We start from the raw sequence: 62,679 nt of genomic DNA, 5'->3' as shown, positions 1-62,679 counted from the left end.
CCTGTTGGGGATGGGGGCGCTGTTTAGACTATTTATGCTAATGTGGCTAATTTTTTAAACGGCTTCCCACAAAATCCTTGATCGTACAATATGCATATTATTATTATTATTGGATAGAAAACAGTCTATAGTTTCTATAGGAGTTGAAATTTTGTCTCTAAGTGGAACAGAGCCCATTCTACAGCAATTTCCCTGACATGGAGTCAGATTTGAGAAACGTTGGCCACTTTTCTGAAGTCATTTAAAAGGGCTCTGTCGTTGCTATGACTATACGGACACTTCTTACGTCTTCCCCTGGATGCCTTTACGTGATGACGATTCCAACGGGCTCGATTGCTCGTTCACAGGCCCTACAAATGAAAAAAACCTTTAGCTAGCAAGTCTTTTCTTGCTGCGTAACGCGCGTGGAAGACACCGACCCTCTCCTGTTCCAAGCGTTAGTTTAGCCTGTTATATTTCTCCGGTCATCTTTTCACTCGTTATAGGAGTTACAAACATCACAAAGTAGTTAATTTAAAGCGTTTTATAGCAATTTATATCCGTTTAGTGCGATTTTGGGACATTTATTTTTGCAACGATGTGAAAAGTTGGGCACGCTTTTCAGTTCATCCCGAACGTAGTTGACATTTCCACATGGCAAGAGGACAGCTTTCCACCAAAAGACGATTTCTCCCAAGAAAGGATCCTTTGCCCAAGATACTGATGGAAGAACAGCTCAAGGTAGGACATTTTTATTATGATAAATCGTGTTTCTGTCGAAACATTTTAGTGGCTTAGGACGCCATGTTTTTTGACGTAGCTTCGCTTGGCGCAAACTGTATTGAAAAGTAAGGATAAATTAAAAAATGTAATAACGCAATTGTATTAAGAATTAAATTGTCTATCAATCCCTGTCCACCCTATATTTTTTAGTCACGTTTATGAGTATTTATGTATAAGAGTAGATCACTGTCTAAGTGGCGCAAGGACAAATTCTGACCAGCCGAGTTACATTTCACATTGTCTAACCATGATTTTGGTGGCTAAATATAAACATTTTCGATCAAACTGTATATGCATGTTGTAATGTGATGTTACAGGAGTGTCATCGGAAGAATTCTGAGAAGGTTAGTGAAAAAATTAATATCTTTTGGCGATGTTGACTTTTATCGCTCACTTTGGCTAGAATCAATGCTGGGCTGCTAATTGCTATGTGCTAAGCTAATATAACGATTTATTGTGTTTTCGCTGTAAGACACTTAGAAAATCTGAAATATTGTCTGTATTCACAGGATCTGTGTCTTTCGATTCGTGTATGCTGTGTATTTTTACGAAATGTTTGATGATTAGTAGTTAGGTAAACACGTTGCTCATTGTAATTATTCTAGTCCATTTGTGATGGTGGGTGCAATTGTAAACTATGCCATATACCTGAAATATGCACTTTTTTCTAACAAAACCTATCCCATACCATAAATATGTTATCAGACTGTCATCTAATGAGTTTTTTTGTTGGTTAGGGGCTATAAATATCTTAGTTTAGCCGAATTGGTGATGGCTACTGGTGTTGGTGGACAAATAAAAGATGGTGGAATATGCTAATGTGTTTTTAGGTAATAGATGTACATCTTTACATATTGTGTCTTCCCTGTAAAACATTTTAAAAATCGGAAATGTTGACTGGATTCATAAGATCTGTGTCTTTCATTAGCTGTATTGGACTTTAATGTGTGAAAGTTAAATATTTTAAAAAAATATTTTTTTTGAATTTCGCGGCACTGGTTTTTCAGTGGGGGGGGGGGGGGGGGGTGCCGCTAGCGCCACGCTGATCCTAGACAGGTTAATGTGTTCATTTGAACTTATCAAACAGTTAAATTAGTAGTAGTGGTGTGGTTTAATGTGTTTTGTTGGACCTACAGACAGTTAGATTAGTAGTAGTGGTGTGGTTTAATGTGTTTTGTTGGACCTACAGACAGTTAGATTAGTAGTAGTGGTATGTTTTAATGTGTTCTGTTGGACCTACAGACAGTTAGATTAGTGGTGTGGTTTAATCCAGAGTGATTTACAGTAGTGAGTGCATACATTTTTCATAGGTTTCTTTCCTACTGGTCCTCCTTGGGAAACGAACCGATAACCCTAACATTGCAAGCACCATACTCTACCAACTGAGCTACACAGGGCCACATTTTGGAGTTGACTTAGTGGGTTAAGTCACATTTGGGCAATGTACCCTACATAGGGAGCTGTTCTGTCACCCTTTATACACCCTTTGTACTGCTTATGAAGACTGTATGTATGCTATATAAAGCCTTTATAAATTGTATTTAGTTTAATCACAGTCTATCCTTCTGCTTTACCAACACCAGAGACCATGGTGGAGAGAGTTGGATCAAGCCTGGACCTGAGAACCCCAGAGACCATGGTGGAGAGTGTTGGATCAAGCCTGGACCTGAGGACACCAGAGACCATGGTGGAGAGAGTTGGATCAAGCCTGGACCTGAGAAATGTGAGTGTTTAAAGGTAGTCAGCGATATGACGTAGATGCACAAAGTAAACAGTGTAGTGGGTCAATTTCTACAACAAATAAGAGCGTTGGAGCACAAGGCTAAACTTCTCCGCTGTAAGAGAGTGAAGAGAACCCTGGCACATGGGCAGATACTGTGTGTGACTGTGAGAGAGAAGTCAGGCATCGTGCTCATCACAATATCTGTGGTGCTGTTCGTACATCATCATTTAGCTGACTCTACCTTTAAGCTCTCATCCTAGGATCTACCAGAAATCAGGCCCCCAACATCTACAAAACATGGACCAGAACGATGTTGTTTCCTGCTTCCACAAACATTAATTATTATAACACTAATGTCAGATTATGGTATGCTAATGAGTGTACGTTCTCAGACTGTTGCTTAGTTATATAAATTTATATTACAAGTCTATTTAATAATTATTAATTCATTATTACATGAGATTGTCATTTTCAATAACTACTTTTGACTTCAGGGATTCCTCAGAGCTGTAAGACTTGTGACCATGTTGAGGTAAGTCATAATGTCAATTCTTACTTTTACATACCTGCAGGAGTCAGGCACAGTCTCAAAGCCAGGTGTGTACTGACCAACCATTCATACTGGGATATAGACAGTCCTGTGTTCTGCTTTAGTGATATAACACTGTCTCAAAGCCAGGTGTGTACTGACCAACCATTCATACTGGGATATAGACAGTCCTGTGTTCTGCTTTAGTGATATAACACTGTCTCAAAGCCAGGTGTGTACTGACCAACCATTCATACTGGGATATAGACAGTCCTGTGTTCTGCTTTAGTGATATAACACTGTCTCAAAGCCAGGTGTGTACTGACCAACCATTCATACTGGGATATAGACAGTCCTGTGTTCTGCTTTAGTAATATAGACACAGTCTCAAAGCCAGGTGTGTACTGACCAACCATTCATACTGGGATATAGACAGTCCTGTGTTCTGCTTTAGTGATATAACACTGTCTCAAAGTCAGGTGTGTACCCACCAACCATTCATACTGGGATATAGACAGTCCTGTGTTCTGTTTTAGTAATATAAATACAGTCTCAAAGCCAGGTGTGTACTGACCAACCATTCATACTGGGATATAGACAGTCCTGTGTTCTGCTTGTAGGCATGCAGGATTTTAGCTGTTGTCATATTTTGTCATTAGACAGTTTAATAGATAAATCACCAGCATTCCATGTAACATTGAATACATACATTAGATTAGTTACTTTGGTTAATGGGCCAGTTTCCCAGACACAGATTAAGTCTCGTCCTGGACCTTAAAGAACTTTCTATTGAAACTTCCATTGAGCATGCTTTTTAGTCCAGCACTAGACTCAATCTGTGTTCAGGAAACAGGCCCCATATGTATTACTGACATGCTTGTCCTTGTTCAGGACTCCACACACTGGCTTCAGATTGAACCCTTGACTTCCACTGTCCAGGGAGTGACAATGTTCAGGTAAAATAACTACTTTTAACATTTCATTCCACCTGCTAGTGTATTTCCCCATTTCCTTTGGGAATAGTCTTCTAATCCAACCTCTCCATTTGACCATTGACCCTCTCTACCATATATTTTTGTTGCCCTCAGACACAGGACACCCAAAGGGAGTTATGAGTGCACAGTGTCTGGGCTCCGCTGGCTGTGTGAGAGAGATGTCATCCTGAAGTATCACTTCAGGAACTGGGAACCCTACAGTCAACTTCTGAAAGACATGCAGTACACACAAGCTGGTCCATTGCTGGACATCACTATGGAGTTAGGTGAACTGGAGGAAGTTCATCTGCCACACTTTGTCTGTTTAGGTAAAACCATATAGAAATAGTATTCAGAAAGACATTTCCATGTAACTTGAGTTTCACTTCCTGAGTTAATGAATTAACTATTCTGGGAGTTTGAGTTTACTGTGATCTGGTACTGCATATTCTTTGTGTTTTAGTTGGATGAAGAAGACAATATTTGTCTTTCTCTCCTTTTTATTGTGTTGTTCAGGGACCAACCCTTCCCTGAGGAATGAGATGAAGATTCTTCATGTAGAGGAACATGGAGTGTCTTTAGAGGAAGTGCATGAGGTCACCAGATTCCATGCTAAGATTCTCCATCCCAAGTTCTCAGCTATCTCTCTGATACTGAGATTACTGTCTTGGAACGTAGATGTCCACTGTGACGTGGTCCTCTATTTGGCAGTAAAAAGGTCAACAGTAATTTCAAGGCTGTACCTGCTCCTCAGAAACTCCAGTCAGAAAGAGGTGAGGCACTATCATTGAAGTGACAACAGTATGTTGAAATTTACTGAAGAAAAGCTGATAGTTTGTTGAAAATCTCTAGATTAGAAAGACAACATGCAGCTCTGTGAGAAATCTATTTCTGTCTCATTCATTTGAAGCGCCAGTAGACGGCACTCTTCCCTCTTGTCGAAGGAGAACCCAATGCCCCGGGGCAGTGAAGGGGACATTGCCCCGGGGCAGTGAAGGGGACATTTCCCTGTGTAAGGTGCATCTTTCAGATGGGACGATAAACGGGTGTCCTCTCCATGGTCACGAAAGATCCCATGGCACTTATCGTAAGAGTAGGGATGTTAACCCCGGTGTCCTCACTAAATTCCCAATCTGGCCCTCATACCATCATGGCTACCTAATCATCCCCAGCGTCCAATTGGCTCATTTATCCCCTCTCCTCTCCCCTGTAACTCTTCCCCAGGTCGTTGCTGTAAAAGAGAATCTCTTCTCAGTCAACTTACCTGGTACACCTTTAACATAATATCCTGGTAAAATAGAGATAGTAAACAGTAGTGTACACATTTGTTGTTGTTGACAAAAATGGATTGCTCAGTGAGCTGCATGTTGTGTGAATTACGTGACTACATTGTTCTGACTGACTACTACATTGTAAATTTTGTAGGCTGTTCAGGAACGGGAGAAAAATCAGCTGTCCCAAGGATATTCAGAATTGGTCCTGTCAAGTCCAAATGGGTCCTTAAAGCTGAACAGTTGGTTTGCACTCAAAAATCCCCACTCCACATCCATCAATCCAGAGGTGTAGTTTTATCAGGCTGAGGACATGAATCTGTCATATTGTATATGAATAACTGGAATATCATTCTATTTCACTATTTCTCTCTGTCTGTTGTCTCAATCGTTGCACCATATGGCCTTCTACAGAAGATTCAGCTGTTACCTGCAGACACCACACCAAGCTGTTGTAAGATGATCATGAGAAACACAGGGGTTGACATTGAGATGGAGTTAATCGGGGATGATGAGAGGACAGTATGGAAATCAGTGGTATCAAAAGGTAAGAAATACTACACATGAACAGTATGTCAATCATAAATGTCCTTTTCTAACAGATGCTATTAACATGTTTTATGATATTTTCTCTTGTTTGTTTTTCAGACGAATACAGCAAAGACTCTCATCCAATATGTAAGTTTGTTTGTTGAGGTTTATAAAACGGGTTACAGAGCTAACATCTCTTCATGTTGTGATGAAGAACACTAATGAAGGTCTTCATGAGTCATGTTCAGTGGGGTGATGAAGGTCTTCATGAGTCGTGTTCAGTGGGGTGATGAAGGTCTTCATGAGTCATGTTCAGTGGGGTGATGAAGGTCTTCATGAGTCGTGTTCAGTGGGGTGATGAAGGTCTTCATGAGTCATGTTCAGTGGGGTGATGAAGGTCTTCATGAGTCGTGTTCAGTGGGGTGATGAAGGTCTTCATGAGTCGTGTTCAGTGGGGTGATGAAGGTCTTCATGAGTCGTGTTCAGTGGGGTGATGAAGGTCTTCATGAGTCATGTTCAGTGGGGTGATGAAGGTCTTCATGAGTCGTGTTCAGTGGGGTGATGAAGGTCTTCATGAGTCGTGTTCAGTGGGGTGATGAAGGTCTTCATGAGTCATGTTCAGTGGGGTGATGAAGGTCTTCATGAGTCGTGTTCAGTGGGGTGATGAAGGTCTTCATGAGTAATGTTCAGTGGGGTGATGAAGGTCTTCATGAGTCGTGTTCAGCGGGGTAATGAAGGTCTTCATGAGTCGTGTTCAGTGGGGTGATGAAGGTCTTCATGAGTCGTATTCAGTGGGGTGATGAAGGTCTTCATGAGTCGTGTTCAGTGGAGTGTAATGATTCAGACCATTCAGACAGAAATACAGAGCCTTTCAAAAGTATCTGCATCACATGTTATTGTTTTACAATGTGGGATTCAAAGGGATTACAGCTGGTAGTCTTCTTGGGTAAGTCTCTAAGAGTCTTTACAGCTGGGAGTCCTCTTGGGTAAGTCTCTAAGAGTCATTACAGCTGGGAGTCTTCCTGGGTAAGTCTCTAAGAGCTTTACAGCTGGGAGTCTTCCTGGGTAAGTCTCTAAGAGACTTACCCAAGAAGACTACCAGCTGTAATCCCTTTGAATCCCACATTGTAAAACAATAACATGTGATGCAGATACTTTTGAAAGGTATCTGCAACGACTCAGTCTCTAAGAGTCATTACAGCTGGGAGTCTTCTTGGGTAAGTCTCTAAGAGGCATTAGAGCTGGGAGTCTTCTTGGGTAAGTCTCTAAGAGCTTTACACACCTGGATTGTACAATATTAGCCCACTGTTATTTTCAAAATTCTTCAAGCTCTGTCAAGATGTTGGAGATCATGACTAGACCGCCATTTAAGTCTTGCCATAGATTTACAAGCAGATTTAAGTCAGAACTGTAACTTGGCCACTCAGGAACATTCAATGTCTTCTTGGTGAGCAACTCCAGTGTAGATTTGGCCTTGTGTTGTAGGTTATTGTCCTGCTGAAAGGTGAATTCCTCTCCCAGTGTCTGGTGTAAAGCAGACTGAAGCAGGTTTTCCTCTAGGATTTTGTCTGTTCTTAGTTCCATTCCATTTATTTTCATCCTGAAAAACTCTCCAGTATTTGCTAAAGACAAGCATACCCATACCATGATGCAGCCACCACCATGCTTGAAAGTAAGGAGGCAGTTACTCAGTGATGTGTTGTGTTGGATTTGCACCTAACAAAAGGCTTTACATTTAGGCCAGAAAGTGCATTCCTTTGCCGTGTTTTTTTCTTCAGTATTACTTTAATACCTTGTTGCATACAAGTTGCATGTTTTAGAATATTTTTATTCTGTATATTTTGTATTCTTCTTTTCACTCTCTCGTTTAAGTCGTTATTAAGGAGTCACTACAATGTTGCTGATCCATCCTCAATTTTCTCCCATCACAGACATTGAACTCTGTAACTGTTTTAAATTCACCAATGTCCTGATGGTAACATCACTGAGACGTTTCATTCCTGTCCTGCAGCTCAGTTCAGAAGGACGACTGTATCTTTGATGTGTCTGGGTGGTTTAATAAGTAATCCACAGAATAATTATTAACTTGAACATACTTACAGAGATATTAAATGTCATATTTTATTACTGTTACCCATTTACCAATCACTGCCCTTCTTCATGAGGCTTTCAAAAAGATCCCTGGTCTTTGTGTAAAGTTGAATCTGTGCTTGAAATGCGATACTTGAGTGAGGGACCTTCCAGATGTTGTATCTATGGGGGACAGGTCCACTTTGACATTACAGAGTATTTTCAGTGGATTGATGACAAAACATTACAATTAAATCCATTTTAATCCCAGCATGTAACACAACAGAGAAATCCAAGGGGTATGAACTCTTTTGCAAGGCTCTGTATGTTATGTAGAATAGACAATCGTGTCAGCCAGGGTAGGCGTCAATTCCAAATAAGTCAGTCAATTCAGGAAGTAACCTGAAATTCCAATTCAATAACTGGAAAATGGCATCTATTTTCAATGACTAGTCGGAAGAAAAAAATGTGTTTAAATTGACTGACTTGAATATGAATTGACTACAACCCTGGAGTCAGCTCTATACAAGAAATGATTATCAGAAGAATGATAACTAGAGAGACTGTTAGATGTAGAAACAGCTGCTGTTCACCCTAAAGCCATATTCATTTAATTCACCTCCCTTCAGCATTAACACTCCCTGGGATTCCTGCTGAGGAGTTTCTGAAGAAACACAGGGCTAAACTCATTCAGGGAGTCAAAAACCCAATGCCGATAGCAGATGATCTGTCATCAAAGGACATGATTGGTGATGAAGAGTACTCCAGAATAACAGCTGAAACAACTGAACAGGAGCGAATGAGAGAACTACTGAATGCAGTCCTCCCTAAAGGACCAGAAGTGATGGGAGCTTGTCTCAAAGCTCTCAATGAACATGAACACCATCTTGTTAAGCACTTGAGTGAATCTAGGTAAGACCCTTTTCTTTTCTCCCTCCCTTGAATATGTGGAATGATTAAATATAGGTCAAATAAAAACATAGCTACCCAGATCAAAGAGAAAGTATTTTTCAGAATGGAAGCATGTTTTTGTGTTGCTGCCTGTAATAAATGTATCTTATTATAGTTCTATCATAGGACCATCATCACATCATTATCTCAGGTGTATCATAGGACCATCATCACATCATTATCTCAGGTGTATCATAGGACCATCATCACATTATTATCTCAGGTGTATCATAGGACCATCATCACATCATTATCTCAGGTGTATCATAGGACCATCATCACATCATTATCTCAGGTGTATCATAGGACCATCATCACATCATTATCTCAGGTGTATCATAGGACCATCATCACATCCTTATCTCAGGTGTATCATAGGACAATCATCACATCATTATCTCAGGTGTATCATAGGACCATCATCACATCATTATCTCAGGTGTATCATAGGACAATCATCACATTATTATCTCAGGTGTATCATAGGACCATCATCACATCATTATCTCAGGTGTATCATAGGAACCATCATCATATCATTATCTCAGGTGTATCATAGGACCATCATCACATCATTATCTCAGGTGTATCATAGGACCATCATCACATCATTATCTCAGGTGTATCATAGGACCATCATCACATCATTATCTCAGGTGTATCATAGGACCATCATCACATCATTATCTCAGGTGTATCATAGGACCATCATCACATCATTATCTCAGGTGTATCATAGGACCATCATCACATCATTATCTCAGGTGTATCATAGGACCATCATCACATCATTATCTCATTTGTATCATAGGACCATCATCACATCATTATCTCAGGTGTATCATAGGACCATCATCACATCATTATCTCAGGTGTATCATAGGACCATCATAACATCATTATCTCAGGTGTATCATAGGACCATCATCACATCATTATCTCAGGTGTATCATAGGACCATCATAACATCATTATCTCAGGTGTATCATAGGACCATCATCACATCATTATCTCAGGTGTATCATAGGACCATCATCACATCATTATCTCAGGTGTATCATAGGACCATCATCACATCATTATCTCAGGTGTATCATAGGACAATCATCACATCATTATCTCAGGTGTATCATAGGACCATCATCACATCATTATCTCAGGTGTATCATAGGACCATCATCACATCATTATCTCAGGTGTATCATAGGACCATCATCACATCATTATCTCAGGTGTATCATAGGACCATCATCACATCATTATCTCAGGTGTATCACAGGACCATCATCACATCATTATCTCAGGTGTATCATAGGACCATCATCACATCATTTTCTCAGGTGTATCATAGGACCATCATCACATCGTTATCTCAGGTGTATCTCATTCCTCCTTCTTCTCCGTACTTTCTGATCTCTCTCTCTTCCCTTCTCCTCCATCCTCTGTTTTGTAGCGCCTAATCTGAAGATGCTGAGGCCTGTCTCCTAGTCTGTGGACAAAGACACTTCTCCACCTAATCTGAAGATGCTGAGGCCTGTCTCCTAGTCTGTGGACAAAGACACTTCTTCACCTAATCTGAAGATGCTGAGGCCTGTCTCCTAGTCTGTGGACAAAGACACTTCTTCACCTAATCTGAAGATGCTGAGGCCTGTCTCCTAGTCTGTGGACAAAGACACTTCTCCACCTAATCTGAAGATGCTGAGGCCTGTCTCCTAGTCTGTGGACAAAGACACTTCTCCACCTAATCTGAAGATGCTGAGGCCTGTCTCCTAGTCTGTGGACAAAGTCACTTAAATGATTGTAAGGGAAATTGTAATGTTTGCTATTCTTTTAACAAATGTCTGTATTTTATTCATGTGCTGTTCTATAAACCAATGTGTGTTCATCAAGTGGCTGACTGTACAAATCCTCACTATCAGTAGCTGTAATTTGGCAGCAAGCCCAGATGATGTTTTGAGAACGAGATATCTCAGTTTCAAGGTCTCATCTTAGAGAGAAGAAGACTGGTGAGGTGTTGGTCTGTCAAATGCTATGAACCAGTATTGCGGTTAGCTAGTTGCGAGGATCCAGATGAAAAGGTTCAGAGTTTTCGGTAGGAATCCGGGGATATGGAGAGAAAAATAGGTCCTTTATGCTCTGGTTTGAGTCACGTTGTACGAACTGGAGAGAGCTTTCCGAGCTAAAGGTTAGCTGATGACCGCTAGCAGTGGTTTGCTGACTGGTAGCTGGTAGCTGGCTAGCTTCAGTTGAGGGATTCCAGATCCGAAGTAGAAATACTTTAGAAAAAAAAACTGATCCACTCCACTTTGGGTGAGGCGGGTTGCAGGAGAGTATTTAGAAGTTGAGGTTTAAGAAAATATTTTTAAAAGAATTTGAATAAAAATATATATAGAAGGGACACGACAGGACAAAGACGTCTGACTGCTACGCCATCTTGGATTTATGTTTGATCATTCTGTTGGATATCTTGGATAATGTTTAGTTATTTGTATTACTGCTGTTACCATGGCAATTATCTAGTAATAATTACTTTTAATGCTGTTAACAAATGTCAATGCTATATTATTATTTGTGCTATAAAGAATATTGACTTCATTGCGTTTTTCATATTGTTAAACAACATTCTAAGTCTGCTAACATTTCCTCATAAAATGTTACACATTTCAACCATTTGTAATATTTTTCATCATCATCACTGCGGGACTTTTATTTTGAAGGAAAATCACAGAGATCACAACCTTATTTCTTGCTAGGTCTTCTTACTGGCAGAACGGAGGTGAAGCGAAGCAGCGGCACCATTGAGCTATAATAAGAGACCCTTTCCTCTACTTCCTTATAAATGGACTTCCTGTTTCAACACAGTGGGCGGATTCAACACCTATAGGTTTATTGGTTGATATTTATGTCATGTAAAGTCTTCATACACTTAATACCAGTATTCAGTCTATAAATTAAGATTCTAACTAGTAAAAGTGCAGTTACATTTTTTATTTCCTGATTTGATTTATTTATGGTGATGTTTTGCAGTGCTACCAGGAGAGGGCGGTGTGACACAACAACCAGGTCTGGCTGAAGGACTCTAGACCAGTGGTTGCCAACCTGTGCTCCGTGGGGGTGGTGCAGGTAGTCTGCAATTATCTTTAGATTGTAGTATTTTATTATTCAAAAATAATAACAGGAGTATCAATGGTATTATAAGCAATTTTACATTCCTTTTCATGATACAAATAGTTTATGATAATAGACTTTTACAGGACTTGTTACATTCACATGTATTGACAGAATTTAACAATCAATATATTTGATATGGAAAAATATCAGCGACTCTGTGAATGGTGAATGGTGGACCTCAAGAGCTTTTGACGGTGATTTGATGGTCTCCAGAATGGGAAAAGTTGGGAACCGCTGAGCTAGTCAGTCACATCTGTGTGTTAATAAACATGATAGGATGGGAACTGCTGAGCTAGTCAGTCACATCTGTGTGGTAACATGATAGGATGGGTAACCAATGACATACAATGATTCTGCAAACCCAAAACAGACTGATTACAATGTATAGTATATGATGTTACATTGAACTAATCACAGTAATCAGACACCAACTCACATACACAGATAGACAGACACATACACTCAATCAAAATACATTCCTTTTAATTTAAATGTACTGCATGTATTTGACAGGGATTGTGCACATCAATCAACATTTCTGTAAATGTGCCAGATTTAGCCAGCTAGCTAGTTTTCAACTGTAGTCCCTGGGCAGGTAGATAAACATAACAAAATACATTAAAAAACATTTGGTAAAACATTGTGTATAGATGGGGGCTGATTGTCCTTCAGCCATTTTCAAGTCATAGGTACCTAGTGGAGGACTGACTGACCCTCCTGCTAGATAGGGGTCCAGCTAGGTACCTAGTGTAGGACTGACTGACCCTCCAGCTAGATAGGGGTCCAGCTAGGGACCTAGTGGAGGACTGACTGACCCTCCTGCTAGATAGGGGTCCAGCTAGGTACCTAGTGGAGGACTAACTGACCCTCCTGCTAGATAGGGGTTCAGCTAGGTACCTAGTAGAGGACTGACTGACCCTCCTGCTAGATAGGGTTTCAGCTAGGTACCTAGTGGAGGATTGACAGACCCTCCTGCTAGATAGGGGTTCAGCTAGGTACCTAGTAGAGGACTGACTGACCCTCCTGCTAGATAGGGGTCCAGCTAGGTACCTAGTGGAGGACTAACTGACCCTCCTGCTAGATAGGGGTTCAGCTAGGTACCTAGTGGAGGACTAACTGACCCTCCTGCTAGATAGGGGTTCAGCTAGGTACCTAGTAGAGGACTGACTGACCCTCCTGCTAGATAGGGGTCCAGCTAGGTACCTAGTGTAGGACTAACTGACCCTCCTGCTAGATAGTCCTCCACTAGGTACCTAGCTGGACCCCTAACTGACCCTCCTGCTAGAAGATCCACACTTCCAGGAGGCTGCAGAAGGAGAGGCTGTGTGGTTGGTCCTTCAGTAAGTGTATTGTTATTATAGAAGGATGTTTGTTTGACATTTTCTGTACATTTTTTGTGACCCTGAATTAAAGCAAAAGACAACAAGGACATGTTGAACCACCCTGCCTGTCTATTCTGCCTGGTCTCCTCACACCCAGGGGTTGACTACAATTGTTGATCTGAGGCTCTGTCCAAAGATAAGGGTCCAGCTCCCCAAGAAGGTTGATCGTCCTGGAACATGACTCAGTTCCTTTTCTCAACACCATGTCGATGATGACTCGTGCCTTCTCTGCCCTCTCAGCTATCCCCTTTAGTGAGTCCATTTCCTCACTTCCTTCAGACAGAGTGAGTTGTAATCCCCTAAAGAATCTATGGAAGGTCTTTGGTCAAGACGTCAACGTGGTGTGTATCTTTGACTAGCCTGACTATCAGCTTCCCCATCTGTATAAACAAGAGATAATTCCAATTCATTCCCTTAATTTTGTTTTCAAAAATCATGTCATGAAATTCTTCCACACAGAGACACTCGAAGTCAATCTGAAATGAATCGTTGTTTATTTGTCAGCGAGCTGGAGAGGTTCCAACCAATCAGGAGCTCTCCCTGGTCAGACCCAACTCGATGTACCATAGTACACATGTCAATCAGGATCTCTCCCTGGGCAGACCCAACTCAATGTACCATAGTACACACGTCAATCAGGAGCTCTCCCTGGTCAGACCCAGCAGTTGTCTTATATATGGCGATACACAGACAAGTAATATTTGCATGATTTAACATAATTAATTCATCATTACCATTTTGTTCCATTCATGTGACCGACCAATACTGGTTCATAGCATTTGACAGACCAACACCTCACCAGTCTTCTTCTCTCTAAACTGAGACCTTGAAACTGAGATATCTCGTTCTCAAAACATCATCTGGGCTTACTGCCAAATTACAGCTACTGATAGTGAGCGTTTGTACAGTCGGCCACTTGATGAACACACACATTGGTTTATAGAACAGCAAATGAATAAAATACAGAATTTGTTAAAAGAATAGCAAACATAATTTCCCTTCCATACATGAAGGGCACTTTTTGCAATTTCTGTATGATTGATGAGAAACTCCATATTGCAAATGTACGGTCCCCTACTAGACGTCCGCGAATGTTTCTAAACTTTGCCAACGGCGGTGGGCCGTGCACCGGGACCAGATCTTCCCGGGAAGTCATCGTACGAAGTCTCTTGGACATTCGGTTTCCGTTTTATAACATTTTCTAATTTTGGTAATGTTTCTGCTGTCCCGGTAAATACCACCAGGTGGCGAATGTAATCATATTGCAAATGTACAAAACATCACCAATCACGACATGGCCATTTCTCCTAAACGGAAAAGACTTTGAAGACGAAACTTGGTGAGCATAGGTTTGGCATAATGGGCAGTTAGCCCCGAACAAGATGGAGCCGAGGCCTCAACGCTTTTTGAGTTAAGGCCATTTTTCTGGGATTAAATTTCAAAAACGAAAATAGAGCGCTAATTTGACCTCTTCACGTCAAAGTACATAAACCTACGGTGTCAGGAAAAAAATAACCAGACATTTATCTATCGTAATTTAAGAGAAATCGTACAATTGGTGATGCTCAAAGAAATGTGTTTTTTTTCTCCCAAATAAGTTACAGATCCAGTTGCGGCATGTTCAGATGAATCCGTGAAGGTGGGTTTCGGAACTCTACGTGATTTCTGTGATTTTCTGAAATAACACTCAATCATTCAACCCTCTGTAAATAAGTCAGTTCTTAACGTAAAGACTTACAACTCAACATTCTGTAAGAGCCTACCCCAAAGAGGATATGTGTTCACTTTCAGCTTCCTGTGTCAACCGGAAGTGCCTTAAATTGGGGTCATTGGGGCTGTTTCGAAGGGTTAAAAAGGTCAGATCATTTCAAAACTTCATATATGTGACTGGGTAACCCTCATGAACTGTAAATCAATCATTTCTCCCATCAGATTTCCAAGAAAAGCTCACACACACACACACAGCTAGGACGGAGTGACACAGTGTGGGGCTTAGAGACATACAGAGCCTGCAATAGTTACCTTCATTCGAACTATCAAAGAACCGTCAGACCTAGAGCTCTGGAACTTTAGAAACCTGTTCTAGAGCTCAAGGTGATAGTGCACGGTGAGTTATGTGGCTCTAGAAGGTTCTCAGACCGAGAAACAGCCTCGTACATTTGCAATAACTTCAATTCATTTTGACCATTACGAAAATGACAACATTTAGAATAGTCCCAGAGTCGCAAGACTAGGTGCATTGAAACCGCCTCGGCCCATAGAGACGGACCCCAACGTTTCCGTCCGATAGCTCATTCAAGGACCCCGTAGCAACGCCCTGGAAAATGTGGATTTTCAGCACCAATTAAGATCGCTGCTCGGGCTTCAAATGACCTATCGAGCCGTATCTTGGGATTCAGCTAGGCCTACACATAATGTCAGAACTGGACCCGCAACTAGAACGTAACTACGTGATTTATGTTTTTATTATGCTTTAAACAAAAGGAGCTGTGAATTTTGAGCCTGCTCTAAAATATGTGATAGTTGGCTTCTAAACAAGTTGGAAAAAGTGGGTGTGGTGTCAGTTTGTATCAGTTTGGTTTCAGAATGATATCTAATTGACTGATGGACGGTGATTATCTGGCTGACTTGTGTCCATTTGCAATACGTTTAAACCGTGATAGACCACCACCAATTTGACATTCTGAAATCAAGACCAACGAGCGATGGAGAGGAACCACTATCACTGCCCGGCCATCCCGAGTTCATCGGGCCAGTCAATTTTGCATTTCTGTAGGAGTTTTGAGCATGTCAAATTTGTGATGGTAAAAGCCCATTGAAACATATTGCAAATGGACAGCTGTGCACCTGGTGTATGGAATGGGTTACCAGGAGCATATTTTTTAAATGCTTTTTAATGGTTTTAGGGGGGAGCAAGGGGTCTACGGTTGGGTTGGGAGCACCCCCCACCCGTGCCCATCCAAAAGGGTCATTTTGGACGTTTTTTAAAAAATCGTTAAAGAACAACAGAGTCCCAGTTCTCCCTCATCATACATGACAAATAGACCATCTAGGTTGATTCATGGCTTAACATAGTGCTATATATCGTTTGGGCAGTATAAATGCCATTTGGACATGGTTCACTGACTTTTGGGTTTGGAAACCGACTTCCTATGATCGTACATGGCAAATGGACATAACATCCTGATTTGGCACATTCAATACTTTCATATTGAATTTGGACATTTCTTATGGCATTTGGTAATGGTTCACTGACTTTTGACTTCGACTTTTGACTTCCTATGAAATCATATTGCAAATGGACAAAACATATGAAGTAAAAAAAAAATATATATAAATGACAATAAAATATGACGAAAGTATGTTCATACAGATCTTATACATGTATAATTGACAAGAAAAAGAAAATCAAAAGAATTTGGAAAAACGGTCCATTAACCTGTCTAGGATCAGCGTGGCGCTAGCGGCACACCCCCCCCCCCCCCCCCCCCCGCTGAAAAACCAGTGCCGCGAAATTCAAAAAAAATATTTTTTTAAAATATTTAACTTTCACAAATTAAAGTCCAATACAGCTAATGAAAGACACAGATCTTGTGAATCCAGTCAACATGTCCGATTTTTAAAATGTTTTACAGGGAAGACACAATATGTAAAGATGTACATCTATTACCTAAAAACACATTAGCATAATCCACCATCTTTTATTTGTCCACCAACACCAGTAGCCATCACCAATTCGGCTAAACTAAGATATTTATAGCCCCTAACCAACAAAAAAACTCATTAGATGACAGTCTGATAACATATTTATGGTATGGGATAGGTTTTGTTAGAAAAAAGTGCATATTTCAGGTAGATGGCATAAGTTACAATTGCACCCACCGTCACAAATGGAATAGAAAAACTACTTAGAGCAACGTGTTTACCTACTTACTAATCATCAAACATTTCGTAAAAATACACAGCATACACGAATCGAAAGACACAGATCCTGTGAATACAGACAATATTTCAGATTTTCTAAGTGTCTTACAGCGAAAACACAATAAATCGTTATATTAGCTTAGCACATAGCAATTAGCAGCCCAGCATTGATTCTAGCCAAAGTGAGCGATAAAAGTCAACATCGCCAAAAGATATTAATTTTTTCACTAACCTTCTCAGAATTCTTCCGATGACACTCCTGTAACATCACATTACAACATGCATATACAGTTTGATCGAAAATGTTTATATTTAGCCACCAAAATCATGGTTAGACAATGTGAAATGTAGACAAGCTGGTAAAGAAAAAGTCCTTGCGCCACTTAGACAGTGATCTACTCTTATACATAAATACTCATGAACGTGACTAAAAAATATAGGGTGGACAGGGATTGATAGACAATTTAATTCTTAATACAATTGCGTTATTACATTTTTTAATTTATCCTTACTTTTCAATACAGTTTGCGCCAAGCGAAGCTACGTCAAAAAACATGGCGTCCTAAGCCACTAAAATGTTTCGACAGAAACACGATTTATCATAATAAAAATGTCCTACCTTGAGCTGTTCTTCCATCAGTATCTTGGGCAAAGGATCCTTTCTTGGGAGGAATCGTCTTTTGGTGGAAAGCTGTCCTCTTGCCATGTGAAAATGCCAACTGCGTTCGGGATGAACTGAAAGCGTGTCCACCTATTCACAGCGTTAAAGAAATAAATGTCCCAAAATCGCACTAAACGGCTATAAATTGCTATAAAACGCTTTAAATTAACTACCTTATGATGTTTTTAACTCCTATAACGAGTGAAAAGATGACCGGAGAAATATAACAGGCTAAACTAACGCTTGGAACAGGAGAGGGTCGGTGTCTTCCACGCGCGTTACGCAGCAAGAAAAGACTTGCTAGCTAAAGGTTTTTTTCATTTGTAGTGCCTGTGAACGCGCAATCGACCCCATTGGAATCGTCATCACGTAAAGGCATCCAGGGGAAGACGTAAGAAGTGTCCGTGTAGTCATAGCAATGACAGTGCCCTTTTAACTGACTTCAGAAGAGTGGCCAACATTTCTCAAATCTGACTCCATGTCAGGGAAATTGCTGTAGAATGGGCTCTGTTCCACTTAGAGACAAAATTTCAACTCCTATAGAAACTATAGACTGTTTTCTATCCAATAATAATAATAATATGCATATTGTACGATCAAGGATTTTGTGGGAAGCCGTTTCAAAAATTAGCCAAATTAGCATAAATAGTCTAAACAGCGCCCCCATCCCCAACAGGTTAACCTGTCTAGGATCAGTGTGGCGCTAGCGGCACACACCCCCCCCCACTGAAAAACCAGTGCCGCGAAATTCAAAAAAAATATTTTTTTAAAATATTTAACTTTCACACATTAAAGTCCAAAACAGCTAATGAAAGACACAGATCTTGTGAATCCAGTCAACATGTCCGATTTTTAAAATGTTTTACAGGGAAGACACAATATGTAAAGATGTACATCTATTACCTAAAAACACATTAGCATAATCCACCATCTTTTATTTGTCCACCAACACCAGTAGCTATCACCAATTCGGCTAAACTAAGATATTTATAGCCCCTAACCAACAAAAAAACTCATCAGATGACAGTCTGATAACATATTTATGGTATGGGATAGGTTTTGTTAGAAAAAAGTGCATATTTCAGGTAGATGGCATAGGTTACAATTGCACCCACCGTCACAAATGGAATAGAAAAACTACTTAGAGCAACGTGTTTACCTACTTACTAATCATCAAACATTTCGTAAAAATACACAGCATACACGAATCGAAAGACACAGATCCTGTGAATACAGACAATATTTCAGATTTTCTAAGTGTCTTACAGCGAAAACACAATAAATCGTTATATTAGCATAGCACATAGCACATAGCAGCCCAGCATTGATTCTAGCCAAAGTGAGCGATAACGTCAACATCGCCAAAAATATATTAATTTTTTCACTAACCTTCTCAGAATTCTTCAGATGACACTCCTGTAACATCATATTACACATTCCATATAGAGTTTGATCGAAAACGTTTATATTTAGCCACCAAAATCATGGTTAGACAATGTGAAATGTAGACAAGCTGGTCAGAAAAAGTCCTTGCGCCACTTAGACAGTGATCTACTCTTATACATAAATACTCATAAACGTGACTAAAAAATATAGGGTGGACAGGGATTGATAGACAATTTAATTCTTAATACAATTGCGGAATAACATTTTTTAATTTATCCTTACTTTTCAATACAGTTTGCGCCAAGCGAAGCTACGTCAAAAAACATGGCGTCCTAAGCCACTAAAATGTTTCGACAGAAACACGATTTATCATAATAAAAATGTCCTACCTTGAGCTGTTCTTCCATCAGTATCTTGGGCAAAGGATCCTTTCTTGGGAGCAATCGTCTTTTGGTGGAAAGCTGTCCTCTTGCCATGTGGAAATGCCAACTGCGTTCGGGATGAACTGAAAAGCGTGCCCAACTATTCACATCGTTGCAAAAATAAATGTCCCAAAATCGCACTAAACGGATATAAATTGCTATAAAACGCTTTAAATTAACTACCTTATGATGTTTTTAACTCCTATAACGAGTGAAAAGATGACCGGAGAAATATAACAGGCTAAACTAACGCTTGGAACAGGAGCGGGTCGGTGTCCAGCACGCGCGTTACGCAGCAAGGAAAGACTTGCTAGCTACAGGGTTTTTTGATTTATAGGGCCTGTGAACGCGCAATCGACCCCATTGGAATCGTCATCACGTAAAGGCATCCAGGGGAAGACGTAAGAAGTGTCCGTATAGTCATAGCAATATCAGTGCCGTTTTAACTGACTTCAGAACAGTGGCCAACATTTCTGAAATCTGAATCCATGTCAGGGAAATTGCTGTAGAATGGGCTCTGTTCCACTTAGAGACAAAATTTCAACTCCTATAGAAACTATAGACTGTTTTCTATCCAATAATAATAATAATATGCATATTGTATGATCAAGGATTTTGTGGGAAGCCGTTTCAAAAATTACCCAATTAGCATAAGTAGTCTAAACAGCGCCCCCATCCCCAACAGGTTAAGCTTTTTTTTAGGGGGATGCATATGTTTCGTACAGTGCCAATATGTTCCCATTAATTTGTGTCCATTTCAGGGGGGTCTTCCTTTACAATCATGTAAGTGTCTTTGTCCACAGACTAGGAGACAGGCCTCAGCATCTTCAGATTAGGTGGAGAAGTGTCTTTGTCCACAGACTAGGAGACAGCCCTCAGCATCTTCAGATTAGGTGCTACAAGAAAGAGGATGGAGGAGAAGGGAAGAGAGAGATCAGAAGGTATGGAGAAGAAGGAGGAGGAGTGAGATACACCTGAGATAACGATGTGATGATGGTCCTATGATACACCTGAGATAATGATGTGATGATGGTCCTATGATACACCTGAGATAATGATGTGATGATGGTCCTATGATACACCTGAGATAATGATGTGATGATGGTCCTATGATACACCTGAGATAATGATGTGATGATGGTCCTATGATACACCTGAGATAATGATGTGATGATGGTCCTATGATACACCTGAGATAATGATGTGATGATGGTCCTATGATACACCTGAGATAATGATGTGATGATGGTCCTATGATACACCTGAGATAATGATGTGATGATGGTCCTATGATACACCTGAGATAATGATGTGATGATGGTCCTATGATACACCTGAGATAATGATGTGATGATTGTCCTATGATACACCTGAGATAATGATGTGATGATGGTCCAATGATACACCAGAGATAATGATGTGATGATGGTCCTATGATACACCTGATATAATGATGTGATGATGGTCCTATGATACACCTGAGATAAGGATGTGATGATGCTCCTATGATACACCTGAGATAATGATGTGATGATGGTCCTATGATACACCTGAGATAATGATGTGATGATGGTCCTATGATACACCTGAGATAATGATGTGATGATGGTCCTATGATAGAACTATAATAAGATACATTTATTACAGGCAGCAAGACAAAAACATGCTTCCATTCTGAAAAAGACTTCCTCTTTGATCTGGGTAGCTATGTTTTTATTTGACCTATATTTAATCATTCCACATATTCAAGGGAAGGAGAAAAGAAAAGGGTCTTACCTAGATTCACTCAAGTACTTAACAAGATGGTGTTCATGTTCACTGAGAGCTTTGAGACAAGCTCCCATCACTTCTGGTCCTTTAGGGAGGACTGCATTCAGTAGTTCTCTCATTCGCTCCTGTTCAGTTGTTTCAGCTGTTATTCTGGAGTACTCTTCATCACCAATCATGTCCTTTGAACGCAGAACATCTGCTATCGGCATTGGATTTTTGACTCCCTGAATGAGTTCAGGCCTGTGTTTCTTCAGAAACTCCTCAGCAGGAATCCCAGAGAGTGTTAATGCTGAAGGGGGGTGAATTAAATGACAGAGTGAAAATAATACAAATATACAGAATAAATATTCCAAATATTCCAAAACATGCATCTTATATGCAACAAGGTAATAAAGTAATACTGTAAAAAACACAAAGTCTTATGTTTGTGGAAAATCCAACACAACACATCACATCCACAGACCCACATCACATCCACAGACCCATCACATCCACAGACCCACTCCAAAAGTCTTTCGGAGCCATCATCGACTCAGTGGGTTTTGTCCAACATGTCTCTGGACCTACTCACTGCCACAGTCATACTCTGGACCTAGTTTTGTCCCATGGAATAAATGTTGTAGATCTTAATGTTTTCCCACATAATCCTGGACTATCGGACCACCATTTTATTACGTTTGCAATCGCAACAAATAATCTGCTCAGACCCCAACCAAGGAGTATCAAAAGTCGTGCTATAAATTCTCAGACAACACAAAAATTCCTTGATGCCCTTCCAGACTCCTTCTGCCTACCCAAGGACGTCGGAGGACAAAAATCAGTTAACCACTTAACTGAGGAACTCAATTTAACCTTGCGCAATACCCTAGATGCAGTTGCACCCCTAAAAACGAAAAACATTTGTCATAAGAAACTAGCTCCCTGGTATACAGAAAATACCCGAGCTTTGAAGCAAGCTTCCAGGAAATTGGAACGGAAATGGCGCCACACCAAACTGGAAGTCTTCCGACTAGCTTGGAAAGACAGTACCGTGCAGTACCGAAGAGCCCTCACTGCTGCTCGATCATCCTACTTTTCCAACTTAATCGAGGAAAATAAGAACAAGCTAAAATTTATTTTTGATACTGTTGCAAAGCTAACTAAAAAGCAGCATTCCCCAAGAGAGGATGGCTTTCACTTCAGCAGTAATAAATTCATGAACTTCTTTGAGGAAAAGATCATGACCATTAGAAAGCAAATTACGGACTCCTCTTTGAATCTGCGTATTCCTCCAGGGCTTAGCTGTCCTGGATCTGCACAGCTCTGCCAAGGCCTGGGATCGGGAGAGACACTTAACCTGTCTAGGATGAGGGTGCCGCTAGCGGCACTCCCCCCCCCCCCCCCCCCCCCACTGAAAAGGCAGAGCCGCGAAATTCAAAAAAAATATATTTTTAAAATATTTAACTTTCACACATTAAAGTCCAATAATACAGCTAATGAAAGACACAGATCTTGTGAATCCAGCCAACATGTCCGATTTTTTAAATGTTTTACAGGGAAGACACAATATGTAAAGATGTACATCTATTACCTAAAAACACATTAGCATAATCCACCATCTTTTATTTGTCCACCAACACCAGTAGCTATCACCAATTCGGCTAAACTAAGATATTTATAGCCCCTAACCAAGAAAAAAACTCATCAGATGACAGTCTGATAACATATTTATGGTATGGGATAGGTTTTGTTAGAAAAAAGTGCATATTTCAGGTAGATGGCATAGGTTACAATTGCACCCACCGTCACAAATGGACTAGAAAAACTACATTGAGCAACGTGTTTACCTACTTACTAATCATCAAACATTTCGTAAAAATACACAGCATACACTAATCGAAAGACACAGATCCTGTGAATACAGACAGTATTTCAGATTTTCTAAGTGTCTTACAGCGAAAACACAATAAATCGTTATATTAGCATAGCACATAGCACATAGCAGCCCAGCATTGATTCTAGCCAAAGTGAGCGATAAAAGTCAACATCGCCAAAATATATTAATTTTTTCACTAACCTTCTCAGAATTCTTCAGATGACACTCCTGTAACATCATATTACACAATCCATATAGAGTTTGATCGAAAATGTTTATATTTAGCCACCAAAATCATGGTTAGACAATGTGAAATGTAGACAAGCTGGTGAGAAAATGTCCGTGCGCCACTTAGACAGTGATCTACTCTTATACATAAATACTCATAAACGTGACTAAAAAATATAGGGTGGACAGGGATTGATAGACAATTTAATTCTTAATACAATCGCGGAATTACATTTTTTAATTTATCCTTACTTTTCAATACAGTTTGCGCCAAGCGAAGCTACGTCAAATAACATGGCGTCCTAAGCCACTAACATTTTTCGACAGAAACACGATTTATCATAATAAAAATGTCCTACTTTGAGCTGTTCTTCCATCAGTATCTTGGGCAAAGGATCCTTTCTTGGGAGTAATCGTCTTTTGGTGGAAAGCTGTCCTCTTGCCATGTGGAAATGCCAACTGCGTTCGGGATGAATTGGAAGCGTGCCCAGCAATTCACAGCGTTTCAGAAATAAATGTCCCAAAATCGCACTAAACGGATATAAATTGCTATAAAACGCTTTAAATTAACTACCTTATGATGTTTTTAACTCCCATAACGAGTAGAAACATGACCCGAGTAATATTACTCCCTCCACTAATGCTTGGAACAGGTGCGGGTCGGTGTCCTCTAGGCGCATGACGCACCAAGAAAAGAGTGACTAGCCTCAGGGTTTTTTAATTTGTAGTGCCTGTGAACGCGCAATCGACCCCATTCAAATCGTCATCACGTAAAGGCATCCAGGGGAAGACGTAAGCAGTGTCCGTATACTCATAGCAATAACAGTGCCCTTTTAACTGACTCCAGATCAGGGGCCAAAATTTCTGAAATCTGACTCCATGTCAGGGAAATTGCTGTAGAATGGGCTCTGTTCCACTTAGAGAAAAAATTTCAACTCCTATAGAAACTATAGACTGTTTTCTATCCAATAATAATAATAATATGCATATTGTACGATCAAGGATTTTGTGGGAAGCCGTTTCAAAAATTACACGATTAGCATAAATAGTCACAACAGCGCCCCCATCCTCAACAGGTTAAGTGTTTTAGTACTATATCTCTTGACACAATGATGAAAATAATCATGGCCTCTAAACCTTCAAGCTGCATACTGGATCCTATTCCTACTAAACTGCTGAAAGAGCTGCTTCCTGTGCTTGGCCCTCCTATGTTGAACATAATAAACAGCTCTCTATCCACCGGATGTGTACCAAACTCACTAAAAGTGGCCGTGATAAAGCCTCTCTTGAAAAAGCCAAACCTTGACCCGGAAAATATAAAAAACTATCGGCCTATATCGAATCTTCCATTCCTCTCAAAAATTTTAGAAAAAGCTGTTGCGCAGCAACTCACTGCCTTTCTGAAGACAAACAATGTATACGAAATGCTTCAGTCTGGTTTTAGACCCCATCATAGCACTGAGACTGCACTTGTGAAGGTGGTAAATGACCTTTTGGTGGCGTCAGACCGAGGCTCTGCATCTGTCCTCGTGCTACTAGACCTTAGTGGTGCCTTTGACACCATCGATCACCACATTCTTTTGGAGAGACTGGAAACCCAAATTGGTCTACACGGACCAGTTCTGGCCTGGTTTAGATCTTACCTGTCGGAAAGATATCAGTTTGTCTCTGTGAATGGTGTGTCCTCTGACAAATCAACTGTGCATTTCGGTGTTCCTCAAGGTTCCGTTTTAGGACCACTATTGTTTTCACTATATATTTTACCTCTTGGGGATGTTATTCGAAAACATAATGTTAACTTTCACTGCTATGCGGATGACACACAGCTGTACATTTCAATGAAACATGGTGAAGCCCCAAAATTGCCCTCGCTAGAAGCCTGTGTTTCAGACATAAGGAAGTGGATGGCTGAAAACTTTCTACTTTTAAACTCGGACAAAACAGAGATGCTTGTTCTAGGTCCCAAGAAACAAAGAGATCTTCTGTTAAATCTGACAATTCATCTTGATGGTTGTAAAGTCGTCTCAAATAAAACTGTGAAGGACCTCGGCGTTACTCTTGACCCTGATCTCTCTTTTGACGAACATATCAAGACTGTTTCAAGGACAGCTTTTTTCCATCTACGTAACATTGCAAAAATCAGAAATTTTCTGTCCAAAAATGATGCAGAAAAATTAATCCATGCATTTGTTACTTCTAGGTTAGACTACTGCAATGCTCTACTTTCCGGCTACCCGGATAAAGCACTAAATAAACTTCAGTTAGTGCTAAATACGGCTGCTAGAATCCTGACTAGAACCAAGAAATTTAATCATATTACTTCAGTGCTAGCTTCCCTACACTGGCTTCCTGTTAAGGCAAGGGCTGATTTCAAGGTTTTACTGTTAACCTATAAGGCGTTACATGGGCTTGCTCCTACCTATCTTTCCGAGTTGGTCCTGCCGTACATACCAATACGTACGCTACGGTCACAAGACGGAGGCCTCCTAATTGTCCCTAGAATTTCTAAGCAAACAGCGGGAGGCAGGGCTTTCTCCTATAGATCTCCATTTTTATGGAACAGTCTGCCTACCCATGTGAGAGACGCAGACTCGGTCTCAACCTTTAAGTCTTTACTGAAGACTTATCTCTTCAGTAGGTCATATGATTGAGTGTAGTCTGGCCCAGGAGTGTGAAGGTGAACGGAAAGGCTCTGGAGCAACGAACCGCCCTTGCTGTCTCTGCCTGGTCGGTTCCCCTCTCTCCACTGGGATTCTCTGCCTCTAACCCTGTTACAGGGGCTGAGTCACTGGCTTACTGGTGCTCTTTCATGCCGTCCCTGGGAGGGGTGCGTCACTTGAGTGGGTTGAGTTACTGACGTGATCTTCCTGTCTAGGTTGGCGCCCCCCCTTGGTTTGTGCTGTGGTGGAGATCTTTGTTGGCTATACTCGGCCTTGTCTCAGGATTATAAGTTGGTGGTTGAAGATATCCCTCCAGTGGTGCGGGGGCTGTGCTTTGGCAAAGTGGGTGGGGTTATATCCTTCCTATTTGGCCCTGTCCGGGGGTATCTTCGGATGGGGCCACAGTGTCTCCTGACCGCTCCTGTCTCAGCCTTCACTATTTATGCTGCAGTAGTTTGTGTCGGGGGGCTAGGGTCAGTTGGTTATACCTGGAGTACTTCTCCTGTCTTATCCAGTGTCCTGTGTGAATTTAAGTATGCTTTCTCTAATTCTCTCGTCCTCTCTTTCTTTCTCTCTCTGAGAACCTGAGCCCTAGGACCATACGTCAGGACTACCGGGCATGACGACTCCCTGCTGCCCCCAATCCGCCTTGCCTTGCTGCTATTCCAGTTTCAACGGTTCTGCCTGCGGTTACGGAACCCCTACCTGTCCCAGACCTGCTGTTTTCAACTCTTAATGATCGGCTATGAAAAGTCAACAGATTTATTCCTGAATATTATTTGACCATGCTTGTCATTTATGAACATTTTGAAAATCTTGGCTCTCTAATTTTCTCCTTCTCTCTTTCTTTCTCTCGGAGGACCTGAGCCCTGGGACCATACGTCGGGACTGCCGGGCGTGGTGGCTCCTTGCTGTCCCCAGTCCGCCTGGCCTTGCTGCTGTTCTGCCTGCGGTTATGGAACCGCCACCTGTCCCAGACCTGTTGTTTTTAAACTCTTAATGATCGGCTATGAAAAGCCAACTGAATATTATTCATGATTATTATTTGACCATGCTTGTCACTTATGAACATTTTTGAACATCTTGGCATAGTTCTGTTATAATCTCCACCCGGCACAGCCAGAAGAGGACTGGCCACCCCTCATAGCCTGGTTCCTCTCTAGGTTTCTTCCTAGGTTTTGGCCTTTCTAGGGAGTTTTTCCTAGCCACCGTGCTTCTACACCTGCATTCTAGCTGTTTGGGGTTTTAGGCTGGGTCTCTGTACAGCACTTCGAGACATTAGCTGATGTACGAAGGGCTATATAAAATAAACTTGATTGATTGATTGATCACTGAGTAACTGCCTCCTTATTTTCAAGCATGGTGGTGGCTACATCATGGTATGGGTATGCTTGTCATCAGCAAATACTGGAGAGTTTTTCAGGATAAAAATAAATGGAATGGAACTAAGAACAGACAAAATCCTGGAGGAAAACCTGCTTCAGTCTGCTTTACACCAGACACTGGGAGAGGAATTCACCTTTCAACAGAACAATAACCTACAACACAAAACCAAATCTACAATGGAGTTGCTTACCAAGAAGGAATGTTCCTGAGTGGCCAAGTTACAGTTCTTACTTAAATCTGCTTGTAAATCTATGGTACGACTTTAAAAGGGCTGTCTAGCCATGATCCCCAACATCTTGACAGAGCTTGAAGATATATGAAAATAATAATGTGTAATATTGTACAATCCAGGTGTGTAAAGCTCTTAGAGACTTACCCAAGAAGACTACCAGCTGTAAAGCTCTTAGAGACTTACCCAAGAAGACTACCAGCTGTAAAGCTCTTAGAGACTTACCCAAGAAGACTCCCAGCTGTAAAGCTCTTAGAGACTTACCCAAGAAGACTACCAGCTGTAAAACTCTTAGAGACTTACCCAAGAAGACTACCAGCTGTAAAGCTCTTAGAGACTTACCCAAGAAGACTCCCAGCTGTAAATCTCTTAGAGACTTACCCAAGAAGACTACCAGCTGTAAAACTCTTAGAGACTTACCCAAGAAGACTACCAGCTGTAAAACTCTTAGAGACTTACCCAAGAAGACTACCAGCTGTAAATCTCTTAGAGACTTACCCAAGAAGACTACCAGCTGTAAATCTCTTAGAGACTTACCCAAGAAGACTACCAGCTGTAAAACTCTTAGAGACTTACCCAAGAAGACTCCCAGCTGTAAATCTCTTAGAGACTTACCCAAGAAGACTACCAGCTGTAAAACTCTTAGAGACTTACCCAAGAAGACTACCAGCTGTAAAACTCTTAGAGACTTACCCAAGAAGACTCCCAGCTGTAATCGCTGCCAACGGTGTTTCTAAGTATTGACTCGGGGGGTTGAATACTTATGGAACGACTATTTTAGGTATTTAATTTATATCAATCTAAATATATATATTCTTTGACATTACAGAGTATTTTGTGTAGATTGTTGACAGGAAATGACAATGAAATCCCTTTTAATCCCACCTTGTAACACAATAACATGTGATGCAGATACTTTTGCAAGGCTCTGTATTTCTGTCTGAATGTTCTATATCATTACACCCCACTGAACATGACTCATGAAGACCTTCATCACCCCACTGAATATGACTCATGAAGACCTTCATCACGCCACTGAACATGACTCATGAAGACCTTCATCACCCCACTGAACACGACTCATGAAGACCTTCATCACCCCACTGAACATGACTCATGAAGACCTTCATCACCCCACTGAACACGACTCATGAAGACCTTCATCACCCCACTGAACACGACTCATGAAGACCTTCATCACCCCACTGAACATGACTCATGAAGACCTTCATCACCCCACTGAACACGACTCATGAAGACCTTCATCACCCCACTGAACACGACTCATGAAGACCTTCATCACCCCACTGAACACGACTCATGAAGACCTTCATCACCCCACTGAACACGACTCATGAAGACCTTCATCACCCCACTGAACACGACTCATGAAGACCTTCATCAGTGTTCTTCATCACAACTTGAAGATATGTTAGCTCTATAACCCGTTTTATAAACCTTGTCCACAAAAACAAACTTACATGTTGGATGAGAGTCTTTGCTGTATACATCTGAAAAACAAACAATAGAAAATATCATAAAACATGTTAATAGCATCTGTTAGAAAAGGACATTTATGATTGACATACTGTTCATGTGTAGTATTTCTTACCTTTTGATACCACTGATTTCCATACTGTCCTCTCATCATCCCCGATTAACTCCATCTCAATGTCAACCCCTGTGTTTCCCATAATCATCTGACAACAGCTTGGTGTGGTGTCTGCAGGTAACAGCTGAATCTTCTGTAGAAGGCCATATGGTGCAACGATTGAGACAACAGACAGAGAGAGAAATAGTGAAATAGAATGATATTCCAGTTATTCATATACAATATGACAGATTCATGTCCTTAGACTGATAAAACTACACCTCTGGATTGATGGAAGTGGAGTGGGGATTTTTGAGTGCAAACCAACTGTTCAGCTTTAAGGACCCATTTGGACTTGACAGGACCAATTCTGAATATCCTTGGGACAGCTGATTTTTCTCCCGTTCCTGAACAGCCTACAAAATGAGCAATGTAGTAGTCAGTCAGAACAATGTAGTCTCATAATTCATTCAACTTGCAGCTCACTGAGCAATCCATTTTTGTCAACAACAACAAATGTGTACACTACTGTTTACTATCTCTATTTTACCAGGATATTATGTTAAAGGTGTACCAGGTAAGTTGACTGAGAAGAGATTCTCTTTTACAGCAACGACCTGGGGAAGAGTTACAGGGGAGAGGAGGGGGGATAAATGAGCCAATTGGACGCTGGGGATGATTAGGTAGCCATGATGGTATGAGGGCCAGATTGGGAATTTAGTGAGGACACCGGGGTTAACATCCCTACTCTTACGATAAGTGCCATGGGATCTTTCGTGGCCATGGAGAGGACACCCGTTTATCGTCCCATCTGAAAGATGCACCTTACACAGGGAAATGTCCCCTTCACTGCCCCGGGGCAATGTCCCCTTCACTGCCCCGGGGCATTGGGTTCTCCTTCGACCAGAGGGAAGAGTGCCGTCTACTGGCGCTTCAAATGAATGAGACAGAAATAGATTTCTCACAGAGCTGCATGTTGTCTTTCTAATCTAGAGATTTTCAACAAACTATCAGCTTTTTTTCAGTAAATTTCAACATACTGTTGTCACTTCAATGATAGTGCCTCACCTCTTTCTGACTGGAGTTTCTGAGGAGCAGGTACAGCCTTGAAATTACTGTTGACCTTTTTACTGCCAAATAGAGGACCACGTCACAGTGGACATCTACGTTCCAAGACAGTAATCTCAGTATCAGAGAGATAGCTGAGAACTTGGGATGGAGAATCTTAGCATGGAATCTGTTGACCTCATGCACTTCCTCTAAAGACACTCCATGTTCCTCTACATGAAGAATCTTCATCTCATTCCTCAGGGAAGGGTTGGTCCCTGAACAACACAATAAAAAGGAGAGAAAGACAAATATTGTCTTCTTCATCCAACTAAAACACAAAGAATATGCAGTACCAGATCACAGTAAACTCAAACTCCCAGAATAGTTAATTCATTAACTCAGGAAGTGAAACTCAAGTTACATGGAAATGTCTTTCTGAATACTATTTCTATATGGTTTTACCTAAACAGACAAAGTGTGGCAGATGAACTTCCTCCAGTTCACCTAACTCCATAGTGATGTCCAGCAATGGACCAGCTTGTGTGTACTGCATGTCTTTCAGAAGTTGACTGTAGGGTTCCCAGTTCCTGAAGTGATACTTCAGAATGACATCTCTCTCACACAGCCAGCGGAGCCCAGACACTGTGCACTCATAACTCCCTTTGGGTGTCCTGTGTCTGAGGGCAACAACAAGATATGGTAGAGAGGGTCAATGGTCAAATGGAGAGGATGGATTAGAAGACTATTCCCAAAGGAAATGGGGAAATACACTAGCAGGTGGAATGAAATGTTAAAAGTAGTTATTTTACCTGAACATTGTCACTCCCTGGACAGTGGAAGTCAAGGGTTCAATCTGAAGCCAGTGTGTGGAGTCCTGAACAAGGACAAGCATGTCAGTAATACATATGGGGCCTGTTTCCTGGACACAGATTGAGTCTAGTGCTGGACTAAAAGCATGCTCAATGGAAGTTTCAATAGAAAGTTCTTTAAGGTCCAGGACGAGACTTAATCTGTGTCTGGGAAACTGGCCCATTAACCAAAGTAACTCATCAAATGTATTTATTCAATGTTACATAGAATGCTGGTGAATTATCTATTAAACTGTCTAATGACAAAATATGACAACAGCTAAAATCCTGCATGCCTCCAAGCAGAACACAGGACTGTCTATATCCCAGTATGAATGGTTGGTCACTACACACCTGGCTTTGAGACTGTGTTTATATTACTAAAGCAGAACACAGGACTGTCTATATCCCAGTATGAATGGTTGGTCAGTACACACCTGGCTTTGAGACTGTACCTGAGTCCTGCAGGTATGTAAAAGTAAGAATTGACATTATGACTTACCTCAACATGGTCACAAGTCTTACAGCTCTGAGGAATCCCTGAAGTCAAAAGTAGCTGTTCTATAAAACAGATATTTAAATACAAGTAATTAGACTGTCAAGCAACCAGACGCATTTATGAAATTGCCTATTTCAGTTACTAATAACCATGCACCCATTAATAACTGACTGTAAAAGCTGTTAAATTACTATTATTGATGCGGAATTAAAAATTGTATGTTTGAGAGGGAAAAGGAAAAAAGATATATATATTTTATTAAAAAAAATCTTCTGATTTTCAGGGGGTAGCAGCATCCCTACTGCCATCAGTACTCTCTCTCTCTCTCTCTCTCTCTCTCTCTCTCTCTCTCTCTCTCTCTCTCTCTCTCTCTCTCTCTCTCTCTCTCTCTCTCTCTCTCTCTCTCTCTCTCTCTCTCTCTCTCTCTCTCTCTCTCTCTCTCTCTCTCTCTCTCTCTCTCTCTCTCTCTCTCTCTCTCTCTCTCTCTCTCTCTCTCTCTCTATATATATATATATATATATATATATCTACACTACCGGTCAAAAGGGTTTGAACACCTACTCATTCAAGGCTTTTTTCTTTTTTTTGTAGAATAATAGTGAAGACATCAAAACCATGAAATAACACATGGATTCATGTAGTAACCAAAAAAGTGTTAAACAAAACAAAATGTATTTTATGTTTGAGATTCTTCAAATAGCCACCCTTTGCCTTGATGACAGCTTTGCACACTGTTGGCATTGGTTGGGCTGGTTGAAAGAATGCCAGGAGTGTGCAAAGCTGTAATCATGGCAAAGGGTGGCTATTTGAAGAATCTCAAATATGAAATATATTTTGATTTGTTTAACACTTTTTTGGCTTCCTACATGAAAAATAAATAAATAACTATTCATAGTTTATGGTCGTTGTCCTGTAGGAAGTTGATCCTTCGCCCCAGTCTGAGGTCCTGCGCGCTCTGGAGCAGGTTTTCATCAAGGATCTCTCTGTACTTTGCTCCGTTCATCCTTCCCCTCGATCATGACTAGTCTCCTAGTCCTTGCTGCTGAAAAAATCCCCACAGCATGCCACCTCCATGCTTCACCGTAGGGATGGTATTGACCAGGTGATGAGCTGTGCCTGGTTTCCTCCAGACCAAATAGTTCACGCTTGGTTTCATCAGACCAGAGAATCTTGTTTCTCATGGTCTGAGAGTCCTTTAGGTGCCTTTTGGCAATCTCCAAGCGGGCTGTCAGGTGCCTTTTACTGAGGAGTGGCTGATTAGTGGAGTGCTGCAGAGAAGGTTGTCCTTCTGGAAGGTTACTCCATGTCCACAGAGGAACTCTGGAGCTCTGTCATAGTGACCATTGGGTTCTTGGTCAACTTCCTGACCGAGGCCTTTCTCCCCCGATTGTTCAGTTTGGCCGGGCGGCCAGCTCTAGGAAGAGTCACAATCCTGTTTCGGAGCTCTATGGACAATTCCTTCGAACCTCATAGCTTGGTTTTTGCTCTGACGTGCACTGTCAACTGTGGGACCTTTATATAGACAGGTGTGTGCCTTTCCAAATCATGTCCAATCAATTGAATTTACCACAGGTGGACTCCAATTAAGTTGTAGAAACATCTCAAAGATGATCAATGAAAACAGGATGTACTTGAGCTCAATTTCGAGTCTTATAGCAAAAAGTCTGAATACTTACTTAAATAAGGTATTCATTTTTCTAATTTTGCTAACATTTCTAAAAACCTGTCTTCGGTTTGTCGTTATAGAGTATAGTGTGTAGATAGATTTTTTAAAATTGAATCCATTTTAGAATAAGGCTGTAACGTAACAAAATGTGGAAGAAGTAAAGAGGTCTGAATACTTTCTGAATGCACTGTACACACAAACATGACAATACACACACACCATACACACCATACACACACATACACACCACACACACACACACACACATACATACACACCACACACACACACACATACATACACACCATACACACACACACATACACACCATACACACACACACACACACACCATACACACACACCATACACACCATACACACCACACACACCATACACACACACACACACCATACACACACACACACACACCATACACACACACATACACAACACACACACACATACACACCCATACACACCATACACACCCATACACACACATACACACCATACACACACATACACACCATACACACCACACACACCATACACACACACACACACCATACACACACACACACACACACCATACACACACACATACACAACACACACACACATCCACACCATACACACCATACACACCATACACACCATACACACACACTACACATACCATACACACCATACACACACATACACTCCATACACACACATATACACACACACACACTACACACTACACACACATACACACCATACACACACATACACACCATACACACACATACACACACATACACACCATACACACACATACACACACATACACACACATACACACACATACACACACATACACACACACTACACACACACTACACACACATACACACACATACACACACACTACACACACACTACACACACATACACACCATACACACACATACACACCATACACACCATACACACACATACACTCCATACACACACATATACACACATACACACACATGCACACCATACACACACATACACACCAAACACACCATACACACACATACACACATACACACACACACACACACACACACACACACACTACACACACATACACACACATACACACCATACACACACATAAACACCATACACACACATACACACACATACACACACATACACACACATACACACACACACACTACACACACACTACACACACATACACACCATACACACCATACACACACATACACTCCATACACACACATATATACACATACACACACATACACACCATACACACACACACACACACACCATACATACACACACACACACTACACACACATACACACACATACACACCATACACACACATACACACACATACACACCATACACACACATAAACACCATACACACACATACACACACATACACACACACACATACACACACATACACATGGATTTTGTGTTGTAGATATGTGGTAGTGGACTAGTAGCCTGATGTGTTTTTTCCCTTACAATCAAAGCATTGTATGCTTATAACTCAATGCACTGCTTTTTAAAATTGGACAATTTTTAGGGACAAATTTGAACAAATTCTAAAATTGAACTAATGCCATTAACTCGAATCATTGTTTTAATCGTTTGACTTGTAATAAAAATGAATATAAGTGAGCAACAGGCTTAGAATGTTGTGTGGATAATGAAGTCATACATGATTTATACACTCATTAGCATACCATAATCTGACGTGAAAAGTATTAAGGATACAATTACATTGTTATATTAATTCATGTTTGTGGAAGCAGGAAACAACATTGTTCTTGTCCATGGTTTGTAGACGTTAGGGGCCTGATTTCTGGTTCCCTAGTTTCTAGAATGAAAGCTTAACAACTTCTTGTCAATAGGGGGGGCGCTGTTTTCACTTTGGGATAACATCGTGCCCAAATGAAACGGCCTCGTACTCTTTTCTAGATCATACAATATGCATATTATTATTACTATTGGATAGAAAACACTGTCAACAGGCAGTGGAAGGTGGAATGGGGTGTCTAGCTTGATCTGAGGCCGAACAAGAGCTTTTGGAGTGACAGGTCCGGAATTTTCTTTGTCTTCGAAGGCGCGCGGCGGAGCTCGACATTGTATTCTGAAAAGCATTCGGTTTACACGGCGAATATCTCCGGCTCTGATTTTATTTGATACATATGATAATAACATCATAAAGTAGGTTTTTTCAACCGAGTTTTATCAGTTTATTCAACATTTATTGGGAGTTTTGGAGTTTTCCATTCTTTGCGTCAAGAGAGGGTGGGAATGTTAGCAACCTTGGCTAGCATTGTGGCGCCAATTCGACAGAAGAAATGGACATTCTAAAACCAAACAACGATTTATTCTGGACCAAGGACTCCTTGTACAACATTCTGATGGAAGCTCAGCAAAAGTAAGAAAACATTTATGATGTTATTTCGTATTTCTATGTAAAATGTTGACTCCTATTCTCCTCCGTTTTGGTGAGCGCTGTCTCACAATAACGCAAGCTGTATGTTATGGTAAAGTTATTTTAAAAAATCTAACACAGCGGTTGCATTAAGAACCAGTGTATCTTTCATTTGCCATACGACAAGTATTTTTATGTAAAGTTTATGATGAGTTCTTTGGTCAGATTAGGCGAGTGTCCAAAATATCTCCGGAGATTCTGGTGAATCGATGCTACGTATTCACAATGTATAACCATGATTTGTAGCTATAAATATGCACATTTTCGAACAAAACATAATTGTATTGTATAACATGATGTTATAAGACTGTCATCTGATAAATTTGTTCAAGGTTAGTGATTCATTTTATATCTATTGCTGGTTTTTGCGAAAGCTACCTATGCGGTGAATAAATGCGTTTGTGTGTTTGGCTATTGTGGTAAGCTAATATAATTCTATATTGTGTTTTCGCTGAAAAACACTTTAAAAAAATCGGAAATATTGGCAGGATTCACAAGATGTTTATCTTTCATTTGCTGTACACCATGTATTTTTCATAAATGTTTTATGATGAGTATTTATGTATTTAACGTTGCTCTCTGTAATTCTTCTGGCTGCTTTGGTGCTATTTTTGATGGTAGCTGCAATGTAAAACTATGATTTATACCTCAAATATGCACATTTTCGAACAAAACATAAATGTATTGTATAACATGTTATAAGACTGTCATCTGATGATATTGTTTCTTGGTTAGTGACTAATTTTATCTCTATTTTGTCATTTTTGTGAAAGCTACCTATGCGGTGGAAACATGGTGAAAATATGCGGTTGTGTGTTTGGCTATTGTGGTTAGCTAATAGAAATACATCATGGCAAAGGGTGGCTATTTGAAGAATCTCAAATATGAAATATATTTTGATTTGTTTAACACTTTTTTTGCTTCCTACATGATTCCATATGTGTTGATTCATAGTTTATGGTCGTTGTTATTTTGTCATTTTTGTGAAAGCTACCTATGCGGTGGAAACATGGTGAAAATATGCGGTTGTGTGTTTGGCTATTGTGGTTAGCTAATAGAAATACATATTGTGTTTTCGCTGTAAAACATTTTAAAAATCAGAAATGATGGCTGGATTCACAAGATGTTTATCTTTCATTTGCTGTATTGGACTTGTGATTTCAAGAAAATTATATTATATGATATCCCTGTCCCGTTAGGCTAGGCTATGCTAGTCAGCTTTTTTGATGAGGACGATCCCGGATCCGGGAGAGAGAAGTGGTAGAGGTTTTAAGCTTGTTTTGACCAAATGTGCCTCACCACCTGGATTTGGTGTTATGTAGCAAAATTTTTAATTGTGTTTTTTACATTGGATAAAAGTAGAGCTACAAAATGGTATATATACACTGCTTTGGGAACAATGGGAACATAATTCTGCTTTGAAAGTTGATCAACTTGTAAACTCACTTTTGAGAAAAATTGCCTTTGAATGTTTTGGTATTTAATGAATTTATCATCGTTCACACCCACTTAAGCTTTAGCCCCACCCATTTTGTTTCGCTCTTGGAGTGTTCAGAGCACACCTGACGCTCTGTCTAATTTTGTTTACCTAGGGATAACATGAAAACAGCCTTACCAGCTCTGCTGGCTTTTTTTGCCGACATTTTACTGATACCGGCCATATTCAACGGGTGTTGTACACTTTAGCTTAAGACATGTAGCTAGCTAGGTAACAATTAACCTAGCTAGGGAAACAACGTGTAAGATCACACACGTCACGTAACATTAGCTAACGAGCCAGCCAGTTAATGTTAGCTAGTTACCCACCAGGTACAACCCTAAATCCGTAAACATGGGCACCCTTATAGATATTATCCTGACCAACTTGCCCTCCAAATCCTGTTTTCAATCAGGATCTCAGCGAGCACTGCCTCATTGCCTGCATCCGCTATAGGTCCGCGGTCAAACGACCACCCCTCATCACTGTCAATAGCCCCCTAAAACACTTCTGCGATTAGGCCTTTCTAATCGACCTGGCCCGGGTATCCTGGAAGGATATTGACCTCATCCCGTCAGTCGAGGATGCCTGGTCATTCTTTAAAAGTAATTTAAAAGTAATTTCCTCACCATCTTAAATAAGCATGCCCCTTTCAAAAAATGTAGAACTAAGAACAGATATAGCCCCCAAAATAGCTTCCAATACTTTACTCAGCAAACTGGATGCAGTCTATCACAGGGCCATTTGTTTTGTTACCAAAGCCCCTTTTAGCACCCACCACTGCGACCTGTATGCTCTAGTTGGCTGGCCCTTGCTACATATTCGTCGCCAAACCCACAGGCTCCAGGTCATCTATAAGTCGATGCTAGGTAAAGCTCCACATTGGTCACGATAACAACACCCACACGCGCTCTAGCAGGTATATTTCACTGGCCATCCCCAATGCCAACACGTCCTTTGGCCGCCTTTCCTTCCAGTTCCCTGCTGCAAATGACTGGAACGGATTGCAAAAATCGCTGAAGCTGGAGACTTATATTTCCCTCAAGAATTTTAAACATCAGCTATCTGAGCAGCTAACTGATCGCTGCAGCTGTACATAGCCCATCTGTAAATAGCCCACCCAATCTACCTACCTCATCCCCATATTGTTTTTATTTACTTTTCTGCTCTTTTGCACACCAGTATTTCTACTTGCACATCACCATCTGCTCATCTATTACTCCAGTGTTAATTTGCTAAATTGCAATTACTTCGCTACTGTAGCCTATTTATTGCCTTACCTCCTCACGCCATTTGCACACACTGTATATAGACTTTCTTTTATTCTATTGTGTTATTGACTGTACGCTTGTTTATTCCATGTGTAACTCTGTGTTGTTGTTTGTGTCGCACGGCTTTGCTTTATCTTGGCCAGGTCGCAGTTGTAAATGAGAACTTGTTCTCAACTAGCTTACCTGGTTAAATAATGTTGAAATACTTTTTTCTTTTTTTTAACAACAATGAACATAGTGCCAAATCATGTTGTTACTACCCTGCATGAATCTGCTGGGAGCTAACCAACCAGGTTCAATGTTAGCTAGCTAACATTAGGCTCTAACTAACAAAGCAAACGGTTCTGGGATACGAATAATAATGTCATACACGTAACGTTAGCTAGCTAGCTAACAGTACACTTTAGCTTGAAATTAAACCACTTTCTGTCAAAATTAGAAACGTGTAATATCTGAAAATGTAGTTAGCTAGACTATCCTACCCAAACACATCATCAAGCATGATGGACGCGTCTCTCTGTCACGGATGCCATACCACTGTTGCCTTAACTTGACTTAGTTTGAAGATGTAATCCAGAGACAGGTGATTCCTCCATCTCTTTAGCTATCAGACTCTAATTCCACTGATTTCAAAACTCAGTTCTCCAGAAAGTGGAGATAAACTCTACTACACAATAAACATTTTTAAAAGCAGCATTCAACAGGATTAGCAACAGACTGACCAGCTCAAATAGACAGAAGCCTGCTATATGGCAAACCAATCCGAACTCCTCTCTTTGCATGTCCAGCCCACTCATTATCTCAGCCAATCATGGCTAGTGGGAAGGTTGCTGACTTTTCCTGTAGCTTAACCAACAAGGCTCGTAATTTAACAGTCTTATTCATATTTACAGACGGCATACAATTTGTTATTAACCTGTTGGGGATGGGGGCGCTGTTTAGACTATTTATGCTAATGTGGCTAATTTTTTAAACGGCTTCCCACAAAATCCTTGATCGTACAATATGCATATTATTATTATTATTGGATAGAAAACAGTCTATAGTTTCTATAGGAGTTGAAATTTTGTCTCTAAGTGGAACAGAGCCCATTCTACAGCAATTTCCCTGACATGGAGTCAGATTTGAGAAACGTTGGCCACTTTTCTGAAGTCATTTAAAAGGGCTCTGTCGTTGCTATGACTATACGGACACTTCTTACGTCTTCCCCTGGATGCCTTTACGTGATGACGATTCCAACGGGCTCGATTGCTCGTTCACAGGCCCTACAAATGAAAAAAACCTTTAGCTAGCAAGTCTTTTCTTGCTGCGTAACGCGCGTGGAAGACACCGACCCTCTCCTGTTCCAAGCGTTAGTTTAGCCTGTTATATTTCTCCGGTCATCTTTTCACTCGTTATAGGAGTTACAAACATCACAAAGTAGTTAATTTAAAGCGTTTTATAGCAATTTATATCCGTTTAGTGCGATTTTGTGACATTTATTTTTGCAACGATGTGAAAAGTTGGGCACGCTTTTCAGTTCATCCCGAACGTAGTTGACATTTCCACATGGCAAGAGGACAGCTTTCCACCAAAAGACGATTTCTCCCAAGAAAGGATCCTTTGCCCAAGATACTGATGGAAGAACAGCTCAAGGTAGGACATTTTTATTATGATAAATCGTGTTTCTGTCGAAACATTTTAGTGGCTTAGGACGCCATGTTTTTTGACGTAGCTTCGCTTGGCGCAAACTGTATTGAAAAGTAAGGATAAATTAAAAAATGTAATAACGCAATTGTATTAAGAATTAAATTGTCTATCAATCCCTGTCCACCCTATATTTTTTAGTCACGTTTATGAGTATTTATGTATAAGAGTAGATCACTGTCTAAGTGGCGCAAGGACAAATTCTGACCAGCCGAGTTACATTTCACATTGTCTAACCATGATTTTGGTGGCTAAATATAAACATTTTCGATCAAACTGTATATGCATGTTGTAATGTGATGTTACAGGAGTGTCATCGGAAGAATTCTGAGAAGGTTAGTGAAAAAATTAATATCTTTTGGCGATGTTGACTTTTATCGCTCACTTTGGCTAGAATCAATGCTGGGCTGCTAATTGCTATGTGCTAAGCTAATATAACGATTTATTGTGTTTTCGCTGTAAGACACTTAGAAAATCTGAAATATTGTCTGTATTCACAGGATCTGTGTCTTTCGATTCGTGTATGCTGTGTATTTTTACGAAATGTTTGATGATTAGTAGTTAGGTAAACACGTTGCTCATTGTAATTATTCTAGTCCATTTGTGATGGTGGGTGCAATTGTAAACTATGCCATATACCTGAAATATGCACTTTTTTCTAACAAAACCTATCCCATACCATAAATATGTTATCAGACTGTCATCTAATGAGTTTTTTTGTTGGTTAGGGGCTATAAATATCTTAGTTTAGCCGAATTGGTGATGGCTACTGGTGTTGGTGGACAAATAAAAGATGGTGGAATATGCTAATGTGTTTTTAGGTAATAGATGTACATCTTTACATATTGTGTCTTCCCTGTAAAACATTTTAAAAATCGGAAATGTTGACTGGATTCATAAGATCTGTGTCTTTCATTAGCTGTATTGGACTTTAATGTGTGAAAGTTAAATATTTTAAAAAATTATTTTTTTTGAATTTCGCGGCACTGGTTTTTCAGTGGGGGGGGGGGGGGTGTGCCGCTAGCGCCACGCTGATCCTAGACAGGTTAAGGCACATGAAAGTTCACACATTCAAGAAGGCATTTCTGCCCAAAAACGCATTTTGATAAAAGGCTCTCCTGTGAAGTCGTGACTTGCGATATACAACTAGTTACCTGAAACGGGTCACAAATACATAATTATTCTGTTCCTTGCATGGGACTCAAGTATAACGAACTCTATAATCATATTTGGATTGGAAAACAAGTTAAACAAGTAAAACAAGTAAATCAGTTAACACTCACCTTTCTCAGGTCCAGGCTTGATACAACACTCTCCACCATGGTCTCTGGTGTCCTCAGGTCCAGGCTTGATCCAACACTCTCTACCCTGGTCTCTGGTGTTCTCAGGTCCAGGCATGATACAACACTCATGGTCTCTGGTGTTGGGAAAAGCAGACAGATTGAGCGTGATTAAACAAACTACAACTTTATACTGTATAGACATGGATCTTTCTATAAATTATGGTACCAGTGAGGGTTTCCTGCAGGGGACAACTTGTTACAGCGGTTGATAATAATCTGGGTTTGTTCAAGTTTGTTGAGTGGTTCGTTCTGCGTTGTGTAATTTTAATTAGGACGCTGCCACAACTGACTGTCTGCTCGTTGAAATCTTTTTATTTGCCCTACACACATGCTACCCTTGGCGCAGTCACAGCTCTCAGGCACCTGCGCGAGCACATGGACACTCACTCAACCACTGTCACAAGTACTCACAAGTTACAACAGGTACCCCAGTCAGTGAGCTCTGTGAAACTTGTTAACCTGTTGGGGATGGGGGCGCTGTTTAGACTATTTATGCTAATGTGGCTAATTTTTTAAACGGCTTCCCACAAAATCCTTGATCGTACAATATGCATATTATTATTATTATTGGATAGAAAACAGTCTATAGTTTCTATAGGAGTTGAAATTTTGTCTCTAAGTGGAACAGAGCCCATTCTACAGCAATTTCCCTGACATGGAGTCAGATTTGAGAAATGTTGGCCACTTTTCTGAAGTCAGTTAAAAGGGCACTGTCGTTGCTATGACTATACGGACACTTCTTACGTCTTCCCCTGGATGCCTTTACGTGATGACGATTCCAACGGGGTCGATTGCTCGTTCACAGGCCCTACAAATGAAAAAAACCTTTAGCTAGCAAGTCTTTTCTTGCTGCGTAACGCGCGTGGAAGACACCGACCCTCTCCTGTTCCAAGCGTTAGTTTAGCCTGTTATATTTCTCCGGTCATCTTTTCACTCGTTATAGGAGTTACAAACATCATGAAGTAGTTAATTTAAAGCGTTTTATAGCAATTTATATCCGTTTAGTGCGATTTTGGGACATTTATTTTTGCAACGATGTGAAAAGTTGGGCACGCTTTTCAGTTCATCCCGAACGCAGTTGACATTTCCACATGGCAAGAGGACAGCTTTCCACCAAAAGACGATTTCTCCCAAGAAAGGATCCTTTGCCCAAGATACTGATGGAAGAACAGCTCAAGGTAGGACATTTTTATTATGATAAATCGTGTTTCTGTCGAAACATTTTAGTGGCTTAGGACGCCATGTTTTTTGACGTAGCTTCGCTTGGCGCAAACTGTATTGAAAAGTAAGGATAAATTAAAAAATGTAATAACGCAATTGTATTAAGAATTAAATTGTCTATCAATCCCTGTCCACCCTATATTTTTTAGTCACGTTTATGAGTATTTATGTATAAGAGTAGATCACTGTCTAAGTGGCGCAAGGACAAATTCTGACCAGCTGAGTTACATTTCACATTGTCTAACCATGATTTTGGTGGCTAAATATAAACATTTTCGATCAAACTGTATATGCATGTTGTAATGTGATGTTACAGGAGTGTCATCGGAAGAATTCTGAGAAGGTTAGTGAAAAAATTAATATCTTTTGGCGATGTTGACTTTTATCGCTCACTTTGGCTAGAATCAATGCTGGGCTGCTAATTGCTATGTGCTAAGCTAATATAACGATTTATTGTGTTTTCGCTGTAAGACACTTAGAAAATCTGAAATATTGTCTGTATTCACAGGATCTGTGTCTTTCGATTCGTGTATGCTGTGTATTTTTACGAAATGTTTGATGATTAGTAGTTAGGTAAACACGTTGCTCATTGTAATTATTCTAGTCCATTTGTGATGGTGGGTGCAATTGTAAACTATGCCATCTACCTGAAATATGCACTTTTTTCTAACAAAACCTATCCCATACCATAAATATGTTATCAGACTGTCATCTAATGAGTTTTTTTGTTGGTTAGGGGCTATAAATATCTTAGTTTAGCCGAATTGGTGATGGCTACTGGTGTTGGTGGACAAATAAAAGATGGTGGAATATGCTAATGTGTTTTTAGGTAATAGATGTACATCTTTACATATTGTGTCTTCCCTGTAAAACATTTTAAAAATCGGAAATGTTGACTGGATTCACAAGATCTGTGTCTTTCATTAGCTGTATTGGACTTTAATGTGTGAAAGTTAAATATTTTAAAAATATATTTTTTTTGAATTTCGCGGCACTGGTTTTTCAGTGGGGGGGGGGGGGGTGCCGCTAGCGCCACGCTGATCCTAGACAGGTTAACATAAATTCCTACACTGTCCACACTATAACAAACTTGTGGTTGCAAAACAGTACATTGTATAACCTTATGACGGTTGTATATTAAACAGTTTCGGAGCCAAGGACAACATACCTTGCTAGCCGAAGGTCAGACAAAAGAGAACGATAAAGTGGTATGGGGATACAGATAACCCGCGATGGGCCAAACCAAAATATACAAAACTTTTACAATCACTTGTATGTACAATATTGGTATGAAAAAGTGTTTGTACACCAAATAAAAACATTAGCTATGCAGCTGTAATTAAATAAAAAAATACACTGAATTATTATTATTATTATCAGATTATTAACATCCCCTCTTGACCTGGCCTATTTGAATTGGTCCTTGTGTGCAATTTGGTGCGTAATCTAGGGGAACAACATCACACTGCTACATTCACCCCCACTGTTTTACACTAGATTATAGGCCCAAAACAAAACACATTACCTCAAAGGTAACAAAGCAAAGAAAGAAAAAAAATTCACACCCACAGGACGACAGAGTAACCCAGTGTAGTCCCTTAATTCTAGACCCACAAATGGTCGATCAGCTGAAAAGCTATCCCGCGAAGGATTAGGAAAAATAAGGGGTAGCTAATCCCTTATTCAACCGTATACGAAAAATGCCATATACATTTTATGCCGATGGACTACACACAAAGTTACATGAATTGTCAGATATATTAGACAAACCCACAAATCATTCTAAGACATGCTTAGATTCCTACATATATATATATATATATATATATATATATATATATATATATATATATATATATATATATATATATACATAAAAAAAGAAAAGGTAGGCAATATCCTACCGTCACTGAGAAACCAAGAACTGTTTCATTTAATGTGTAGACATAGTTTGGATTAGCCTATCCACTGGCTTAATAAGTCTACCTAGTCTAGTCCGAACAGGGGGTGGTTCAGCTTTAATATTGCAGATAGATTGTTGCCTCCATCAATGCAATTGTCTGCATCATTTCCAATCCAATTGGTATATACACACATACACACACACAGTTTTGTACAGCTAACCTTGTGGGGACATACAATTCAGTCCCATTCAAAATCCTATTTTCCCTAACCCCTAACCCTAAACCTAACCCGTGCTCTTACCCTAACCCTAACCCTAACCTTAACCTTAACCCTAACCCTAACCCTAACCCAAAAACCTAAACTTTATCCTAACCCTAAACCTAACCCTAACCCTACAACTAACCCTAGCTCCTAACCTTAATATTTAACTTAATTCAAACCCTAACACTAATTCTAACCTTAACCCTAAACCCCCTAGAAATAGCATTTGACCTTGTGGGGACTAACAAAATGTCCCCAGTTGGTCAATTTTTTACTTTGTTTACAATTCTTGTAGGGACTTCTGGTCCCCACAAGAATAGTTAAACACGTCCACACACACACACACACACACACACACACACACACACACACACACACACACACAAAACTATAGTTTTGGCAAGTCGGTTAGGACATCTACTTTGTGCATGACACAAGTAATTTTTCCAACAAATGTTAACAGACAGAGTATTTCACTTATAATTCACTGTATCACAATTCCAGTGGGTCAGAGGTTTACATTCACTAAATTGACTGCCTTTAAACAGCTTGGAAAATTCCAGAAATTTGATAGGCTAATTGACATAATTTGAGTCAATTGGAGGTGTACCTGTGGATGTATTTTAAGGCCTACCTTCAAACTCAGTGCCTCTTTGCTTGACATTCTAGGGAAAATCGAAAGAAATCAGCCAAGACCTCAGAAAAAGAATTGTAGACCTCCACAAGTCTAGTTCATCCTTGGGATGAATTTCCAAACGCCTGAAGGTAGCACGTTCAGCTGTACAAACAATAGTACGCAAGTATAAACACCATGGGACCAAGCAGCCGTCATACCGCTCAGGAAGGTGATGCGTTCTGTCTCCTAGAGATGAACGTAGTTTGGTGCGAAAAGTGCAAATCAATCCCAAAACAACAGCAAAGGACCTTGTGAAGATGCTGGAGGAAACAGGTACAAAAGTATCTATATCCACAGTAAAACGAGTCCTATATCAACATAACCTGAAAGGCCGCTCAGCAAGGAAGAAGCCACTGCTCCAAAACCGCCATAAAAAAGCCAGACTATGGTTTGCAACTGCACATGGGGACAAAGATCATACTTTTTGGAGAAATGTCCTCTGGTCTGATGAAACAAAAAATACATAATGACCATCGTTATGTTTGGAGGAAAAAGGGGGAGGCTTGCAAGCCGAAAAACACCATCCCAACCGTGAAGCACAGGGGTGGCAGCATCATGTTGTGGGGTCCTTTGCTGCAGGAGGGACTGGTGCACTTCACAAAATAGATGGCATCATGAGGCAAGAAAATTATGTGGATATATTGAAACAACATCTCAAGACATCAGTCAGGAAGTTAAAGCTTGGTCGCAAATGGGTCTTCCAAATGGACAATGACCCCAAGCATTCTTCCAAAGTTGTGGCAAAATGGCTTAAGGACAACAAAGTCATGGTATTGGAGTGGCCATCACAAAGCCCTGACCTCAATCCCATAGAAAATTTGTGGGCAGAACTGAAAAAGCAAGGAGGCCTACAAACTTGACTCAGTTACACAAGCTCTGTCAGAAGGAATGGGCCAAAATTCACCCAACTTAATCTGGGAAGCTTGTGGAAGGCTACCCGAAACGTTTGACCAAAGTTAAAAAATGTAAAGGCAATGCTACCAAATACTAATTGAGTGTATGTAAACTTCAAACCCACTGGGAATGTGATGAAAGAAATAAAAGCTGAAATAAATAGTTCTCTCTACTATTATTCTGACATTTCACATTCTTAAAATAAAGTGGTGATCCTAACTGACCTGAGACAGGGAATTTTTACTTGGATTAAATGTCAGGAATTGTGAAAAACAGAGTTTAAATGTATTTGGCTAAGGTGTATGTAAACTTCCGACTTCAAGGATTTACCCTTTGTCAACTTTGACTCACCTTTGAATGTATTGGTCGTTGATCTGATACAGGGCCACTGAGGAGGTTTTCAACAAAAGAAACCCAAATCCAGGATAGAGGGGTTCAGTGAACGTGTTGTAGAATGTGTGAAGGAGTGTCAGTGTACCAGAGGAGGACACACTATAGAAGGACAAAGTACCAGCTGGCCAGTCCAGATACACTCCAACTCTGTTAGATACAGGGCCAAGCATGGATCTACTATGGACTCCAGCATTGTAAAAGTCATAAACGCTGTCAGAGCAGTACATACACCAGGAATTGCTGGTGAGTCCAATACAAATGCCAGCCCTTCCCAACATTCCTTTGTACACCACACCAATGGCAGGCCCACCACCATCCCAGTCCACCTCCCAGTAATAACGAGATCCAGATAAGCCTTCTCTGCAGAGAACTTGGCGATAACGGTCAAATCTGTCTGGATGGTCTTCATAATGCTGCTCCTCCACCACCGGTGTCACCTTCCTGTTCCCTTCAGACAGTATCAGGTTTGGGCTTGCTGTATTTGGGTCCAGGGTGAGATGACAAGCATCTGTAGACAAAAGGAGAGTTTAATCAAACCACATCTTCATATAAAATGTTGTATTGTAGGAACAGATGTCACGATCGTCTTGAGGATAATGAGTGGACCAAGGCGCAGCGCAGCGTGTGAAAAATACATCTTCTTTTATTTGGAAGACAAAAACTAACGAAAACAAAATAACAAACAGACGACCGTGAAGCTATATTAAACAAAATAGTGCTGACACTAAACACTTCACATAGACATAGACAATTACCCCCAAAATCCTACTGTCTATGGCTGCCTTAAATATGGCTCCCAATCAGAGACAATGAATGACAGCTGTCTCTGATTGAGAACCATTCATAGACTTACCTATACACCTATACTAAACACAAACCCATATTCTCTACCAAAACCCCCTATACCATACAACCACCCCAGACGAGACAAAAACACACAAACATCCCCCCTGTCACACCCTGACCTAACCAAACTATTACAGAAAACAAAGATAACAAAGACCAGGGCGTGACAACAGAACAAGTATTGATTAGTTACTATGTTACTATAGTTCTGAATATGCAGTTAATTAGGATTGAAGAGACTTACATTTCCTCAGCCCTGATTTCAGCCTGCACTCTCCACCATGATCCACACTGTAGGAGAAACAGGTTATTGACTGACAAAGACCTAATAAAGCAGTCAACATTTAAACCATATTGTTGTGTTCTGGTGCACTATCCAAGTTCATTACTAGAGACATACAGGTATTCTATCCTACTGCATACAGAACTGAGTACAATTCATTACTAGAGACATACAGGTATTCTATCCTACCTACTGCATACAGAACAGAGTACAATTCATTACTAGAGACATACAGGTATTCTATCCTACCTATTGCATACAGAACAGAGTACAATTCATTACTAGAGACATACAGGTATTCTATCCTACCTACTGCATACAGAACAGAGTACAATTCATTACTAGAGACATACAGGTATTCTATCCTACCTACTGCATACAGAACGGAGTACAATTCATTACTAGAGACATACAGGTATTCTATCCTACCTACTGCATACAGAACAGAGTACAATTCCAACAGGATATCAGAAATGCAGAAGAAGAGTATTCATGTGGTGATGATGTATGCTGTGTTGGAGTGCTCATCCTGCTGAGTAAACTTCCCCTTAATTCTACCATCATGTCCTCATGTTACTGACCCTACTACACTACATATGACACAACCACTGCTCACACTATTAGGACATCTATTCTGACTTACTTCAGCTTCATCAGTTTATATGTGGGATCCACCAGAGCAGCTGAAAGCAGTCCCCCTGCAGAGTCTCCTGGGTGATTGTAGCTCAGGTCCAGCTCTTTCAGGGGGGAGGGGTTTGACCTCAGAGCTGAAGACAGAGCAGCACAGCCCTCCTCTGTGACCAGACAGCCAGACAGCCTACAGAGAGACACAACAGCTGTCTAGGTTGGTGTACTGGTGTCAATCATCTGGTAGGACACCCATCCATTTGTCCATGACATAAACATTGTGATGAAACATCAGATGTTCACAGTATTTGTTTTACTAAGCTCAGTACCGACCTGACTGAAACAGCTGTACTTACCCCAGTGTGTGTAGTTTACAGTCTGGATCCTCCAGTCCAGCAGACAGCAGTGTAACTCAGCTCAGTACCGACCTGACTGAAACAGCTGTACTTACCCCAGTGTGTGTAGTTTACAGTCTGGATCCTTCAGTCCAGCAGACAGCAGTGTAACTCCTGAGTCCTGCAGGTCGTTGTTTCTCAGCTCCAGTTGTTTCAGTTGTGAGTTGGGTGAACTCAGGACTGAGGCCAGATCTGAACAGCAACCCTCTGTCAGACCACACTGACCTAGACTAGAGGAGAATAGAGGACAAACTTCATCATTAGTCACACACACATGCGCACACACACACACACGTTATCGGATACGTATGTTAAAAACATTTTGTAAATACAAAAATGACACATTAACAAATAGTAATATTTGTTGGCCTCTCTACAGCTTCTCTGATGGGGAAAATAACATAATCTGGTAGAGGGATATCGTTACACTGCTGAGAAATAATTATAATCTAAAACATCATCAGCTCCATTCAGCATCTCTCTTTTGACGAACATATCAAGACTGTTTCAAGGACAGCTTTTTTCCATCTACGTAACATTGCAAAGATCAGAAACTTTCTGTCCAAAAATGATGCAGAAAAATGTATCTATGCTTTTGTTACTTCTAGGTTAGACTACTGAAATGCTCTACTTTCCGGCTACCCGGATAAAGCACTAAATAAACTTCCGTTAGTGCTAAATACGGCTGCTATAATCCTGACTAGAACCCCAAAATTTGATCATATTACTCCAGTGCTAGCCTCCCTACACTGGCTTCCTGTTAAGGCAAGGGCTGATTTCAAGGTTTTACTTCTAACCTACAAAGCATTACATGGGCTTGCTCCTACCTATCTTTCCGATTTGGGCCTGCCGTACATACCTACACGTACGCTACGGTCACAAGACGCAGGCCTCCTAATTGTCCCTAGAATTTCTAAGGAAACAGCTGGAGGCAGGGCTTTTTCTCCTATAGAGCTCCATTTTTATGGAATGGTCTGCCTACTCATGTGAGAGACGCAGACTCGGTCTCAACTTTTAAGTCTTTACTGAAGACTCATCTCTTCAGTGGGTCATATGATTGAGTGTAGTCTGGCCCAGGAGTGTGAAGGTGAACGGAAAGGCTCTGGAGCAACGAACCACCCTTGCTGTCTCTGCCTGGCCGGTTCCCCTCTCTCCACTGGGATTCTCTGCTTCTAACCCTATTACAGGGGCTGAGTCACTGGCTTACTGGTGCTCTTTCATGCCGTCCCTAGGAGGGGTGCGTCACTTGAGTGGGTTGAGTCACTGACGTGATCTTCCTGTCTGGGTTGGCGCCCCCCCTTGGGTTGTGCCGTGGCGGAGATCTTTGTGGGCTATACTCGGCCTTGTCTCAGGATGGTAAGTTGGTGGTTGAAGGTATCCCTCTAGTGGTGTGGGGGATGTGCTTTGGCAAAGTGGGTGGGGTTATATCCTTCCTGTTTTGCCTTGTCCGGGGGGTATCATCGGATGGGGCCACAGTGTCTCCTGACCCCTCCTGTCTCTGCCTCCTGTATTTATGCTGCAGTAGTTTATGTGTCGGGGGGCTAGGGTCAGTTTGTTATATCTGGAGTACTTCTCCTCTCTTATCCGGTGTCCTGTGTGAATTTAAGTATGCTCTCTCTAATTCTCACTTTCTCTCTTTCTTTCTCTCTCTCGGAGGACCTGAGCCCTAGGACCATGCATCAGGACTACCTGGCATGATGAATCCTTGCTGTCCCCCGTCCACCTGGCCGTGCTGCTGCTCCAGTTTCAACTGTTCTGCCTGCGGCTATGGAACCCTGACCTGTTCACCGGACGTGCTACCTGTCCCAGACCTGTTGTTTTCAACTCTCTAGAGACCGCAGGAGCGGTAGAGATAATCTGAATGATCGGCTATGGAACCCTGACCTGTTCACCGGACGTGCTACCTGTCCCAGACTTGCTGTTTTCAACTCTCTAGAGACAGCAGGAGCGGTAGAGATACTCTTAATGATCGGCTATGAAAAGCCAACTGACATTCACTCCTGAGGTGCTGCCTTGCTGCACCCTCGACAACTACTGTGATTATTATTATTTGACCATGCTGGTCATTTATGAACATTTGAACATCTTGGCCATGTTCTGTTATAATCTCCACCCGGCACAGCCAGAAGAGGACTGGCCACCCCTCATAGCCTAGTTCCTCTCTAGGTTTCTTCCTAGGTTTTGGCCTTTCTAGGGAGTTTTTCCTAGCCACCATGCTTCTACACCTGCATTGCTTGCTGTTTGGGGTTTTAGGCTGGGTTTCTGTACAGCACTTTGAGATATCAGCTGATGTAAGAAGGGCTATATAAATAAATTTGATTTGATAAATAAATAAATAAATACATTTAATTCAGCATTCCATTCAGAGCATTCCATTCAGCATTCAGCATTCCATTCAGCATTCCATTCAGCATTCCATTCAGCATTCAGCATTCCATTCAGCATTCCATTCAGCATTCCATTCAGCATTCAGCATTCCATTCAGCATTCAGCATTCCATTCAGAGCATTCCATTCAGCATTCAGCATTCCATTCAGAGCATTCCATTCAGCATTCCATTCAGAGCCTGCAGCCTAGATTGTAAACGTGGACTTTTTTGGAAGGAGATGGAAGGGGATCAGGCTTTGAAAGCCATATTATAACCTTTGTTTGCTCTATAACCTGTTAGTTCACCGTGATATAAAGGCAGAGACAATAAGACACAGTGATATATAGGACTAAAGGCTGAGACAATAAGAAGACACAGCGGCAGAATAAATTCAACCACACCTTTGTTTTATCACAAAACCAGAGAGCAACATCTGTCCGGTTAAGTCCACAAAGCGTATTGTATTTAACAGACAGGTACATGACCTACAGCATGGTCAAGCAGGTTAATGTTTCTGACATTTCTGGACCACTAAACAACTATTCATTTAGAACCACAGAGAGTTACTGCACGTTGCAAAGAAAACAGATGCTGCGTCCACTATTCCAGCACCATTTCAATTTCAACATCATCAAATCACCTCTGCTTAGTCTAATACAGTGACAACTAAAAGATACAAAAACGAATTAGTCCAATCAATGTAAGCTAAATATAATGTGGCTGTCCATGGTTCTGATTTCTGTTTGCGTATATGGGTGCACGTTCGTGCAAGTAGATAAAACCATGTTGACTCACCCTAATTGTAGAGAAACACCAATGACATCCTCCTCTCTGTCATGTTGACAAAACGGTCCATCACACTGTCATACAGTACACGCTTTTCTTGTTTGTTGTCCTAGGCTACATGGCTAAAATGCTTGCTCACTAGCCTAACTTCAATTCATGGGTAATGTTAGCTAGTTAACATTAGCCTTCTACATCTAGCTACATATTTAACTTCTATCCTCTCAGGCCAGGGGCAAAACAATGTATGAACTAATGGTTGGATCAGAATCGCCGCTCGGATGCTTTCTCCTATGAGATACATTCGTGAGATACTTGTGAATTTAAGGAAAATTAGTAAACACAGAGAGATGAAAGATTCATTATTTTATTTAGTAGAAAAATGTTTTCTTGGTCAGTTTTTTGGGTAAGCCTGACTTCCTTGGCATCCATGAATACATGCCACCCAGAGTCAAATCAAGTATCTGGCCATCAAAAACGAGATGTGGTTCTGAATTCTGAGATCTCTCTCTCTCTCTCTCTCTCTCTCTCTCTCTCTCTCTCTCTCTCTCTCTCTCTCTCTCTCTCTCTCTCTCTCTCTCTCTCTCTCTCTCTCTCTCTCTCTCTCTCTCTCTCTCTCTCTCTCTCCCTCTCTCCCTCTCTCTCTCTCTCTCTCTCTCCCTCTCTCTCTCTCTCTCTCTCTCTCCCTCTCCCTCTCCCTCTCTCTCTCTCTCACTCACACCCCAGTGTGTGTAGTTTACAGTCTGGATCCTCCAGTCCAGCAGACAGCAGTGTAACTCAGCTCAGTACCGACCTGACTGAAACAGCTGTACTTACCCCAGTGTGTGTAGTTTACAGTCTGGATCCTCCAGTCCAGCAGACAGCAGTGTAACTCCTGAGTCCTGCAGGTCATTGTCTCTCAGCTCCAGTTGTTTCAGTTGTGAGTCAGGTGAACTCAGGACTGAGGCCAGATCTGAACAGCAACCCTCTGTCAGACCGCACTGACCTAGACTGAGGGGAGTAGAGGGGAAACTTAGCACACACATCTCTGGTGACAGAATGGTAACTTCTGTCTGCCTCTGTGTTGAGTCTGAGATGGGGAAACATTGTCTTTCATTGGTATCTATTAAAAAAATCAAAACATTGCAATATTTGGTTGAATGCCACATCAAATTTAGGAGCACCAGAATAATCTATTTTTAAATTGAGATATAGCCTATGTTGGTCCTATAGTGTAAATTAATCCTACTAACTTTTAAAACTCATCTGGAAAAGATATCACTTTTCACCTTTCTTTCTGTGCCACAAAATGTTTGCATATACTGGTAAAGTTACCAGGTTGATAGTAGGGCTGCAAAATATGGGCAGAAAATCTAACTTTTCAACCAAATATTGCAATTTTTTTGATAGATGTTTTATTTTTTATAGATCAAAACACTTGAACTGTTGGAAACATAAATAGAATGATTATTCTAATTCTATGGTTGGTGTTGTTTAGCATGACAACAAATTAAAAAGCCAGGTAGGAGTTATGACAGGGTAGGAACCAAAGTGTTGGTGAGTGTTTCCCAGCGGACACTAATCACATTTAAATAGATAGATGTGACATTTAGACAAAGATTTTAGCTATCTAATTCAGAACATGCTGTTGCACAAGCATGCTGATCTACACCACCACTGGTAGCAACCTGTATTAGAGCTAACGTGTACATTTAGCTAACTGCATTTTGCTAGCCAGCTAGCTAGTAAGCAATTACCATTATTTTAGGCACATGCCAGCTTAAGGCATCTGCATGCTTCCCATCCAATAAACAGTTTGGAACAGTTCTTGCATTTATTATGAAGACATTTTGTGACGTTTTTGTTCATTTTGGTCTTCGGGTTTTTCGGCTGTTCATGCACACAACATTTTTTCTCGAGAAGTCGATAGCCGAAGTCTACGCCCCTTCGTCTGTGACTGGTCAACAGTAGAGATTATTCAATTAAGTATTTGTTGTCATTCAATGAGAGATGACTTGTTTATCTGCACATTTTTCCACTTAAGATATACTACAGCAAACATCTTACTTAGTAAAATTGCACGACTGTGTGCTGTCTGCTTGAGTGACCCGGCGGCTGCGGTAAAGCGAGACCTAATCAAGGCCAGACTGGCCTTTCCTATAAGCTGTTGAGAGTTGAGACCCACAACTGATCCAAATGCAATCAATGGAATTAAATATTCTCAATCAAAGGGCTTTTGTGCCATTATTTGGATGAACTTTTCACTGCAGTTTACAGCCTAGAGTGGAATTTTGTAAGACAATTATTCATTGCAATGTGGTGTTGCAGGCTAGATAATTGTATTGTCACTAAACAAGATCAATATGGGAGTTTTTTTTAGCTGCGTGTCTCATGTCTTCACTGTTTCAGTGACGCACCATGGTCTTATATTAAATATTTGAATGATTGTATGTGTGGTATGATATTAGCTAGTTATCCTATTGCAGATCTGGACAACCGATCCACTAGTCACTATTTATGGTGGATAGAGGACAGGATAAACAGGTAGACTGGTAGTATCATGACCAAAGGCGAGACCCAGATGCACATGGTTGGAGTCTAATAATGTTTAATAATCCAAAAGGAGTAGGCAAGAGAACGGTCGTGGACAGGCAAAAGGTCAAAACCAGATCAGAGTCCAGGAGGTACAGAGTGGCAGACAGGCTCGTGGTCAAGGCAGGCAGAAAGGTCAGGCTGGCGGGTACAGACTTCAGAACAGGCAAGGGTCAAAACCCGGGAGGACTAGAAAAAAAAGAATAGCAAAGGCAGGAGAACGGGAAAAAAACGCTGGTTGATTTGGAACATACTAGACGAACTGGCACAGAGAGACAGGAAACGCAGGGATAACTTCACTGGGGTAAACAAGCGACGCCTGGAGGGGGTGGAGACAATAACAAGGACAGGTGAAACTGATCAGGGTGTGATAGGTAGACTATACAGTGACTATTATGTATGGTGGATATAGGACAGGATAGACTGTTAGACTGGTAGACACAGTGGCCTTCAGAAAGTATTCATCCTCCTTGACTTATTCCATATTTTGGTGTGTTACAGCCTGATTTCAAAATGTATTAAATTGATTATTTTTGTCACCCATCTACTCACCATAGAGTACCACAGTATGAGCCATAATACCCATAAAACCTAGCGGTCAAACAGGAAAATGGTTCCCATCATTTTTCCACCATCCATTTTTCCCTTTGGGGATTTCAGAAAGTACCAAAACACCTTGATATAGGGAAGGCAGATGCAAGCAGATGAGGAAATTAGGTAGTAAAACCCTTCAAAAGCATGAATAAAAAAAATAATAATATGAACTCCAAAAAAAGGGAATGGGCTTTGAGAGGGGTGGTATCTGCTACTTGAGTTCAGATTCTAAAACCAGAGTAAAATTAACCTGTTGGGGATGGGGGCGCTGTTTAGACTATTTATGCTAATTGGGTAATTTTTGCAACGGCTTCCCACAAAATCCTTGATCGTACAATATGCATATTATTATTATTATTGGATAGAAAACAGTCTATAGTTTCTATAGGAGTTGAAATTTTGTCTCTAAGTGGAACAGAGCCCATTCTACAGCAATTTCCCTGACATGGAGTCAGATTTGAGAAATGTTGGCCACTCTTCTGAAGTCATTTAAAAGGGCACTGTCGTTGCTATGACTATACGGACACTTCTTACGTCTTCCCCTGGATGCCTTTACGTGATGACGATTCCAACGGGGTCGATTGCTCGTTCACAGGCCCTACAAATGAAAAAACCCTGAAGCTAGTCATTCTTTGGGAGCTGCGTCATGAGCCTAGAGGACACCGGCGCGCATCTGTTCCAAGCGTTAGTTTAGCCTGTTATATTTCTCCGGTCATCTTTTCACTCGTTTTAGGAGTTAAAAACATCATAAGGTAGTTAATTTAAGGCGTTTTATAGCAATTTATATCCGTTTAGTGCGATTTTGGGACATTTATTTTTGCAACGATGTGAAAAGTTGGGCACGCTTTTCAGTTCATCCCGAACGCAGTTGACATTTCCACATGGCAAGAGGACAGCTTTCCACCAAAAGACGATTTCTCCCAAGAAAGGATCCTTTGCCCAAGATACTGATGGAAGAACAGCTCAAGGTAGGACATTTTTATTATGATAAATCGTGTTTCTGTCGAAACATTTTAGTGGCTTAGGACGCCATGTTTTTTGACGTAGCTTCGCTTGGCGCAAACTGTATTGAAAAGTAAGGATAAATTAAAAAATGTAATAACGCAATTGTATTAAGAATTAAATTGTCTATCAATCCCTGTCCACCCTATATTTTTTAGTCACGTTTATGAGTATTTATGTATAAGAGTAGATCACTGTCTAAGTGGCGCAAGGACATTTTCTGACCAGCTGAGCTACATTTCACATTGTCTAACCATGATTTTGGTGGCTAAATATAAACATTTTCGATCAAACTCTATATGGATTGTGTAATATGATGTTACAGGAGTGTCATCTGAAGAATTCTGAGAAGGTTAGTGAAAAAATTAATATATTTTTGGCGATGTTGACGTTATCGCCCACTTTGGCTAGAATCAATGCTGGGCTGCTATGTGCTATGTGCTATGCTAATATAACGATTTATTGTGTTTTCGCTGTAAGACACTTAGAAAATCTGAAATATTGTCTGTATTCACAGGATCTGTGTCTTTCGATTCGTGTATGCTGTGTATTTTTACGAAATGTTTGATGATTAGTAGTTAGGTAAACACGTTGCTCATTGTAATTATTCTAGTCCATTTGTGATGGTGGGTGCAATTGTAAACTATGCCATCTACCTGAAATATGCACTTTTTTCTAACAAAACCTATCCCATACCATAAATATGTTATCAGACTGTCATCTAATGAGTTTTTTTGTTGGTTAGGGGCTATAAATATCTTAGTTTAGCCGAATTGGTGATGGCTACTGGTGTTGGTGGACAAATAAAAGATGGTGGATTATGCTAATGTGTTTTTAGGTAATAGATGTACATCTTTACATATTGTGTCTTCCCTGTAAAACATTTTAAAAATCGGAAATGTTGACTGGATTCACAAGATCTGTGTCTTTCATTAGCTGTATTGGACTTTAATGTGTGAAAGTTAAATATTTAAAAAAATATATTTTTTTTGAATTTCGCGGCACTGGTTTTTCAGTGGGGGGGGGGGGGGTGTGCCGCTAGCGCCACGCTGATCCTAGACAGGTTAACTAGACCTCAGCCACAACAGTGATTCTGGATTCTGATACCAAACAAACAAAAAAAAACACACACACACACACACACACACACACACACACACACACACACACACACACACACACACACACACACACACACACACACACACACACACACACACACTTACCCCAGTGTGTGTAGTTTACAGTCTGGATCCTCCAGTCCAGCAGACAGCAGTGTAACTCCTGAGTCCTGCAGGTCATTGTCTCTCAGCTCCAGTTGTTTCAGTTGTGAGTTGGGTGAACTCAGGACTGAGGCCAGATGTGAACAGCAACCCTCTGTCAGACCACACTGACCCAGACTAGAGGGCAGAAGAGCACATGATTAACACATGTTTAAAACATCCACATAATAACTCATACTGAAGATATTTAACTCACACTAGTGTCTGTATGTTGCAGAGTGGACTTGTTAGTCCAACACAGAGCAGCTCCACTCCTCTGTCTCCCAGGTCATTGTAGCTGAGGTCCAGTTCTCTCAGGGGGGAGTTTGGTGTCTGCAGAGCTGAGGCCAGAGTCTCAAAGGATTCATATGTGAGTTCACAGCCAGCTAGTCTGGAGAGAGGAGATAATCTGTTAGATATACAAATCCTTCATTATAATGATACTGTAAACATCAACTCAATAACAGAACTTACAGTGCTCTCTTGCAGGTTTTCACTACCGGCAGCAACCTCTGATAACCTTCCTCTGATGTGGTGTATGTCTTCAGGTCAAACTCCTCCAGCACCTCCTCTGACATCAGTAACAGGTAGGCCAGGGCTGAACATTGGTCAGGTTTAAGTCTTGTTTCTGAAAGAGTTCCTGATCGCAGGGAGCTCTGCATGTCTTCAACTAGAGAGTTGTCACCAAGTTCATTCAGACAGTGGAACAAGTTGATGATCCTTTCTGGTGAGGATTCCTCCACGATCTTATCTGAAAGGTACTCAACTGTTCTCTCAACTGTTTCCTCATTGGTCTGTGTTGTACTTCCTGTCTGTGTCAGAAGGCCTCGTAACAGATTCTGATTGGACTCCAGTGAGAGACCCAGAAGGAAGCGGAGGAACAGGTCCAGGTGTCCATTCTTACTCTTTAAGGCCTGGTCCACTGCTCTACTGTGTAAGTCAGACAACTGGATTGACTCCTCTTCATCATCCTTCTCGTCTTCATCATGATTGTAATCATCATCACCATAATCACAGTAATCGTCATCATCATAACTAGTGACTGCTTTTATGATTGACTCCTTCTCTTCATCATAACTAGTGACTGCTTTTATGATTGACTCCTCTTCATCATCACTAGTGACTGCTTTTATGATTGACTCCTCTTCATCATCACTAGTGACTGCTTTTATGATTGACTCCTCTTCATCATAACTAGTGATTGCTTTTATGATTGACTCCTCTTCATCATCACTAGTGACTGCTTTTATGATTGACTCCTCTTCATCATCACTAGTGACTGCTTTTATGATTGACTCTTCTTCATCATCACTAGTGACTGCTTTTATGATTGACTCCTTATCTTCATCATCATCATCACTAGTGACTGCTTTGGGGGAGAAAACATTTTCCTTCTTGCCCAGACATGATTCTAAAGCATGCACTGCTGCTAGAAACTCCTGAATGCTCAGATGCAGAAAGCTGTAGACCTTCTCTTGGTACAGCCCAGATTCTTCTTTAAAGATCTCTGTACACAATGCTGAGTACTCTGATGCCTCTGTGACATCAAGGCCACACTCTCTCAGGTCCTCCTCATAGAAGATCAGGTTGCCCTTCTGCAGCTGTTGGAAAGCCAGCTTTGCCAGTTTCAGGATCATCTCTTTGTCTGACTGAGACAGTTCCTTTGGGTTTGTCTCTGTGGCTTTGTTGTACTTCCTGTTCTTCACGATGATTTGGATGAGTATGAAGTGTGAGTACATCTGGGTCAGAGTTTTGGGGACTTCATCCTTCCATGCCTCTTTCAGTATCATCTCAAGGACAGTGGCTGATATCCAACAGAAGACTGGCATGTGGCACATGATGTGGAGGCTCCTTGATGTCTTCATGTGTTTGATGATATCATTGGCCATATTCTGATCTGTGATTTTCTTCCTGAAATACTCCTCCTTCTGTGGATCATTGAACCCTCGTACCTCTGTCACCTGGTCAACACACTCAGGAGGGATCTGATTGGCTGCTGCAGGCCTTGAGGTTACCCAGAGGAGAGCAGAGGGAAGCAGATTCCTCTTGATGAGGTTTGTCAGCAGCACGTCCACTGAGGTTGGCTTCGTGACATCACAGCATTTCTCATTGTTTTTGAAGTCTAGAGGAAGTCGACACTCATCCAGACCATCAAAAATGAAAACAGTTTTGGTTTCACCATCTTCAATGCTGTCAATCTCTTTCAGCTCTGAGAAGTAGTAGGAAAGAAGTTGCATCAGACTGTATTGCTCCTTTTTCAGGTTCAGATCACGGAAAGGAAGAGGAAACATGAAATGAACGTCCTGATTTGCTTTTCCCTCTGCCCAGTCAAGGATGACCTTCTGCACAGAGACTGTTTTTCCAATGCCAGCGATTCCTTTTGTCAGCACAGTTCTGATAGGTTTGTCTTGTCCAGGTAAAGGCTTGAAGATGTCGTTGCATTTGATTGATGTCTCTTGTGTGGTTTGTTTCTTGGATGCCATCTCTATCTGTCTAACCTCATGTTCATTATTGAGCCCTCCACTTCCACCCTCTGTGATGTAGAGCTCTGTGTAGATGTCCTTGAACAGACTTTGGTTTCCATGGTGTCCAATTCCTTCAGATATGTGTTGATACTTGTGTTTCAGTTTAGCCTTAATGTCTTGTTGGACTGTCAGCAGAGTTTGACCTGTAGGAAAACAATGAGAGTTGGGACTCATGTGTTCAAGTGTGTGTGCGTGTGTGTGTGTGCAATTCATAAGGGCCTTTGTACCGTTCTTTGTAATATTGAATGAAACACAGTCTTACTTCTTCTGTCCAGAAGGTTGTGTGTGATCTTTAATGCATCCTCACTGTCCAAACTCTCCACTTCCTTATTGTCATCTTGTAATGGTTCCTGGCTGAAAGCAGGTGTCTGATCACTCTTCATTGATAGCAGGCTGGTTGTAGGTGACTCTGCTCTGGGCTTCTGGACACTGAACAAAACAGGGAGACAGATCACCTCATCAATATCACATCAATACCTCATCTACTTCATTTTAACAACTGTATAGTGGAACTTCTAGAAGTCCTGATGTTTCTTTTAAAGCTACAGTCTGCAATTGGTAAATCCATTTTTGGCCTTTTAAATGAATGATGTACAGTCATGGCCAAAAGTTTTGAGAATGACACAAATATTAATTTTCACAAAGTCTACTGCCTCAGTTTGAATTTTTTCAATTTGCATATACTCCAGAATGTTATGAAAAGTGATCAGATTAATTTCAAAGCCCCTCTTTGCCATGCAAATGAACTGAATCCCCCAAAAACATTTCCACTGCATTTCAGCCCTGCCACAAAAGGACCAGCTGACATCATGTCAGTGATTCTCTCGTTAACAGAGGTGTGAGTGTTGACGAGGATAAGGCTGGAGATCACTCTGTCATGCTGATTGAGTTCGAATAACAGACTGGAAGCTTCAAAAGGAGGGTTGTGCTTGGAATCATTGTTCTTCCTCTGTCAACCATGGTTACCTGCAAGGAAACACGTGAAGTCATCATTGCTTTGCACAAAAAGGGATTCACAGGCAAGGATATTGCTGCCAGTAAGATTGCACCTAAATCAATCATTTATCGGATCATCAAGAGCTTCAAGGAGAGCGGTTCAATTGCTGTGAATGAAGGCTTCAGGGCTCCCAAAGTCCATCAAGCGCCAGGACCGTCTCCTAAAGTTGATTCAGCTGCAGGATCGGGGCACCACCAGTACAGAGCTTGCTCAGGAATGGCAGCAGGCAGGTGTGAGTGCATCTGCACGCACAGTGAGGTGAAGACTTTTGGAGGATGGCCTGGTGTCAAGAAGGGCAGCAAAGAAGCCACTTCTCTCCAGTAAAAAAGTCCGGGACAGACTGATATTCTGCAAAAGGTACAGGGATTGGACTGCTGAGGGCTGGGGTAAAGTCATTTTCTCTGATGAATCCCTTTCCGATTGTTTGGGGCATCCAGAAAAAAGATTGTCCGGAGAAGACAAGGTGAGCGCTACCAGCAGTCCTGTGTCATGCCAACAGTAAAGCATCCTGAGACCATTCATGTGTGGGGTTGCTTCTCAGGCAAGGGAGTGGGCTCACTCACAATTTTGCCTAAGAACACAGCCATGAATAAAGAATGGTACCAACACATTCTCTGAGAGCAACTTCTCCCAACCATCCAGAAACAGTTTGGTGACAAACAATGCCTTTTCCAGTATGATGGAGCACCTTGCCATAAGGCAAAAGTGATAACTAAGTGGCTCGGGGAAGAAAAAAAGATCGATATTTTGGGTCCATGGCCAGGAAACTCCCAGACCTGAATCCCATTGAGAACTTCTGGTCAATCCTCAAGAGGTGGGTGGACAAACAAAAAACCCACAAATTCTGACAAACTCCAAGCATTGATTATGTAAGAATGGGCTGCCATCAGTCAGAATGTGGCCCAGAAGTTAATTGACAGCATGCCAGGGCGGATTGCAGAGGTCTTGAAAAAGAAGGGTCAACACTGCAAATATTGACTCCTTGCATCAATTTCATGTAATTGTCAATAAAAGCCTTTGACACTTATGAAATGCTTGTAATTATACTTCAGTATTCCATAGTAACATCTGACAAAAATATCTAAAGATATTCCCAGCAAACTCTGTGAAAATTAATATTTGTCATTCTCAAAACTTTTGGCCACGACTGTAGACCTACATTTGATGAAATTTCGGAAAACTTTCCCTTTAGTTTTATATCTTTAAGGGAATTGTATATTTTACATTTAATCTCTTACCTCTTA

General features: G+C 40.9%; 3 protein-coding genes across 5 annotated transcripts in view; 1 reads left to right on the top strand and 2 right to left on the bottom strand.

Annotated features, from left to right (window-relative positions):
• The first annotated feature begins 2,349 nt into the window (after positions 1-2,349).
• Positions 2,350-11,406, top strand: LOC129841989 (NACHT, LRR and PYD domains-containing protein 1 homolog). The gene is made up of 10 exons (XM_055910368.1): positions 2,350-2,485; positions 2,980-3,017; positions 3,906-3,970; positions 4,103-4,317; positions 4,505-4,761; positions 5,414-5,548; positions 5,674-5,806; positions 5,908-5,937; positions 8,490-8,772; positions 10,265-11,406. Exons 3-10 carry the CDS (start codon positions 3,963-3,965, stop codon positions 10,269-10,271), a joined length of 1,068 nt encoding a protein of 355 aa, XP_055766343.1. The 5' UTR covers positions 2,350-2,485; positions 2,980-3,017; positions 3,906-3,962; the 3' UTR covers positions 10,272-11,406.
• An 8,849-nt stretch (positions 11,407-20,255) lies between these two features.
• On the bottom strand, positions 20,256-32,034 carry LOC129841987 (NACHT, LRR and PYD domains-containing protein 1 homolog). 3 transcript variants are annotated; one of them, XM_055910365.1, is made up of 9 exons: positions 31,877-32,034; positions 31,336-31,400; positions 30,989-31,203; positions 30,545-30,801; positions 29,758-29,892; positions 29,498-29,630; positions 29,367-29,396; positions 21,534-21,816; positions 20,256-20,653 (listed from the first exon to the last, which is right to left on the bottom strand). In XM_055910365.1, exons 2-9 carry the CDS (start codon positions 31,341-31,343, stop codon positions 20,647-20,649), a joined length of 1,068 nt encoding a protein of 355 aa, XP_055766340.1. In that variant the 5' UTR covers positions 31,344-31,400; positions 31,877-32,034; the 3' UTR covers positions 20,256-20,646. The 3 variants fall into 3 exon arrangements, with proteins under 3 accessions (XP_055766340.1, XP_055766338.1, XP_055766339.1); XM_055910363.1 differs by lacking the exon at positions 31,877-32,034 and having other exon boundaries at positions 31,336-31,566; XM_055910364.1 differs by lacking the exons at positions 20,256-20,653; positions 21,534-21,816; positions 31,877-32,034 and having other exon boundaries at positions 28,603-29,396; positions 31,336-31,565.
• A 26,349-nt stretch (positions 32,035-58,383) lies between these two features.
• LOC129841982 (protein NLRC3-like) overlaps positions 58,384-62,679 on the bottom strand; it is a 4,437-nt gene continuing 141 nt past the window's right edge. Inside the window, exons 1-3 of the mRNA XM_055910352.1 lie at positions 62,674-62,679; positions 60,701-60,867; positions 58,384-60,581 (exon numbers count right to left, since the gene is read on the bottom strand). The exon at positions 62,674-62,679 is cut by the window's right edge and continues 141 nt beyond it. Of these exons, the coding sequence (XP_055766327.1) occupies positions 58,384-60,581; positions 60,701-60,867; positions 62,674-62,679 (2,371 nt within the window). The remainder of the gene's footprint in view (positions 60,582-60,700; positions 60,868-62,673) is intronic.

Source organism: Salvelinus fontinalis, unplaced genomic scaffold (assembly GCF_029448725.1).
Source record: "Salvelinus fontinalis isolate EN_2023a unplaced genomic scaffold, ASM2944872v1 scaffold_0005, whole genome shotgun sequence".
Taxonomy (NCBI): domain Eukaryota; kingdom Metazoa; phylum Chordata; class Actinopteri; order Salmoniformes; family Salmonidae; genus Salvelinus; species Salvelinus fontinalis.
Note: the sequence above shows the minus strand (reverse complement) of the source record. Positions and strands in the feature narration are given on the sequence as shown.

What these genes read in the sequence shown, in the direction of transcription:
- LOC129841989 (XM_055910368.1), top strand. An exon ending in GAAACTCCAGTCAGAAAGAG is followed by an intron (nt 4,762 to 5,413) that starts GTGAGGCACTAT and finishes TAAATTTTGTAG; the next exon opens with GCTGTTCAGGAACGGGAGAA. An exon ending in CAAAGACTCTCATCCAATAT is followed by an intron (nt 5,938 to 8,489) that starts GTAAGTTTGTTT and finishes ACCTCCCTTCAG; the next exon opens with CATTAACACTCCCTGGGATT.
- LOC129841987 (XM_055910363.1), bottom strand. Translation starts at nt 31,559, where the DNA reads ATGGGCCAGTTTCCCAGACACAGATTAAGTCTCGTCCTGGACCTTAAA. An exon ending in CCACTTCCATCAATCCAGAG is followed by an intron (nt 29,631 to 29,757) that starts GTGTAGTTTTAT and finishes GGCCTTCTACAG; the next exon opens with AAGATTCAGCTGTTACCTGC. An exon ending in GAAATCAGTGGTATCAAAAG is followed by an intron (nt 29,397 to 29,497) that starts GTAAGAAATACT and finishes TTTGTTTTTCAG; the next exon opens with ATGTATACAGCAAAGACTCT.